We start from the raw sequence: 72089 nt of genomic DNA, 5'->3' as shown, positions 1-72089 counted from the left end.
AACTATCCTGCTTCTTGGGATAGAAATCGCTTTCGGAGTGATCTGAGAAGTTCTTCACGAGTCGACTGAACTTCTTTATCACCTTGGCCGATCTTTGACAAGAATAACTCTAAAGTCGCAATGTTGGGAATCACATCCGAAAGAATCGAATACTCACCACTCATTTCAGGTCAAAAAAGGGCTTAAGAATGTGAAGCAACATGCACTAATACTAAAGATTTACAGAGATGGACATCATGCATTCTAAAACAAGGACATCGTTCAACTCTAGTCATGCAAATTGCTAAAACAATACGTTAACAAAAACTATACACAAACTAAAACAATTGTAAAAACTAGGGATCCAAGGATAGTGCAAAGTTTTTATTAAAAAGTATCCATTATGGTTCCCTAATTAGTTGCTTTGAAAGAAAAGATTGAACGGATTGAAGATTGACTTGGTTTGGAATCAGTCTCACGAATTACGATCAGAGAAGTACGACAAGGCTTCTTGAATTGTTTATTTCCCCATTTAGTCTTTGTGATAAGAGTTCATCTGTGGTATAATATTTATCTATTTTATTTCACACTTTTTGCTATAAAGAAATCAAGGTACACATGAAATTACATATAGCGAGAGACATACAGACATTTTAGAGTGACTATTTGTTTGAAGTACGATATTTGGTGGTGTCTGTAACGGTATAATGAAGCGTATTTGAGATAATTATGTTGGAAGCTTTAAATTATAACTGTTTGTGAAACTAACCATTCGTCGAGTTCCACACCTCGTTACAATGTGGTACTATTATTCGATCTACTATCAGTTGTTTCTTGCACTGCATGGTACATTAATGGACGTGTTATACCGACGGCGTTATTTATACACCATATCTCAGTATATTCAGAAATGAACGATCATGCATATCATTGCATAATGTATCATTGCATGGAAATGATAATATACGTTTTGCAGCACCTCAACTGTTGTATACGTTCGATGATATTATGTTCCATTAGTATTCGACATGCATGCGTTTTTAGATTGATTGGTAGATAAATCGTAGTTATTTACTTTCACCACATTTTTCTTCGTTTGAGATAGAACACTGATGTCAGTTCTCAACTGAAAAATCCGTTTCTAGAAATTGACAGTCCACTTTTGAATAATATTCTTCTTGTGTCTCTTGCATTAATTCCTTGTAGCTTTTATGTTGAACCTGTGTGTTCTTGTTATCTTTCACTCTGTCTAGAATTCGCTCTTTATGATTGAACTTGATTGCAGTTCGGTAGTTTTCATGTATGACAATACCTGACCGCTTACAATATTGTAGTTTTGTTCTTGGATTTGTGTGATTTTGTCTGCAATAAAAAATAAGGAGTTACTTCAACACGATACAGGAGTTTGAACAGCTAAAAGAATATTTTTCTTAAATAATTAGATTTGATCACAAACTTTATCTAATAATACGTCCCAATACCTTAGTTATTGCTTTCATTATCTTAGGCAAATATCTTTACTGAGTACGATGGATGATCATGTTACTGAAATAATGAAAAGAGAATATAAGAATACACATAATGACAATTAGAAAATGACATTTAAAAAAACTTACGTAGTCAAAGGCTTGAGGTCACCATATGGAGGTCTTCTTCTGTCCCGAGTACGTAGGGACATAGACCTTCTAATTAGAGAGAAGGGCAAGGATCTTTTAGTCAGTGTATCGAGTGTTCTTGACCTTTTTACTTTGCTTTGAAGAATAACTTTTTTGGTTTTTGAGCCATGCATTCTGGACATTCTACGTTTGCTGTGAAGAATAACTTTTTTATAGATTTTGACTATATTACTATTGTGAAATGAAATTTTGTATAGTTTTTGTGGGTAGCCTGCGCATGCGCGGCTAACCACTATGTAGTCGAAAAAGTGTCCGGATCTGTGTGTGTGTGTGTGTGTGGCAATCTTCGGCAATCGTCGGATATACGAAAGATGACGAACGGTACGTTCTACTTCCGGAAAATTTCGTTGTTTTCGAAGGACGGAAGCAACCGAGGTTACGTTAGTACGTTTGTCAAATTTTAAAGCGAAGTTGAGTACTTTAAAGACGCAAAAGCGGTGATCGGTGAGCATTGAATCTACAACTACAAAGTTACACTAAAAGGAAATAAATAGTAACAAGTTGCCCTGTTTTATAACTTATAATGCAATATTTCACCTGTCAATTTCTTGCTTGTGGACATGCAGCTATTAAACCAAATACATTACCTTATTGCAAATGGTAGTCACAAGTTGCCCTGTTTTATAACTTATAATGCAATATTTCACCTGTCAATTTCTTGCTTGTGGACATGCAGCTATTAAACCAAATACATTACCTTATTGCAAATGGTAGTAACAAGTTGCCCTGTTTTATAAATTATAATTTGGCAAAGGGTAGTAACAAGTTGCCCTGTTTTATAAATTATAATGCAATATTTCACCTGTCTTTCTTGCTTGTGGACATGCAGCTATTAAACCAAATACATTACCTTATTGCAAATGGTAGTCACAAGTTGCCCTGTTTTATAAATTATAATGCAATATTTCACCTGTCAATTTCTTGCTTGTGGACATGCAGCTATTAAACCAAATACATTACCTTATTGCAAATGGTAGTAACAAGTTGCCCTGTTTTATAAATTATAATTTGGCAAAGGGTAGTAACAAGTTGCCCTGTTTTATAAATTATAATGCAATATTTCACCTGACTTTCTTGCTTGTGGACATGCAGCTATTAAACCAAATACATTACCTTATTGCAAATGGTAGTCACAAGTTGCCCTGTTTTATAAATTATAATGCAATATTTCACCTGTCAATTTCTTGCTTGTGGACATGCAGCTATTAAACCAAATACATTACCTTATTGCAAATGGTAGTCACAAGTTGCCCTGTTTTATAAATTATAATGCAATATTTCACCTGTCAATTTCTTGCTTGTGGACATGCAGCTATTAAACCAAATACATTACCTTAAGTATTGCAAATGGTAGTAACAAGTTGCCCTGTTTTATAAATTATAATTCGGCAAATGGTAGTAACAAGTTGCCTTGTTTTATAAATTATAATGCAATATTTCACTTGTCAATTTCTTGCTTGTGGACATGCGGCTATTAAACCAAATGCTTTGGAGTTCAAAAAACAAAGCTGTTAACAAAAGTGCATTTCAACTGATCAAAAATATTTAAAATATTGTTCAGATACATAGATAAGTCCTTAAAAAATGTTAATGCGAAACGTTTGAAACAATTTTGGACTCTTTGTTATGTGACTGTAAAATGATCTGGCAAATCAAGTAGTTTATCCTCAATGAAATCTTTGTTAAGATCTTTCTCCTTCTAAACTAAGCTTTATGTTATCAGACGATGTGTGCCACCATCCCGGAACCTTACTGTCTTTTTTGTTCTGTTCACCTATTCTGCTTAAAAAATTTCATTTCCTATCTCTTGTAAAAATGCTTTTATATATGTTTTGATCTGTCGTAAAATGTATTTAATACAATAAAATATTATAATATATAGATTGCGTAATAAATCTTCTCTTGCATAATAAGACTTCGTTATAACTGTATTCAACCAGCTAATTATAGGGCGTTTATTCCGTTGTCTATGGCGTTAAAACATAAGACTAGAAAATAATATTTTATTGCATCAGTTGATATTTACTTGCCACTATAGCAGCTTTATCGCATTAATAATGTTTAACAGGCTACCCACATGTACGCATTGCGTACCTATTTTTTATATATTAATGATTGATATTTATTGTAGTAACTTAAAATCAAATTAGTGAGAGGAAAATAGGCTTATGGTAGCTATATTACGATTCTAAAACTCCACTATTGTTTACTCTTTCAGGAATATTAGTGTATATGTGATCAATTTGTGTTTTATAGTCTGTTGTTACTTGGTTAATAAGTTGCACATATTGCTTTTCTTCGATTAAACACTTGGTAAGTGTATTTTTGTCAGTGCATTTTCAAGAAGGTTGACATTAAAATCACCAAGAATGATAGCAGGAGTATTTGGATAATTTATATACGTAGAGTGTAAATGTTTTAAAGCATCAATGAACCTTCAAATTTTTACTTTTGATTTAGAGCGATAAATTCCAACAATATGTAAATTATTTACTGGTTGGTTTACTTTAAGTAATGTCATTTCTACATGATTATAGTTGCACCTTAAAGGTTCTGACATTAGTTGTATATTGTCCTTTAGGTAAACAGCAGTTCCATAAGGTGTTCTAGCACCATCAGGGATGAAGTCATTTCTGAATAGTTGAAAGCCTTGGATCTGATATAATTCACTGTCGTCATTATTACATAGAACAGTTTCCACAAACATATTTGTATCAGCTGCTTGTACATTATAATCACTAGCAACGTCAGCAACGTGAAGATGTAATGATCTTACATTTTGGAATAATACTTTAAATGTCTCAGTACTATCTTTATAGAGAAATTGAAGACGACTTTTAAGTACACAATTTTGTCTTAGTCTTGGCATTTCTTCTTGTACTTTCTTGCTCACTGTTATTTTCTTTTCGTTCAAATTAAGAATATGTAATCCTGAAATGTTTCTAAGTCTGCTAAGTGCAACGTAATGCATGTGCTCTTGCTTTAATGATGGAAGGTCAACAACAGCTTCATTTAATGTATCTCCTTGACAACGGTGAATAGTCTTGGCTGCAGATGGTCTTAAAGGAAACTGTCTGCGAAGAACTTGTATTTTATTTTTGGTGAACTGTCTTTTTATCTCAAGAATTGGAACCCACATTTTTTCTATACTCTGATTGTAAGGATAAGAGTATTCTCTGCCATAATCATTCCCAATGTGTTGTTCTTGAAATAAAACACAGATGATACTTGGTCTTGATGAACCTTCTACATGGTAATTGATTTTCTTGATGATACATTCAGCACCATTAGTCATACCATCTACAACTGATACGTTTGTCGTGAGGTCATACTTAGCTTCTTTAAGTATTGAACACACTGAGTACAAGCCCATAGTTTTCGAAGGATCGTTTGGGATTTGCTTTTCGAGTCTTTCTTTCAAGTCGTCAGATAAGTCTCCAAGTACGATATCTATTGCTTTAATATTAACCTTTTCGTTTGATGATTTCTGGAAAATGTCATGGTTATGTTGATCAACTGCCATATTAGTACTGAATAAATGTGTAGAAGATATTGGATAATCAGGATGTAATGGACTAATGTTTAAAATTCTTTCCTTCAAAACTTCAAGATCTTCAGTATGATTTCCTTCTGTGATACGATTTAAAATTTGAGCAAATTCTTTGTCGTCTTTTTTTCTCATAATTTCGGATAATTCAAACATTTGAAAATGTTGTTGCCAGAGATTTGTTGCTAATGCAGCATAACCATCCATTGAATTCTCAAATATCCAGTTATCAAATACGGGTTTCAGTTGAAACAAGTCGCCAACGGTTATTATACTAAGACCGCCAAATGGTTCTTTTGTTCCCATGATTTGTTGCAATATTTAGTTAAGAAAATTAAACATACCACTGCCCACCATAGATATTTTGTCAATAAAGATAACTTGCATTCTATGTAACTGAGATCTTATTGTATTCAACTGGTTTCTATCTAGTGTGCAATAAATCCTCTGTTTGCAGGAATTTTAAACGCGACATAGTGTATTTCCTCTTATGTTATAAGCAGCTTTGCCTGTCGGGGCAACCTTTACAACACTGACATCATCAGGATCATTCTGAGGTTGAGAATTTGAGTATCTTATAAGAGGTTCATACAAAGCATTTAGTGACGGTACTTTTACCCACACCAGCACATCCACTTAAAAACAATCTCATTGGCAGCTTAAAAGATGCTCCCCCATTAATGGAATGTGTTGCGCGGAATATATGCACAGAACGGACTTTACCTCATCTTTAAACTACAATCTGCACTTATTACTTGTATGAAACTGAAATAAAGAAACTAAAAATTACCCAAGAATTAGTTATGACAGAGTTGCAAAAGAAACAATTAGGAAAGGAAATTGAAGAAATGCAGCAATTATGTATGATACATTTCAAGATTGATTAAAAGGATGTGGTTGACAGCAGTTTCTTTAATCAGCTTTTGGATAATTTTGTGGAAAAATGACCTCTTATGCACAGTGTTTGTAGTCATTTTGATCACAGACAATAGGAAGTTAACATGTGGGATGAATGCTTTGTCTATGAATTTAAGTGTTCGCAATCAAAAATGCCATAATGATGTTAGACTACTTTTGGGAGTAGTGTGTGTTAGTTTTGGGGCAGGAAAGCAGTTTATAAACTTTCTAAATGCAGTTGGCCTTACTCATTGGGATACAATGTATGTATCTGAATTATTCTTTTTTAGCAACATGGCCTGACCATGCATGTATGTTTGTATGTTTATATACAGTATAATGTAAGACTTCTACTGATGGCAATTGTTGATCGGAATGCAATTGTTTTTGTAAATTTTCAATTACAGTATGACTACATATTAGACAGGTTCTTATGAGAATTTGTAAGTCTATGGAAAAATAAGATATTGTAGATGCAATTTTTAACTACACTATATTTTGTACCATAGGTACACTGGTATATTGCACAAATGCATGATGAAACATTTTCCCTTTTTATAAATAACTTTCTTGAGCAACGAAAAGAAGCTATGGAAAAACTAATTGTTAAGAGATGCCCTGTTAATAAACCACATGCAGTAATATTGTTGATGGATAAAATATCTATCAAGGACGAAAACGACATACCCCGGCTGTAGAAGAATGTGGGTCCTAAAATGTGGAATTTTACAGTTAGAAGGGCAATCATTCCAGATACTAGTGATGTTGAAGAATCGATGGGTGAGATGGAAACAGCAACCATGCCACAGCTGCCATGACGGCAAAAGATTTGCTAATGGTAGCTACTAGTCAAGGTCATCTTATATGGTGCAAATTTTTGGCTATTTCCAATGCAATTCTGTGCATATTCTGGTTATATGTGAAATTGTTAATAATGAGTCTTAATTATTGAAACCAAGTCTGTATAGCGATTATTGATACAAGTTTTTTAGTTTATAAGTTTTGCAAATATACCGGCAGCATTTTTTGGTGTGCCATAAATGTGCCATATCAAGCTTTCGTACCATGCATGTGGTGAAATTGACCGTTTTTAAATTGGTTTTAAAGGTTTGTATTTGCTGGTAATGTTGGTATAATTTCAGAGCAGTGCTGAAAAAATATCAACCAAACAGACCTATTAATTACAGAGTCAGAGTAAATGAAAAGCGTCAAGAGCTTCTAATTTACAATTTGAAAACTTATTCATTTACAGACTCGATGGTTGATCTTAAGAAAATGTGGAAAGATTGCTGCGATGGATACATCCTAGAGTTACTTGATCAAAGCTTGAATTGTATTCCTAAACTGCCTAAGGATTTTGGCAATATGAATGAAACTTAATTTAATTCATGGTTTTTCAAAAGTTGACTTAAGTAATAAAGATGAATCTGACAATATGTATAAGATTATTCCACCATCCAAACAATGCCAAAGTTTTCACGTCACAAAAACAAATGTTTATCTTTAGCTGTCATTAGAGGATAATTAGAAGTTGACAGGAACTGCTTCAATTTTAGAGATATTTGCAACAGAATTTCCTATCCTGAACCCAAATACTCTTGAGATACTATTCGTAGTGCTTGTAAATATATGCAAAGTGGAAGTAAACATAACAAACAGAATTTAATGGTTGAGAGAGTACGCACAGACGCATAAATGACTAAATGGGTTTAAAAGAGGGTGTTAACTTGAAGAAAACCACCAATTGCTCAGTTCTTCTTGGCAACCCGAGTTGGTAGACAAACAGAGATTACCAATAGCTACGCGAATTTTTCATGGCAAAAGGTAACAATTGACAGTTCCCTGTTGTCCCTGCTTAAGTTGATGTTCCTCGCATGTTGTGGATGATGCTCCTGTGCAAAAGGATTTCCCCAATCCTGCATCCGTAGAACCTGCACAAGAACAAGTAGCAGTTGCTGCCCCTGTTGAACCTGAGAATTTTGAGGTATACCATTATTGTTTACTCTCTGTTTTCTTTTTTTTCCCTTACAATGAAGGATATGGCGAAGATGTGCCTGGATTGATTCTGCCTATGTCGCATACAATAAGCCTGATTAAGCTTTATATTTAGTCACTGTAACATAACTTAATGAGCTTGAGATTTGGGTACACAATCCATATTGTTTCTTTCGACTGTCAGTTGTTTGGTATGTGTAAAAGTGCTCTTGTTAAGCCCCTTTTGAGCACTGTTGAACGCTTATAGTTGTTATTGCAAAAATTAACATTAGCTGGCGTTTTAATTTTTGACATGTTTCTTGCTCGCCCGGAAGATTGCGAACAGTCTAATCACCTTCGACCTTCATTTTTCCGAGGAGTGGATAGTTTTCCACGCTTTCGGTGGCTAAGCAATGTGAATAGATGCTATTACTGTGATCGTCCTAGTAATTTACAGGCGGATTGCCCACAGCGATGGTGTGATATGGGATTACGACGATGGTCACAAGGTCAGCCTCGTGGTCAGGAGAGCCAACAGGATGTGGCCAATAGTTTGCACCAATTGACTGTGTGTACTGGAAAAAAATACCTAATAATAGTCTTAACTGACATTGCGTTATTTTAAAAATTAAATTATATTTTGATGTAAGCCAGGCTAGGTAAGGTAGGCTGATGCACCTCTATTTCATTAAGATACAATATTAATATACTACATACTTTTAAAAAAAAAGAAATAAGAATAAATAAATAATAAATAAATAAATACATGCGTACAAGTGTGATTATGATTTCCATGAATTTCCATGGATTTGGCCTTAAAAGCGGGGTACCTAAATCCACCCTCCTGGTGAATGCTAGGTTGGGGCTATCATCTCCTTGTTGGCTTGACGGGGGACGCTATGTGCTGAATCTTAGGGCACGTTATTCTTATCTTTAGATAATGGCACGCTGGGAGCGTCATGAACAGTTTGACATTATTTGACATACTTTAGTATAAAATTTATAACAAGCAAACACAGAATTTGCTTTTGGGTTAACATGGAGTTAAAAACGATCATAGTAAGTTTTTAATTTACTAAGGTTTACACTCTAATATTAATGGTTTACACTCATAGTAAGGTGTAAACTCAAATGTTCCCCTAAAAAATAGGACTGGTATCTCCACTGATTGGCTACAATATAATTTCAACAAATGCTAAAAAACTTACCCTTTTATGCTTCTATTCGCAATGCTTTAATTGTATGTGAAAAAGGAAAGAAGGTAAATTAATACAATAGAAAAGCATAATTTAATGTGTAGCTATAAAAGAGGGTGTTTGCCTGTGGCGAGTGATTAATAAGCCAAGTTCCTTCGGGAAGAGAAGTGGAGGAGTAGTGAAGTTATTCTAAAGCCCAGCGAAACCACACAAATTTATACCAATGGAAAAAGTACAATATCCTGCTCAACAAATACCTGAACAAGAAACTGATGTCGATCGGGCTGTTCAGCCACAGCCGCAAAATCCTTTGCCAGGAAATCCAGTTGCTCCAAAAGAAGATCTACTGGCTAATGATGATTTAGAGAGATAGCTTGGCGGCATGGTTCGAGTTTTGATCACAGAATGTTATGTATATTATTGGTTTCTCCGTGAAATGATGGCTCGGCGCAATGGTTTGAGTTTTGATCACAGAGGGTTGTGTGTATTATTGATTTCTCTGTGAAGTGATAGCTCGGCAAGATGCTTTTCTTCTTTATCTTCAGTTACAGAATGTTCGACGTTAGTCACTCGAATAGGTTTACTTGTACGTTTGTCATAAAAATTTAAGTATCGTTGTAGGGATTGGTCGTACAATTTTGCCCTCTCATCAACGGATATGTCTTAGCATTGAAGTAGCTCTTGCATCTCGGAGTCAAGTTCACCTACTTTCAGTCAAAGGTGGTACGAGAGGTTTCTTTCGTTGTTCAACCATATGTTCGGGTACAAGGACCAATCTTTTGACATGTTCCAAGTTAGCCAATTGTTCCAAAACTGAAGTGAGTAGAAACGGTAGGAAGCCCTCCCCATGCAGTGTGGTGCAATTTTTTTCACTGTTTTTGGTTTCAGTTTAATTGTATCAAATCAGACGTTTAAAAGACACTGTCTTATAGCTTCTAGTAGATCGTCTTCGGTCAGACACAAATAACTTGCCTTTGGACACATGGCACTGACAAACTGGAAAAATTCCTTAAATACATAAACAATTTCCATCCTACCATCAAATTTGACTTTTCCTTCTCTGAGGAGTCTGTCAACTTCCTTGACACAACTATCTACAAAAACAAAAACAACAAACTGGAATGAGACCTGTACATTAAACCAACTGACAAAACGCTTCTACTACACAAAAGCTCATTTCACCCCACCACATGCAAGAACGCAGTCATCTACAGTCAGGCTCTACGATACAGATGCATAATTACAGACAACAACAAATTACAACAACGACTAAACCACCTCCTGATTGCACTGATCCATCGCGGATAATGAGCATGACACCATCACCACTAACTTCAACAAAGCCCTACAATACACCCAAACAGACCTACTCAATAGGAAACAAAGCCAAAATTTTCTCCATTCCATACAACACAAACACAAAATACATTGCAAACATCCTACGTAAACACTGGAACATATTGGAGAATGACCCCACACTGAGGAGTCTATGGCAAGAACCTCCAATTGTAGCCTACCAGCGTAATACTAACCCTGAGAGACACACTTATCACAGCAAAACCTAATACCAGACACAACACTAACCAAACATAATAACATCCCATAACCCAAATCCCCCAGGCCTTCCATCAACCCCAAACCTAACCAAAACCAGCCAAAAACCTCCACACCACCCTGAACACAGAGATACAAAAAAATTTTGACCACTCCCAATTGACATTAGTGAACTTAAGCAAGTGACGTTTTTGACAACACGTACGTTGACCGGAAGTAAAGTTTTTGTTTTCCACCAATCACAGTCCTTGACCCAGTCTTTTGACGTTACTCATGCCGTTTGTGTTGTCAAAAATGTCATTTGCTTAAGCCCACTATTGTGTCTGAACACCACCTTGAAAACACCAGAGTGGATATAACAAACCAAAGAACTTACTGGGACACACTGGGTTATAAGTGAGAACATGCAAGAACCAACACATGACAAGCAAACCCTGTGGCACTCTCCTGTGAAAACAACAAAACTACATGACCTTAACCAGTCACATCAAATCTGGCATCCTGGGCATCCTGCTGACATAAGTGTAGAATTACTTTTTTTTTTTAAAAATACTTGTCCTTAGCAGAAATAAGCCATAAATGTGACCAGATGCCCGAACAAAACCTAAATGTTCAACCACACGGATTAAATACACTTCAAATCAAACCACATGAACATAGTCACGGATAATATAGTCACGTTGAACAATCCTTATGTAATATAATGTACAATTCATTATCCATATGCTGTATATATATATATATATATATATATATATATATATATATATATATATATATATATATATATAGTAATTCAAACGCATGACAACGTCCACGTTGACTTCTAATTTGATGATAATTCAAACAACAACTAAATAGTGATATCTATATACCTACAACCTTACACTCACAATTATATGCACGTTTTACAAGCTTATCATAAAACTTCAAAATACAAACCTTAAAAACCTTGACTACCTCAAATTAATAACCTTATTCACGATTGAAACCCTCACGGTTGATACATCGCCGAACATCAACCCACGGAAGTTTTTAGGACCCGGGGTAGTTTACTACCCACAGATGACGATATTGCACTGTAATTCTGTAATTCCTCGCCAAAAATCCAAAACATTTCAACCATATTTTTTTATTTCATGACTACGGTGATAAAACGATTCAACAATTATAACCAACCATACTACATGAACTACAACCCACGACCAAAACACATTTAAACCTCGGATGTCCACACACAACCATAATTGACACGTAAACCCCCACTATCCCCAACACAGACTTTGACACCTGACCTCAGTGACGTAACATATTAACGCATTTTATGCACACACATGCAATCCTTGACCCCTTTTCGATCAAGCCTCTTGAACGAATACAACCTCTAACACAAGCTCTGCTGTCAACCAATTCAAAACAATTTTTAAGTAAAATTACACTCGATTTCACATCAACCCTGAGATGGCTCACCGCGTTGGTTTATCTAAGGTCAACAACAGCTTTGGTAAGACACATAGTTTAATTTTACCATTTTACCTTTTACGAATACACTCTCACGCAGGTTTGATAACTTAATTTGATTCTTTATGATTCTCCTACAAACACACACCACTTTTACTCACTTCTTATCTTCACTGTTCTTTCACATAAAGCCAACCCTGCTCCCCGCTGATGAGTCGGCAAAAGGATGAAACGCCGCGTACGGGGATACTGATTCGCACGCTTGCCTCTCTTGTCTTCTGTTTTACTTTTCTACCTACCTCCTTACATAACCTTGATTTAAACACCACCAGTAACTCTACACAACCTATTTCTACAAACGCAACTACATCGTTTCTTGAAGAACTCCATCATACACAAACAAAACCCTTTTTTAAAAAAAGTTTATTTCAAACACACCACATGGTTGGCGTTTGTCCAACAAATTCCAAACTACCCCATCTGGTTATTTTTATTTCTATTTCTACGCCCCTCAATTCGCAATTAACTATTCAACAAATTACTCATTATGTTCCCCTTTAGCCCACATACACATAACGTCCTTTTTTTTCTCTAGTTTGTTTAATTCAGACAATTGTTACAAATTAACTTATAACTATATAAGAACTACAATATGGTTCCAATTACCTATGTCAAAATATATAATATAAAAAAGAGCAATATTACCGGGCATCACATCTTGACTCAGCACAATGTAATAATGAATCCACACCTGGAGCTATTGCAACTTATCACCAACCAACAGAAATCTCTGATGATCTATTATGTCAAAATATCAGATCACTAAACAAACAACAACGTCTTGCATATGATACATTCCTCACGTGGTGTCGCAACAAAATGAAGAACTTAAACAGTCTAAAACCAGTTGACATAAATCCAATCTATCTGTTCTTGACTGGAGGTGGTGGTGTCGGAAAAAGTCATGTCATTAAAACAATATATCATACAGCAGTTAAGACGTTCAGACACCCTCCTGTTAACCCTGAGTTACCAACTGTATTACTAATGGCACCAACTGGTGTAGCTGCAATAAATATTGATGGAACAACAATTAATACTGGTCTTGCTATTCCTAAAGAAGCTGGTGATATTGTACCACCATTGTCTTGACCAAAAAAGGACACAATTAAGGTTAACATTGTCAGAGTTAAAGCTTATTGTTATAGATGAAATTTCTATGGTAGGAAACACAACGTTGCTTAATATTCATCAGAGATTAAAAGATATATTTGGTACACCAAGTTTTCTGTTATTTGCAGGAATCTCTATTATAGTCGTAGGTTATCTTTGTCAACTACCGCCAATACGTAAGAGGTTTGTTTTTGATACTTACAGAAATAATATTTATAATTTATGCCATCCATGGAGAGTATTCCAAATGATAAAACTCGTAGAAATCATGAGACAAAGAAATGATAAAGCATTTATTGAACTTCTTAACAGAGTAAGAACTGCTAACCAGACAGAAGATGATATAAAGGTAATTCAATCAAGATCAGTATCCCCAGACGACCCTAATTACCCATCACATGCACTCCATATTTGGGCAGAGAACTCACCAGTTGACAAACACAATAATGAGAAATTAGAACAACTTGCTGGACCATTGTTTGTTCTAAAAGCTAAAGACCAATTCCCACCCAATGTGAAGAAACAAAATATTGATAAAGTTCTTGCAAGGAAACGTTCTGAAACAGGTGGACTTGATTTAGCAATTCACATCAAGGAAGGTGCCAGAGTAATGTTGACAAGCAATATTAACATTGCAGATAGACTTATCAATGGACAAATGGGAACTGTGTTTAAAGTTGATGTCAATCCAACTAACCAGAAACCAACCATTCTTTACATCATATTTAATGATCCAAATGCTGGTAAAAATCTTCTGAACACTACTAGCAACCTGTTGGCAAGAGAACATCAAGTTGTCCTAATTGAGCCTGTTTTGGTCAAGATCAAAATAAGACCAGGTAAACCATCATCCCCAGAAATACAGAGAGTACAATTTCCTGTGACACTAGCTTGGGCATGTACTGTACATAAAGTTCAAGGTCTAACACTTCATGAAGTGGTAGTCAGCATGGAGTTAGTAAAACAGAGATCATTTAACTATGGACAAATTTATGTTGCCTTAAGCAGAGCAACTTCGTTACAAGGTCTGCATATTTTAGGAGAAATTGATAGCAAACATGTCAAAACAAACCCAATGGTTCTTGAAGAATATGAAAGATTAAGGAAAGAATGTATTGTTAGTCATCCAACCACTACTTTGCAACATGATAGTAATGCTGTCACCATAACACTTTTAAATATCAGATCACTTAAAAAACATTGCATTGACATTAAAAGTGACCCAAGACTTTTTGCTAGTGATGTTATAGCCTTAACAGAAACTCAATTGCTCTACTCTGGCGACGAAATTATTGATACACTTAGACCCTTCAAACTGTACTGCCAAGACCATGTCACTGATAAATATTCAAGTATGGCAATCTGTACACAAAATACTGTAGATGTTAGAGATTTTGAATATTTTCCTTCACTAAATGCAATCAAATATGAACTGGTTAACAACATGCCCAATGGAACACAAAATATTCTTCTACTCTATCGAAAACAGAACTGTAATGTCTCACAATACATTGAATGTTTGAGATACATACTTACAACTACTACTGTTGATATTGTTCTTGGTGATTTTAATATTAACTACTTCAATGATAAACAAATTGAACATCTTAAATTAATAATGGATTCTTTAAATTATATTCAAATTGTAACAAAAGCCAACATTTGTATCTTCTGGAAGTTTATTAGATCATGTTTATATCAGATCAACAACAATTGAAATAATTGAAAATGATGTCCTTAGTGTTTATTATTCAGATCATGATGCTGTGAGAGCCAAACTTATAGTTATCTAAACATGACATCCTATTATACTATATAATTATAATATAGCTATTGTGACATATATAATGGAAAATGTGAAACAGATGATTAAAACTTCAAAATGTTACCATATTTAGACTTCCCCTGCCTTGACCATCATAGTTATCTAATGTCATTATAGAAATAAAATGCCATAACATGTATACAATTAGCAACCATCATCACTATAAGGTGACTCATAATTTGACTGATATTTATACTCTTCACCTAGTAGCTCAGGCTATAAAGTTAACTAAACATTTGCATGACCAGAAACAATGCACCATGTGCATATGTGTGTCAGTCCTGAAAAGGACTGATCCCACATACATGGACATGCCTGACCCATGGGACAAGTGACAACACATGGTAAGTATGCTGTGTGGTTATCATTATGTCATGTCATTATTTATGGCCTGGCAGAGTCCGCTATTACCATGTTTCATAAATTGACTGTCATTTAATATAATACTAATTATAATCTCATTTTCCATGTCTTTACAGATAACATCAAATCAACAAGTTTACTAGCTGCAGAACTTCTCACAGAGAAAATAGTGTTATTAATAAATATACACTACCATATAGCACCCATCAAAAGAAAACACATAATATGAAAGATACTATTCAAACCGAGCATCTTCTACCATTCCACCATTTCACCATTTCAAATGTACAATTTTACGGACGGTTAAACATGGGTGCTGCTTGGAAACTACGTCATGATGAACAGTTTTCCTATCCATTCAAAGTAAACATTTTGGTTCCACTGTGCTTAATATGGTCCAGTCTGGTACACAAACTATCAATACCCGGTACCTTACTACAACGAAGCGAAGGTCGACCGCCATATTGCCTGTTCATGTATGTATTCGTATGGTTTACTTGTTCGTATTCGTATTGGTTGTATTCGTACCGTACTAGTCTCTGTAAATATTTGTTTAGTTGAACCGCTACATGATTAAAATTCTACGAGTTCAAATCAAAGTACACGTCTGGTTAAGACTGAGTCTAACACATATAATGGCTTGTCGTCAAAAGGGAATCTCAGAATCTTGCATGGCAGCATACCCACCAATGTTAAGATTATAAATAATAACTTTATAGCATATATTAGGATCATGGACTTCCTTATCATGTGCATATGCAAATTTATTCAAATGAACTAGACATAAAACAACCAGAAAAACCTACCATCACCACCATGTTGTTCTATAAAACAAATATGTCTACAGATCTTATATACTTAAAGTCTTTACTTTATTAAAATATTATTATTTATATTAAATCTTTCCAGTTTCCACTTTGCCCATTACCAAACGACCAAAATGAACAACCTTAAAATTATATATTTATTCTTACTAAAAATATAGTGCCGTAAGTCCATATGCAACATAATTTATATGGGATAAACTTTTGGATCAGGAACTGGTCCCTAACCGCTGCTAATCTTCTTCTTGTTGTTGTTAGGGGGCGACGCTCTTTAATAAAACCCTAAGGCTCTATCATTACTTGTTTGATCGGAATGAAACTTGGCACAATTATTCTAAGCAATATTCCGCATCGATTGACGGAGTTCGAATTTTTACTTTCGACCTTTGAAGCAAGTTACAAGCAATTCTTGATATATTTGCAGCAAATAATATATACATATCATTAATATTCAGCCTATATATAAGTAAACGGAAACGATTAGAAATACATTGTCCTCTCCATTGTTATAAATACAATGCAGTTCAGAAATTAAACTCGGTTACGCAGTTCCTGGTCCCTATAGTATGATCGTACTTGTTTAATATATAAATTTATGATAAAATATTGGCTCATAAAAATAAACAATTGGAATATTGGTACAAGTATCAAGTGTCGGTGATCGTACGTGTCGACACGCAGGTCTTAGAACTTGCAATATCGCCAATATGGCTATGGTTAGAAGGATTGTTTTTTGGTACTAATTTTTGGACCAGCAACTGGTCCCTAACCGCTGCTAATCTTCTTCTTGTTGTTGTTAGGGGGCGACGCTCTTTAAAAAAACCCTAAGGTTCTAGCATTACTTGTTTGATCGGAATGAAACTTGGCACAATTATTCTAAGCAATATTCGGCATCGATTGACGGAGTTCGAATTTTTACTTTTGACCTTTGAAGCAAGTTACAACCAATTCTTGATATATTTGCAGCAAATAATATATACATATCATTAATATTCAGCCTATATATAAGTAAACGGAAACGATTAGAAATACATTGTCCTCTCCATTGTTATAAATACAATGCAGTTCAGAAATTAAACTCGGTTACGCAGTTCCTGGTCCCTATAGTACAATGGTACTTGTTATATTTAAATATAACAACCATACTTGCATGTTGTCAACCAGGTTTGTTGATGGTGATGAATTATCCCATCTTCCTTCTTTGCGAATATCTGGCAATATGTCCTTGTGCTTTTTGCTGCGGTAACATTCCTTTATATTTCTTATGTTTCCTTTTCCTTTTAGCGAAAGTATGGTGTTTTGGCTCTCCCTCCTGCTGCCACTGTATTCTTTCCGCCATCTTTGTTTTCTAAAGGGGATAGAAACTACAATGGACATGCACAACCCATGGTTGTTTTCCGTGCTTGAAAACAGCATTTTAGCCACGGATATACATCCTTTTTGTACGCCATCTTGGATGTGCTTGCAAGTAAAATCCATGTACTTGGTGTAAGTTTCATAATGTAACATAATCCACTGACCACAAGGGGAGAGCAGGTATGGTTTGGACGAAACCACACAAATTTACCGGTAGGGTGGGGGTAGAATAACTTCACTACTCCTCCCATTTCTCTTCTCGAAGGAACTTGGCTTATTAACCAATCACCACAGTCACTTAAATTATGCATAATTACGCTTTTCTATTGTATTAATTTACCTTATTTCCTTTTTTGCATACAACAAGATGCCCGCTAGGCATTAAACTCGCATTGCAGATGATTGCCTGAACTTGGGCCGACCTAGTGGTAACAAGTCGTCTGATATCATAGTTAATAGAACTCTATGGTCATATTTTTAGAAAAGAGCAATAATATTAAAACTTTTTGGATGATTTATTAAAAAAACATGAACTAGCCTGTAATATGAGGGATCTATGTGACAACGATTATTTTTAATTATATAGGTATATACACTAATATTACACTACATATTTTTAGATGTACAGTATGGTACAATTCTACATCAAACGAAAATTCTGTTGTTGTCTGTGCATCCAGAATACAACAGTAATAGAATGGCACATTTTTTCTGAGCAACTACTAGTATTAATGATACAACTAATATTAATGATATGTATATATTATTTGCTGCAAATATATCAAGAATTGCTTGTAACTTGCTTCAAAGGTCGAAAGTAAAAATTCGAACTCCGTCAATCGATGCGGAATATTGCTTAGAATAATTGTGCCAAGTTTCATTCCGATCAAACAATGATAGAGCCTTAGGGTTTTATTAAAGAGCGTCGCCCCCTAACAACAACAAGAAGAAGATTAGCAGCGGTTAGGGACCAGTTCCTGATCCAAAAGTTTATCCCATATAAATTATGTTGCATATGGACTTACGGCACTATATTTTTAGTAAGAATAAATATATAATTTTAAGGTTGTTCATTTTGGTCGTTTGGTAATGGGCAAAGTGGAAACTGGAAAGATTTAATATAAATAATAATATTTTAATAAAGTAAAGACTTTAAGTATATAAGATCTGTAGACATATTTGTTTTATAGAACAACATGGTGGTGATGGTAGGTTTTTCTGGTTGTTTTATGTCTAGTTCATTTGAATAAATTTGCATATGCACATGATAAGGAAGTCCATGATCCTAATATATGCTATAAAGTTATTATTTATAATCTTAACATTGGTGGGTATGCTGCCATGCAAGATTCTGAGATTCCCTTTTGACGACAAGCCATTATATGTGTTGGACTCAGTCTTAACCAGACGTGTACTTTGATTTGAACTCGTAGAATTTTAATCATGTAGCGGTTCAACTAAACAAATATTTACAGAGACTAGTACGGTACGAATACAACCAATACGAATACGAACAAGTAAACCATACGAATACATACATGAACAGGCAATATGGCGGTCGACCTTCGCTGAGCTTGCTGAAATATTCTATTTTGTCGCTTATGTTGGCTTTAATAGTAAGCAAGGATATATAAAAACGTTGTATACAACAACCAGTTCACTGTCGATACAAGGATGAAGGAATACAAGTATACTTGGCTTCAATACACCCGAAGAAAAGCTTGAGAACTCGAGCTAGACGTGGTAGAATGTACCTATCTTCAAGAATTTCCTATACAGCGAATAACATAAGGACTTTACAGCTTAGCCGAATCATTCTAGGTGGCGATGTACACAGAAATCCTGGACCTCTAGGTGAAAATGCGATGAAACGACCATGCAAAGAGTGCGAGAAGAATATTAGATTGAATCAGAAAGCGGTGTTGTGTGACCATTGTAATACTTGGTCGCATGTTAAATGTCTAGGTTTTGGTAAAGCTGAACTGAAGATGCATGGGTCTTGCCCTGAGAAATGCTGGACTTCTTATTTGTGCTGGTTACCATTTAGTCAAGAAGAAAGCTTGGTAGATTGCCTACAAAAACAGATAATTTCATCTACGAAAAATAAAAACAATGCAATATGACTTTGAATTTAAATGAGAGTGACTATACAAACAACAACGTTGGCGAAGCTGTTTATGCAAATGAACTGGATACAACTGGAAACAATTGTGTAGGAGAATCCTTAGGGGGATTAATAGTTGAAGAAAGAAAAAGGAATCCAAGCGGAGCCTTTATTGCTCATCTAAACATCAATAGCATACAAAATAAATTCGAGGAACTTAAAATACTAAACAACTCTTTAAGAGCACATGTCTTGGTGATATCCGAAACAAAAATAGATAGCTCTTATCCCAACAGCCAATTTAGTCTACCAGGATAAATATGTACAGAAAAGATCGAAAAAAGGGCGGAGGTGGACTGATAGCGTACTTTTCGACAGCTCTGCCCTCAAAGAAAAGGGCCCTGCCAAAAATCTACAACACTCTTTAGGCTATAGCTGTTGAGGTTAAAATAGGATGTAATGACTTGTTAGTACTATCAATCTATCGACCTCCAAAGATGAAAAGAAAGGAAAACAACTTCCGCTTTCAGTATACGAAAAAAGTTGAAGAGGAGCTAAATCATATTTGTCAATGGGCTTGCTTTCAAAAGCAGAATGTTGTCATTTTAGGAGATCTAAATTTGGACAGACTAAAATTGGATCATGCTGAGGGGAAAATCCTGAAGGATTTAGAAGAAATCAACAATCTACAATGTATAACTGAAGCTACCCGAGTTACAGAACATTCTGAATCCCTTTTGGATGTTATTTTAACAAACAATCCTGGTCTATTTAAGAAATGTGGAACTTATCAACCGGAAATGAGTGACCACCATCTGGTATTTGCAGAAATGACCGAGAAAGTTCACAAACACAAGACCCATACCATTACTTTCCGGCAGACAAAACATACAGATTTTGAACAACTTAACCGGGACTTGGCGGCCGCTCCTTGGCATGTTGGAGAGATTTTTAGTAATGTAAATAATCAATATGATTATTGGAAAGGTTTGCTTAAAAGCATGGTCGATTTACATGCACCCATTCAGAAGAAACGTGTCCGAGAGCGAGATATACCCTATATGACTCCAGAGTGGAAACAAGCTATTAGAAACAAAAGAAAATTTGCCATTCAGTTTGCAAAAGACCGTTCTCCTGATAACTACGAACTTAAACGTAAATACAGGAATATTGCAACACGGGAACGAAGAAAAGCGATAAAGTCATATTGGCTAAGAAAATCAGAAGAGCTGAAGTCTAAACCCGGTGAATTCTTTAATACATTCAAACCATTTATCAGCAGCAAGACAAAAGATACCAATGTCATCTGCTTAAAATCTGATGATGAAGAGGTTGAAAAAGATCAAAAAGTGGTAGCTGAACTCCTGGCAGACCACTTCAACACAGTAGCAGCTAATATTGGAGGCAATCATGTGATCAACCTTTCTGAGAATGATCATAGGAATCACAGCAGCATCAGGATTATTGAAAGTAAGCATAGAGGAAATAAGTTTGAGTTCAATGACTTTAGTAAAGAGGAAGTACAGAGTGCACTTGAAAATCTCAACTTAAGAAAGTCATATGGGTGGGATGTGACAGCACTGCCAAAACTGCTCAAGGGAATGGCACCATCTCTGACTAGGCTGTATAATAAATGTATTAATTCAGGCGAATGGCCATCTGAATGGAAGAGAGGTGAGTGGACACCAGTGTTTAAGAAAGGCAATAGGCAGGATAAGATGAACTACCGCCCAATTACCTCACTGATATGTGTGAATAAGATCTTTGAACAGATACTTAGCAAACAGTAGTTTGAGTGAGTGTGTACAAGATGGCGGTCGTGTTTAATGCTCGCCTTGAAATATAAATATTTTTGTCTTATTGTGTACGATTTTTTTTTCGTGTTTATATCTTTATAACTTCAAAATCTCTGTATGTTATCATGACTCAAATCACTAAGGAAATCCTTGAAGAAATTCTGGAGAAAAAGCTTGATGAAAAGCTCAGTCCGATAGTCCAAACAGTCAACGATCTTAAATACAGCATGCAATTTCTGAGCGATAAATATGACTTAGTTAATAACCGGGTTGATGAATTAGAATCGAAATACAATTTGGTACAGCAAGAAAATAAATTTCTAAAGGCAGAAATTTTGAAGCTTTCTAAGGTTGGTGACGATCTCGCTAAAAATGTTGATGCTATGAATCAATATGGCCGATGCGACTGTTGTGAAATCTCGGGCCTTCCAGTTGAACCTCACGAAGATACGCGACATGATTTGGAAAATCTAATTCCATCAAGATAAGTACGATATATACTATAAGTATTATAATTTTGTTAGAGACTTATACAGTATACAAAACTATGTCATGTTATTATCTCATGCTAATTAGGGACAGTCTACCTGTTATAACCAATGCTGACCTGTCGCCTATTTATCTGTCATGCTTTTGTTTCTACTATTCTTTGACATGGTTGGGGCAATTCTTCTGCCCATTCATTTGTTTATTTTGGATGTTTTTATCTTATTATTCGCTTTACTTCATTAATGTGGCTATGTGTAGTCTTTTGTATATTATTGTATGCATATGTTTTGTCCTTTGGATGTCTTTATCTTCAATTATTCGCTTTACTTCATTAGTGTGGCTATGTGTAGTCTCTTGTATATTATTGTATGCATATGTTTTGTCTTCATGTCAGTCTTTCCGTTATATTGATGTTAACAGTTATAGGGTATTTATTTTTCCTGTTACTATATCTTAGGTTTATGATTCCAAATGTTTAATGCCAATATAGATGACCTGGAGGCCTTACCCAGATACGAATTAATCTCAAGACTAAAAAATATACCAAATCATTTTCAGACTGATGGAGAAATTAATCTTCTAACAGATGTAAATTTTGATTACTATAGCCCTTTACAATTCAAAAGTTGCCAGTCCATTAACCAGTCTAAAAGTTCTACAAACTTATTTTCAGTTTTTCATTGTAATATAAGCAGTATTTCTGCTAATCACGATAATCTAGTCACTTTACTGGCTAATCTGGATTTTAAATTTAGCATTATAGGATTATCTGAAACGAAAATTAATGTAAACAGAGAACCTCTAATCAACCTAGCCATTCCTGGCTATCATCTTATTTCTCAGCCTACACTAAGCAATGCTGGTGGAGTGTGTGCTCATATAAGGGAGGATGTTGAATATCACTCTCGAGATGATCTTAATTCTTCAACTATTGATTATGAATGCATGTGGTTGGAGATACACAACAGCTCTCGCAATATAGTTTGTTCTATAATTTATCGTCACCCTCACGGCAATCTTGATGCATTTACTAGCTATTACATGGATGTTATTGATAAAATCTCAAGGGAAGGTAAATTGTGTTGTTCAATGGGTGATTTCAACCTGAATTTGCTAAATGTTGATAATCATACCGACACAGACGAATTTGTGAATACTATGGCTACATACTGTTTCCAGCCATATATAATCAAACCCACAAGAATAACCGATCACTCTGCTACGCTAATAGATAACATTTATTTCAACTCACTTGATCACCAAACAATTAGCGGAAACCTGGTGTATGATATAACCGACCACCTCCCAAACTTTTTAATTATTGACAAATTAAAAACTGGCAATAAAAAGAATCGACAATATAAAAGGAATTATTCAAATTTTAACTTAGATGAATTTATAGCCGACGCTCAGTCAATTAGATGGGAAGAGGTTTTTCCTGCTGAATCTGATATAAATGATCTATTCAGTGTTTTTCACAGGAAAATATCTGAAGTTATTGATAGTCATGTTCCTTTGAAAAGATTATCTAAACGAGAGATGAGACTAAACCCTGGATAACTAATGGTCTAAAAATTTCCATTGCCATGAAAAATAAGCTTTATAAATCCTATTTAAAATCGAGAAATGAATATCATTTAACTAAGTTTAAATTCTATAGAAATAAACTAAAGCATCTTTTGAATATTAGTAAAAAGTCTTATTATAGTTGCTATTTTTTGAGAAATAAGGATAACATGAAAAGGGTATGGAAAGGTATTAAGCAATTGATTACTTTAAAATATGCTAATAATACGAGTCCCAACTTATTACAAGTAGGATCTTCAAAAATAGTTGATAAGAAAGCTATTGCCGAGGCCTTCAACAAGTATTTTTCAACTATAGGATCAAACTTGGAATCTACAATACCTTTTGCTAATACACCTATTGAGAGATACATGACTCATTCCTTGTGTAATAGCTTTGTTATTTTCTCAGTGACAGCTACTGAAATCATCGAAGAAATCTCTAGACTAAATCCATCAAAGTCTGCTGGTCCATATAGCATACCTGTCAATCCAGAGTTCAATATAACGGTCGGACACCGGCCATTTTCCGAGCAAAATGCTGACATGGCCGTCTACTGATTGTTCTGCACGGACATTATGGCCGACCAGTTTTGCCTGATTTATATCTGAATTATTTCCCCCTTATTCTTGTAATCATTTAAAACTAAATATGTGATCTTTCACACAATCCAGACATGAACAATAACATAAAAAGATACGGTAACAACTCGTCATTTGTCACCAAAATACAAGAAGTGTCACACTTCCTCTTCCGTAGTCTGTTGTGAATTACCGTAATTTGTTTTGTTTTTCTGTAGCGGTTTCCGATTTATCCGCAAATACCGGGATAAAACTTAAAAGTTTCAATTCGCACCATTTTTGCAATGAATCTGACGAAAAATCCACCCTTTGCTATAAACTACCATATAAAAATAACAAAACTAAATTTATAATGATATTTGCGGATAAATCGAAACCGCTACAGAAAAACCCAACATTCTACAATAGACTACAGAAGCGGAAGTGGGACACTTTTTGTATCTTGACTGTAATTATTAAACCAATTACTCATGTCTATTAATAACGGCTTCAATAAACAAGAGATTTTATGCAGTCAACAGATTTTGGATTCGAAAAATACGATTGATTTCGCTCTTTCTTTTCGAAAAGTGTTTTTACCCGGGAGACTTTTCTATTTTCGTACAACTAATATACGCGATTGTTTCAAGGCTAAGCTTTCACTTAGCAATTTTTGTGCCAAACAAATCATAAATCATGCAGACAGGCTAGCATGCATTCACGCTGTCACTCTTGAATCACGCACTGAAGCACAATGTTATTATATTTCTAAATGACAAGATTGATATCAATAAACATAATAACTTTGTTTACGATCTGATATCCCTGATATTTCTAGTATATATAATTTGCTACAGCATGTCGAGTATTTAAGTAAATATTCACAAACAACTTGCGAAACTGGCTTAAGCTCAAACCGAAAGTTACTGTCATATATTTTTATATGTCAATATGTGCACGTGTTTTTTGCTGTGATCGGTCGACGGTGGTGTCTTGCAATGGCAATGTAATGTCCAGTCGAAAAAGAACTACGGCTAATACTCCCTCTACTAGCTCCAAGAAGAGAAGAGTCAGCATAAATACATTTAACTCGTGGAAGACGCAATTTGAGCGTGACTATCAAACTCTTTCGTGGCTATGTTGCGACGTTTCCAAACAAGACAAGTCGGTCGTAGAGACGCTTTGGTGTGATTCGTGTAGGAAGCATGAGGCTGCAATTACGGGAATGAAGAACTTCTCAAAAGCCTGGATAATAGGTTCCAGCAACCACAAGACAAGCAACATCTTCGACCATGCCACAAGTGAACAACATTGTGTGGCCATGCTACGGGTACGCGCCGATGCGGCCAAGGCCTCAAATTTATCAGTCACAAGCTACTCGCCGATTGCTCGCAGTCTCTTGGTGATAGATGACACAGTAAAAGAACGCATGAAGAAGAAATTCGACATATGTTACGTCTTGGCCAAAGAAAACATAGGATTTCTAAAGTATGCTGCTTTACATGAGCTCGAAGAGCGTCACGGTGTGGACCTTGGCTTTGCCTATAAGAACGATACCTCAGCCAAAACCTTCACCCATTACATTGCTAAGAGTCAGAGGCAGAGCTTCCTTGAAAGTCTTTCGACCTTCAACTTCTATAGTTTTCTTATGGATGGATCCACAGATGCAGGTAACATAGAGGAGGAGCTCGTAATGATACAGTACTGCAACCTGGATGATGCTGCCCAAGAGATGAGATCATGTACCAGGTTTCTCTCACTGGAAGTGCCAGCAAAAGCAGATGCTGGTGGACTGATAAATTGTCTCAGCAATGCTCTGGGAGTAGTTGGAGTAGATAATATTCTGGATAAATCAAATGTTCTTGGAGTTCAGAGCAAGCCCGTTCTAGTTGGTGGGGGTACGGATGGTGCATCAGTCAATATTGGAGAGCAAAATGGCATGAGAGGAAAACTACAAAAGGAACTACCATGGCTATACTGGACTTGGTGTTACGCTCATCGCCTAGAACTTGCATGTAAGGATGCATTCCGTTGTCAGCTTTTTAAGGACTTAGATGAAATGTTGCTCCGCCTCTATTCCCTTTACTCCAAGTCCCCAAAAAAGTCCCGTGAACTAACAGACTTGGTCGAAGACCTCAAGGAGGTTTGGGATTTTCCAGGTAACGGAGACCTACCAGTAAGATCACAGGGCACCCGCTGGATCACCCACAAGCGCAAAGCACTGCAACGTCTCGTGGACAGGTATGGTGCCTACATCAATCATGTGATCACGTTATCTGAAGACCAAACCATGAAAGACACCGACCGAGCCCGCTTGAAAGGCTTCCTCAAGAAATGGAACGACTCCAGGATGCTAATTGGTGCTGCCATGTATGTAGATGCACTGAAAGCCCCATCCTTACTCAGCTTGACTCTTCAAGCAGAAAAGCTGGACATTGTACTTGGCATTCAGGGAGTAATAAAGTCCAGCAAGTCTCTGAAAAAACTGGCCGATTCACAAGATCCTCTACTTTGGCCTACAGTCAAGCTTACTTGCAGCCGAGTAAAGGAAGAGAATGGAGAAAACATCTACCAGGGTGCTGTTATACGCAACTACAACCCCACAAACCACAAGACATGCGCGAATCAGGTTGTTGTTGATGTTAGCCAGCTGGAAACAATGATGAAAACACGACTAGAATGGTCAGACATGAAAATGCTGAGGGCAATTCTTGTTTTTCTTGAAACTCAGAGTTGGCCCAATCGTCTTTTACCTAAAGGTAACAACAGCGATTCAGAGGACAAAGAAGATGACCCACAACTGACAGAGATTAAAGAAGCTGGTGAATACATCATTTCACATTTTAGAGAGCCATTAGAAGCTACGAATGTCACTCTTGGCAACCTTCAAGATGAGATTGAAGATGTTGTTCTATATGCCAGAAAATACCTTGGAATTGGCACAGAATGCTACCAGAAGATTTGGTACAAGCTACACAAAACTCCAGATGCAGTCAAATGGCCCAACGTCCTACGCATTTGTGAGTTGCTTTTTAGTTTACCTTTTTCCAACGGTCACGTTGAAAGAATGTTTTCTGTAATGAAAGTAATCAAGACAGAAAAACGAGCCAGGCTTAGGTCTGACACTCTCTCTGACCTCCTTGAAGTTCAGGTAGAAGGTCTTCCACTCGCCAGCTTCTCTGCAGATCGAGCCGTTTTGCTCTGGTGGGAGGACTGCAAAACAACTCGAAGAGTAAATCAAGTACCAAGAAAGAAGTACAGAGAAAGAACAAAGACAGCATCTTCAGATATTGTAGAGGCGGCGGTCCCAGAATCGGATAATGAAGACATCACTCTTGATGACTGGGACAGTCTGTTTGGTCTTAACCCAGAAGACGCTGCATCACAGTCAGATTCCACAGACTCTGAGAGTTAAAGCTTGATAATGATAAGCTTAAAAGTTAAAACTGATTAACAAAACGATTATTAAACTGTGGACAGTATATTATATAATATATAGTAAAAATACGGATTGATATTGATTATTGATATTGTTATTATGACACATTAGTATAATTTCAGTATTGAAAAATGACCTTTGAGCATTCTGATTGGCTCCTTCAGCAGTAACTATGAGGCAATAGTTACTGCTCAGAGCAGTCTGAGCAGTAACTATTGCTTTTCCCCCAAAAAACATGGCTGAAAATACTCAAAATCGTTTTGGAAAAATTTCGGAAGCAGAAATTGAGAACATAAATCAGTTGTATTTAAAAATAAAACTTTTTCAATACTGAAATTATACTAAAACAATTAGTCGCCTCAGGCTCGGTGATTACAAGCCTATATTCACTTCGCCTTCGGCTCAGTGAATATAGGGTTGTAATCACCTCGCCTTCGGCGACTAATTGTTAATTAGTAGAAATCTTCTACATTATACTGTGGCGGATTTGTTGTTTTGTTGACATTGTGTTTAAAATTATGCATATATGATATATGGCTGTGGTTGTTACAATAAATTGAATAAAACAAGGTGCTATTCTAAATGTGCTTGTGACAACGTTTCTCTTGAGTCCGATCATGTCCGACCAGAATGTGGGTTGGTCTGACATGATGTCCTATCAAGTTTTCAGAATTATATTGAACTCTGTGTCAATCTTTTGATAATTCTAAAACATATATTGGCGCAACCATTGACATATCTTTTCAATGTGTCTTTCTCAATGGGAGTTGTACCTGATCAACTAAAAATTGCAAGGGTAATTCCTGTCCACAAAAAAGGTCCCAAAACTCTTGTCTCTAATTATCGTCCAATATCACTACTTTCTGTATTTAATAAATTACTAGAAAAGCTAATGCACAAGAGACTTGTAGCTTTTTTGGATTCGAATAATGTTTTCTTTAAAGGTCAGTTTGGATTTCGATCAAATCATTCTACTACATACGCTATTCTTTTGACTGTCAACAAAATCCAGACTGCTATAGAAAAAAAGTTATATTCTTGTGGCTTGTTTTTGGATTTGAGAAAAGCATTTGATACTGTAAATCATTCAATTCTAATAAGGAAACTTGAATTCTATGGAATAAGGGGTATTGCTAAGGACTGGTTTGTTTCTTACTTAAATAATAGATTTCAGTTTGTTACTATCGAGAATATATCATCTGAGTTAGCACACATTTCATGTGGAGTACCACAGGGATCAGTCTTGGGTCCACTATTATTTCTTCTTTATTTAAATGATTTCAATAATTGTGCACCTGATTTTCATCTTTTTGCTGACGATGCAAATATATTCTGTTCGGAAAGTAACCTGGAAAGACTAGAAACTAAACTTAATCATGAGCTGGAAAATATAAATGAATGGTTATGCGCAAATAAATTATCACTTAATGTTGAAAAGTCAAATTTTGTATTATTTCATACACCACAAAAAAGAATAAACTACCCCATAGATCTTAAAATAAATAATACATCTATTTTACAAAAATCTAATATTAAATATCTGGGAATTATTATTGATAGCCATCTTAACTGAAAGGAACATGTGTATGAATTATCAAAAAAGGTTTCGAGAAGTGTTTGAGTTCTGCTTAAACTTGCGCCATTTTGTTCCTACTAATATTTTAGTGCAATTATATTATTCCATTATCTTCTCATTTATTTCATATGGTGTAGTAATATGGGGAAATACGTACAAGACAAATATTCAGCCAATAGTGACCCTACAAAAGAAAGCAATACGTATAATAACATTTTCCCATTATTGTGGGCACACACTTCACCTATGTTTAAGAGACTCAAACTCTTAAAATTTCCTGATATTGTCTTACTTAATACAACATTATTTATGCATAAATTTAATAACAATAAACTTCCATATGCATTCATGAACTTTTTTTCACCAGTTAGTTCCAAGCATAATTATAATACAAGGCTTTCTGCAAAATCATCCTTTTCTTTTTCCCAACCTCGCACTAACTATGGAAAATTTAATATACGATTTATCGGCCCTAAGACCTGGAATGATACTGATGAGTCAATTAAATATCTGAGTGAATCTGCTTTTAAAAAAAAACTAAAACAACAGTTAATTGATCACTACTAGCTAGTCTAGATATTCGCGTTATTACTACGTGTAAGAGTCATCCCTCCCCTGTTTTGTTTCGTATTGTACTGTTTTTTGTTTTATTCTGTTTGTGTTGTTTTGCCAGAGTTGTGTGTTTTGTAACTTTGTTCTCTAATCTTTTTAATTTTAATTGAATCACTCTCTAATTAAATAATGAAAGATTGTAATATATTAATGGCCACCTGTCTTGATTAGCCTTCATGGTTATAACAGGAGGCCAGCACTTATTTTTTTGTAAATATTATCTACCGATTAATCTTATGTAACAAACAAGTGCAAAATATATATATCTATCTATCTATATCTAAACAAGTGACCAGGCACTATGATTCTTCCCTGTATTGCGGAATAAGAGCATATAGGAAACGGCATAGCTGTGAGACAACCCTGCTGATGTTGATTGAAAACTGGAGGCTTGCAGTGGGCAGAAAAGAACTAATAACAGTACTTTCAATGGACATGAGTAAGGCATTTGACTCGTTAAGCCACTCACTTACCCTGAAAAAGATGGATGCTTATGGGTTTGGCAGCACATCACTCGAGCTGATGAGATCATTTTTTGACAGCAGATTGAATAGAGTGAAAATAAATGGTCACACAAGTGACTGGAAAATAATGGAGCGCGGATGCCCACAGGGATCATCATTTGGCCCTCTTCTCTGGAATATGTTCCAGAATGACATGGTATCTGACATATCAGAATCAAACCTTACACAATATGCTGATGACCACCAATTGTATGAAACAGGAAAAACGTACGAAGAAGCTGAATCCACTTTAGAGAAACAGGGAAAACAAGCACTGTCATGGTATAAGAACAATTTTCTCTGTGCAAATCCTGACAAATTTCAGTCCCTTACAATCAATCCAAGAAATGTAGACAAAGACAACAAAGGAAGGGCTCTTACCATCGATGACTGTAAGATTACGAAAACTGAACTAATAAAATTGTTAGGAATAACCATAGACGAGAACCTCACCTTTACGCAACACATTAGTGAAATGTGTACTAAGGCCAGTCAGAAGGTTGGAGTCCTCATGCGATTACATAATCTTATACCAACACAAGCTAAGCTAACATTGTATAAAACAGCTGTGATGCCACACCTAACCTATTGTCATCTGGTGTGGAATTTTTGCAAATCCTCAGATGGGCGAAAAATAGAATGAATTCAAGAAAGAGCTTTGCGTGCAGTCTTCAGAACAACAACAGAGACGTATGAGGAACTTCTCAAACATGCTAACCTACCTTCGCTTTACAATAGACGCCTGCAAGATATAGCGATACTTATGTATAAAGTAAAAAACAATTTAATGCCTAGTTATATATCGGACTTATTTACTCTCAAGAGCACTCAGTATAGTTTAAGGAACAGTGATTTTGAAATACCGAGATTTAACACTATACAATATGGGAAGCACACCCTACGATATCAAGGGGCACATATTTGGTCAAAATTAACGAGCAGAATGCGACAACTACCAAGCCTAAGCTTGTTTAAAGCTAACATTCGAAGTGTTGACATGATAAATTTAGTAGAGAACAACGCCAATTGCTGCAATTTATGTAGTGGATAAATAGACATACAGTAGTGTAATACTGTCCGCTATTAAATTGGAAACATTATTTTTAGGAGATACTGTATATATACAAGCATATATTTTATTGTACATATACATATATATATATATTTATTTTCTTAAATAACTAAACTTTTGTAAGATTAGCTAGGTGTCCCCAATTAGCTCTGAAGAGCTAAATCCATTGACACAGAAATAAAGTATTTATTATTATCATTATTATGAAACTTACAGATTAATTTGTCTGTCCGGTAGAAAATCATTCGCTTCTTGAATTGTGGAGACTCTTGCTTGAACTTTGTATTGTGTGATCAAACTGATAGTAAACAATTATTTATACCCAAATTAACATAACTAATTAACATAACATTAAACTAAGTTATGACAGTTCCGGTTTAAAATCTACATTCCGGCCCCGAAATGTTGTATAAGGCGACATTTAAACACTATAGAAAGATTTTAACCGTAATCGATAACCAATCGACATGACAATGTCCTCTTCAACAATCAAGTGCATTCTGATGCTTCCAAGAGGACAATCTTGTCCACAGGGCGTTCCAGGGTGTTAAGTTTCGTTCTTAAAACTACTCTTCTCACGAAGCCGTCTCTCAAATTCGGTTTCACTCTCGTGATTTGACCAAGCAACCACGACGATCTTGGTGTATTCTCGTCAACGAGCAAAACAATATCACCTACAGAAAAATTCCGACAAGCATTAACCTATTTCTGACGGCGTTGCAATTCTGGCAAGTATTCCTTCTGGCAAGTATTCCTTCATCCAGCGGCGCCAAAAAACATCCGAGAGATATTGAGCTTGTCTCCATCGACGTTTACAATACAAATCAGCTTCTTGGAAAACTCCTGGGGATAGCGATGGTCCCAGGCGTAAAAGAAGCAAATGATTTGGCGTCAAGGCTTCTAGGTCATTCGGGTCGTCAGATACCTTTGTCAATGGTCTGCTGTTCATTATGGATTCAACCTCGCACATAACAGTTGTAAGGCATTCATCATCCACAGTCTGTTGCTTTATGAGGGCCAACAATATTTTACGGGCAGTTCGGATGCAGCGCTTTCAAACTCCACCATGGTGAGATCCTGAGGGAGGATTGAAGATCCACTTGACGTTTTGCTGCAGGAGGAATCGTTGAATTTTCTGTTGGTTCCAATCATCGAATGCACTGTGAATTTCTCTTTCTCCGCCAACAAAATTAGTGCCATTGTCAGATCTAATGACTTGGATGTCCCCTTCTGGCGATGAATCTACGCAATGCGTTGAGAAACGAACTGGTATCGAGGCTTTGCACCACTTCAATGTGAACAGCTCGGATGGTTGAGCAAGTGAATAAAACGGCATATCTCTTCACCAGGCTACATGCTCTTTTCACAACAAATGGACCAAAGCAGGTCTCATTGTTTGTGATGGAACCTCGCTTGCCTTCAGACAGGGATTTATCACAGGTCTCGCTCAAGACTATAGTAATTCTATTGATAGAAGAACTGGAAGATAAGTATATTGGCTTATACAGAACTAGTTTTAGTAAGTTGGCGACTAATAAACTTTTTTTTCAATAGACCTTATGCATAATGACGTCAAGCGCTTCTGCATTACAACAAAGACCAGCATTTCTTGTGAGACTTACGTTGTTTTTTTTGTTAATTCTTGCAGAGATTTCCTGTTTTCGTGGTTATTCCAAAAGTATTTGACATCATTATGCACATGGTCTATTAGCCACATAATTTCCTTTTTACCCCTTATACTAGCCACTGTGAGCGAGTTTACGTGCTGGACAAGAATCTTCGAGAAGCTATAAAAAGTTGCAAGAAATCCTAGCCAAGAAGCACTTGAACTAGTATATACATTAATCGAGTCTCTTGGAGAAAGATACGATGAGCTGAAAATATTATTAGTTTGGTGTGCAGCTACGTATGGGGGAGAATGGCCACTCGGAATTCGTGAATTAATTACCGCGATTTCTAAGAACTCACCAGTTTGCTCTATTTTCTACAACAATAACAAATTACTTCATTTGTGCGAAAGGTTAATCGAAGGATTTCAAATAAAAAGATATCCAAATGAGTTACAGATTCTGCACAACAATTGTCCTTTGCTCTTTAAACGATAAAAGTGACACCCAACCCTCCTTCCTGGTATTTTTCTTATTCAGTGCTGGCATGGTAAGGTGTACAGAGATAATTAAATTATCAACAGTAATTGTAATAAAATGTGCATGTAAGATGATTTTTTCTCAGATTGTGAATGTCCTTATTCTAGTTCTCAAAAGTATCACAAGAAATGTGGACGAATTACTGTTTATCTCTGTAAAAGTGAGTAAATGCTTACTTTATGAACATTGCATTTACAAAACAAAGTTTTTTATTTGTCTATACAAGGATTTTCTTTACCGCTTTGTATTTGTTTTTCAGGCATAACATATGGGTTCTCTATTATGATGTCATGTGAGTCCCCAAATATACCTTTTACTGTCTTTCGATCCCGATTTCTCCAAAGTATGTTGATTGTATTATGTTTAGTATTTTGTCTAAACTTGGTGGGGCCACTTGCGTGTAGGCCTAGGAATAATACCGCATGCATTCTGCTAGTACAGTAAACAATATAGCCAGTATATTGATATTGTCATTTATTTCATTGATATTAGCACCAGCGATTGTTGTTTACAAACATCCTTGTCATACATGAACGACAAGGATTTTATGCACCATACCCAAGTTCTTTTTGCATTTTCACAATAAAAGATTAGTAGAGAAACTACAGAACTCCCAATCACAAATGCACGTGAATTTCAATTTATGGCGGCCTTGTGTGAATGACATTCTCAAGTTTCCCTAATAAGTAGTTTATAGACGTTAGATTAGAAAGGCCAGGCTGGCTTATTTACCAAAGTATGGGCTGGTTGTATCAACCCCTTTAGCTTAAAAGGTGGATAAGTTCAAAATACAAAGCAAGTCTATCATTTATTCAACAAGGAAACTGAATGTTTTTAACCTTAATACAAAGATACTGTTTTCAACTACATATTTAGTGCATGATATTCAAGTTGACCCGTTCAAGAGAGATGTTAGAGTGTTGTTTAATTTTGACTTATCCGCTGTTTAAGCTAAACGGGCTTGATACGACCATGCATGGTTGTTTAAGAACCATTTTATCATGGTTGAATTGTACAATAACAAAACCCATGCAATCAATGTAAGATTGGTCGTTGATTATAAAAAAATATCAAGATCTGTATAGACTATGTAATATAGGCTGCATCATTTATATATATAAGAAACCAATTTATATATCTAAAGAAGTTGCTCGACCATGCATGGTTGTTTAAAAAACCGTTTTATCATGGTTGAGTTGTACAATAACAAAACCCATGCAATCAATGTAAGATTGGTCGTTAATTATCAAAGAATATCAAAATCTATATAGACTATATAATATAAACTGTGTAATAGTGCATCATTGATATATATTAAAAGCTTACAACATGTGCAACATGTATGTTTTTGTTCCTATATAACAAAGCACTTAAAGGAGCTGTATCACCGTCTGCGCATCTCTTATGCGCAAGCACAAATTTGAAAAGGTTGGGCCAACTTTTTCAATTATTGAAATCCAATATGGTGTCTGAACAGGGCGCCATATGTGGTGGTCTAAGAAAGAATTCCGGTCAAAAGCAAGTATTTGCAAGTAAGAAAGAAGGTAGGAGAGCATGGGGGGAAGCGCACAAGAGAATATATTTGACTATGAATATTTTCAATACGTGGTCAAAGGCGAAAACGTTGGCTGGATATGAACGGCTTACTGATACTCTACGAAAAGCGAGTGGAAATACAATATCAACTATAGAAGGTCACAGCGGCATGGTTGCAGACCAGGTGAGCATTGAAGGACCACAAACGTCTACGCTGTGTAAACAACCCACGACGATGGAACTGTCCCTTACCAAATCCCCTATTCTTAGTCGCATAGAGCCACAACACAATGACAAAGATATGGATGAAAATTTCACCATTCCAATTAGCACTCCACAGCCAAGTCATGATAGGTGCGCTTTTTTGCTTCAATGTGCCTAAGTGTTCTACCACTTTGGCTTATTTTGTCTCAGACATATGTAGTATCCCATCAACCTATACAATTATTACTTAAATTGTAGTTTCAACAATTCGTTATTGGAAGAGCAAGACTTATATACTAAGAAGGAATTAAATACATCTATGTTTTCTGAAGATGATTGTGACCTATCAGAAGATTCAAGCTCTGATGAAAGTCTTAAGTATGTTCAATTCTACCAACTCCACTTTACGTATAGTAATATTCTTTTATAAAGAGTATATGAAATATACGATCATTTTGTATACTTTAATTTGAATAAAATTTAGATATTTATTGTTGTGTAATCACTTAAGAGTAGATGTCTGTAAAAATCAATTGTCATTTAAAAATTAGTGGCAAACACTCAAAAATCGATTTCGCTCATACTTACAAGTTTGAAGGGGTAATGTGTCCTGAGAAACGTGTCATAGTTAGTTTGACCAAATATTGCTGCATTAGGGCGAAATGAGCAAAATAACGGGGGCTACACAAAATGGTGGCCATACAGGTCATTTTTATAGACACACTTTGGTGGTTTATTTTTGACAAATTAAGCATCCCACGTTAAGATTAACTCCTTTTTCATATCAAATAGCTTCATGGCTTCAATTTGGCCAAATTTCCGGTTTATCATATCACTCAATAATTTTTAAATAATTTTTCATTCGATGCATATATTTGGTAGCGATAAAAGTGGGTCATACAAAACGTCCTGTAGCTGGTGTGCTATGTCTACAAATCTTTTCGAACTCTGTTGATTAAATGTTGAAAGAAGGACCTTTCAGGTGATGTAAATGAATCATTGGGCAAATGTCTATGTGCGACGCGGCAAACTGTCAAAGTGCGGCGAAATTCTACTCTTTTGACCTGTGAGGTCACTGCGCGCAATAATGAAACCAGGTCATATTTCATTTATAAATCACAGAGATCGCTGAAGACAACATAAGGTGAGTAACAATATATAATCTTTATATGATATAAAGCTGTTTAGTCCTGACATGCCAATCATGCATTTCAATATTTTAGACTTAGTTGTACTTTGAAAAATGGTTCCTATTTAAGCATAACAAAATATTTATAACAGAATATAATACATATGAATACAATAATACTTTAAACTAAAATTGACACCTCTCCCTCTAAAATAAACTATATACAGTAGAAATATTAAAAGAGCCAATGTGCATTCAATCAAGATTGAAGCTGTCTAATAGTACATACTGTATATCAGACTGTGTTTGCCTGAGCTAAGGATGTACAATAGCCAACTGATCGAAAATAGCTTTGTCAGCATGTGCATGACTTGACAAGTCCCTCCAGCAAGTCAATATATGGTTTTTTTCTTTTCTGTTTGATATGTGAAGTGTCAAGATCATGGTACTTGCAGATGTCCTGTAACATTGATATAGAAAACTTTGACAGCTTGGAAGTAGCAGACATCTCACATATGTTATGTGATTCATATGTGATTGGATGCAGAAGAGAAATTTAATTCATGACTTCCTGGCACATCTGATCCAATTCTTGTTCATTCATGGCTGCAACCAAATCTTGGTCATCATCATCATCTTTGGAGGTTAACCGAGAGAAGAAACGCATTATCTGCCATGATATCAGGTATTCATCAGACTGAAAAATAAGTGTGCCATCTGGATTCCGTGCTTTTCTCATAGATGTTGAGACTTCACTAGCATCACATTTTCTGCCAGTCTGTTCACCTAGCAGAAACAGTTTCATAAGGTACTCCTTCTGCTTCTCATTGAAGTGACGCCTGCTTGTTTGAAGCATTTTTCAGGGCCCACCCCATCACTTTCACAGTGCATCCTTGGCTGATTTAGCAATGTGTTCATCTTGGCCCTCAATTGATGTAGTTCCACCTTCTAAATTTTTAGCATAGCAAAGCATGGCCTTGTCAAGTAAAGATTCTTGCTCAAGAACATACTTGTGTTTGCCTTCATCAAGATGACTTTGCAGGGACGAAAACCTCTGGTAAGCTTTTACACACCCATGCTCTGAAAAGAGTATCATTGTCAGTGTCACTGCTAGAATCATCACCACCAGGTGGAGTTTCCCATTTACTTTTGGCAGTGGACTTACGTGGTATTATTTCACAAAATTTTAGGTCAGTGTCAATGACATCATCAATCTTGCTTAGTGATGGAAGTTCAAAACATTCCAGAGAAAAATTGCTATATGGCACTTCTTTACCAACTCCAATATTGTAGGCCATCCAAACCTTCACTTGTTCTACATTGAATTGAAAGTCGTTGATTAGGCTAACACCTTCCCATTTCGGATGGGGACCAGGATCAGGCACAATTAGAGGACAACAAAGTATGGGTACAACACCACACACACCACCGCTGGACTCAATTGCTGCTTTCATGTCTTGTGCACTTGATATATCATGACCAGAGTTCAAGTATGATTGCATGTCATTCTTTATGGATGCGGCTTTGCGGTCACAGGCTCCGTTACCACCCTGTGGATCTGAAAAATCCATTCGCACATAACATTGTGTTTCTCTGCCAACATATGTACTCCCAGGATTGTAGGTCCACTGTGATAGCATCCAGCATTATCTTGTCTGAAACTAATGGACTTTAAACCTGGAATTGCTGCCTTGAGCTTGTCAATTATGTCATCAATGATGGCTAAGACATAGAGGCTGTCTTGGTTGCTTTTGTCAAAAATATGCACAAGGGTCAGTGTCTCCAGGAGCTCTTCTCGCTTTCTCATTGCCACACCAATGTGCCATGACAAGCCTCTCTTACCAAACCAGTCTGACTGGCTCTCACAATACTTTCTTGGGAGGAACTTCATTGCCCAGTCTAGAACAACCAATATGGAGCTACTGTCTAGACCATTTATGACATCAAGCTGAGCCTCATCTTGATTGATGGAGCGCAAGATGTGTGCCTTCCACGCTTCAATATTTTTCTTAGACTGGGTCACAACAAACTTCATTTCTTCTTTGTCTTCAAGAGGAATATGACCACTTTCAAGCTGCAACTCCACATCCTGGACAGCAGTTGGAAACAGGGAACATAGATCACAAGCTCAGTCGTGTTGATGGCTGCAGGTAGCAGTAAATTTGCAATCATTACCATTACTGAGGGCATAGGCTCTACAATGGTTGGGAACTCTTGAAGCTGATGATACATGAACCTAATGGTGGGGAAAATAATGATCAAGTACTGCATAATTATTATTAAAAATGATCAGAAAACCTTTAATATCACTCAGGCTGAATATAGGGCTATCCTTGAATTGGATGTAATGGGGCTCAAGGTGGAGTGGGTGAGTATGTTTTTCAAAGCACTAGTTTTGAAGCCAGTCTCCAAATGCACTTCAGTGGCCCACTTAGATTTGCAAGAGTCTTAGTCATACAGTAGTGAGAGAGTAGCAGAGTTACAATTAAGACTTACAATGTTGGTTGTACAGTAACAGTACCTACAGCATTCATTGTTTGTGGCTGGCGGTTTGTACTAGGTTTGTACCAGGTACCGTAGGTTATTTTGCTAGGTATTCATCTTGCCAAAGCGGAAACATTCATCAGTGCAAGCAACTTACCTTGTAATCACTTTTTAGGTAACGTTTTGCCAGTTTTAGCTTCTTACTGCACTCCTTGGACCAGGTCAGCCCAAGCCCATAGACATCACCCAGCTTACTCACAATGGCAATGAGATCATCAAATGACTGGCTTCCTTCAGCTGAAAAGTAGTCAAGTCCTTGAAGAGAGGTACGAGTTGATGCAGAACAAACAGTCAGTATTCTGCACAAGGTACTCTTGCTCAAAGGGGAACTGAATCTGGTCTCAATACAATAACTCAAGTACTGCATAATGATTTGCTCTGGGATGGAATTACGAATCACATTTGGAATCACTATTTCTGTGTTGGTCAGTTTCAATGTTTTTTCACCAAACACGCCGGGCTGACGTACCCGAAATTAGCGCCACCATGGTGGGCGGAGCTTTGCCCCAATATGGCCGCATGTTATTTTTGGCGATAAGTACTGTCATTTGATATGAATATTTAATAACCTTGTGTCAGCAGCCACCTTTCCGGCCCCCCAAAACTGTTATCATTTAGCGCTTTTTTTCAGCTTTCGTTTGATATTTTGTTTGTGTCGTATAAACTCTACACGATGGAACAGTTTCAAGTTTTAAATTGTATTGTTGCGAATCAGTTCTGTTATGATTTTAATATCAATCAAACAAATAAACTTTAAATAATAGTAAAACGAAAGATAAATTACAACAAACGTTCTTGTAAGCATGGCAAAATCCCACGAATAAGTTCGAACCGTTCACTTCCGGTTATTTAAACAATAGACCTAGGAATGTCATGTTATCTCTATAACCTATCTATATAACCTATATAACAAGTTCCATACTTATTATGAGCGTACGCTGGGTTACGACGGGAATATCTTTAGCTTTTAGACGTTTCGAGCTTTTCCAAGACCATGGATACCTCGTCAAGGTACCGAAGTTTTTTTCCCAATGGGTTTAACTGTTGAATGTTGTGCCACTTTATTGGAATTTTGTACCGCGTGAATGGTTGCTTTAACCAGACTTGTAAACCATGGCTAAATGGGCAGAAAAGGTAGACAAAGGCACAGGAGCGACAAAGCCATTGCTCGTGATAAGTTTCCAGTTGGCTTGTTGTCTCAGCAACGACATCTCCTCAATGAGGAATACCTTAGCCAGTCGAAGGTTTTGAAAGAAAAGAGAAAGGAATTGAAGGCTCTTAAACAGAAAGTGAGTTTTGAAATAACTGTCAGTATACTTTATTCATCAATGTTTAGAATAATCAATATAAATGGTTTGCTGGCACCACATGCATGTTTATATAAGAACATAACTGTAATCAAAACATTTTGCTATTTGAAGGTTGACCATGGTCTAAATGAAATCATGGAGCTGAAATCTGATATTACCACCCATGTATGCCCTCTTAGCAGTGGAAAAATAAAAAAAAGAGGAAATTACATCCCACTCAAGTTAAGGAAATGGACTCAGAACAATATGAAGTACCAACAGCTTCTCGATCAGGTCAAAGAAGGACCAAGGAAACCATTGATGTTTGTAATAGTATTCATGGGGGAAGTGCAGATGATAAACATCCTTCCTTGGATGGCATGTGGGTAACATTAGTGAAGGTGGCTACTCCAGCATCATTATCACACTACATAAAAACATCAAAGAAGATGATGAAGAAAATTGTTCCTAATGTGGTAAACAACAGTGTCAAATCCTTTGAAAACAGTTTAGAAAACAAGGTCCGCAGCATTAATGTTCTGTACTCAACTAAGCTGTTGAGCAAAGAGCAGTACAAAAACATTCGCCTAGGACTGGCGACAAAGCAGCGTTCCAAGAACAAAGCCAGACCTGCTTTAACATTTATACCTCAATGTAAATTACTAAAACTGCTTCCATATGACAAGTTAATTACATACGTGAAGTCCATAGACATTGGGAATTTGAAAGATTTAAAGGAATATTTTTGTGCTGATCTGTGTGATGATTTGAAAGTTGATGGAGTGTACCCGAGAGCTAGAGGGGTTCTTGAAAGAGCTTGCCAATATGTACATTAAGATTGATCAACAGCTGGGGGGAAAGTCTACATTCATGCACTTCGGCAGTGAGCCATACCATTTCAGAGTAGCCATTGGTGCTGATGGTGCACCATTTGGCAAAGATAATGAAGCAACTGCATGGTTGATTTCCTTCCTAAATGTTGGTGCTCAGATTGCAAGTGAGAGAGAATGCTTTTTAATAGCAGGGGCTAATTGTAGTGAGACCCATATTTCAATGGAACGGTATTGCGAAAATTTGATGAACGAAATTGACAACATCGAAGGTAAAAACTACCATCTATCGGTTGACTGTGGTGATAATATTTAAGATTTTCAAGTAAAATTCACGTTCGAGTTGGTTCCATCAGACATGAAGTGGGCTTCATTTTTCAGTGGCGAGCTTCCAAATTCTGCATTTTATTTTTCGCCATTCGGAAATGTCAACGATGATAACAAAAATGTTGTCAATGGATCTCTTGGTAAATATGAAGCTTCCACTTGGCAGCCATGGGATTATAACAAGAGGTATGTAATGATTGTTGTTGTTGGAATGATGGTTTAATATTTTATAGTTGACTTTAATCACTTTGATGTGCTGCAGGTGATAAATTACTTAGTAAATAATGAGGTAAATTTGTACATAAATCACATAAATTAATTGAACAGTTGATTTGAACTACTTGAAGCTTTCTACCCTCGAATAATACAAACTAACTCTAGTATCAACCTCGGTCAACGGTCACGGTATATAACCCTCACATATCCAATAACATTGAACTGAATAGGTACTCCTTTATTAGGTTAAAAGTAGCTGAGAATGTCCAGAAGAAGAAGGATGAGTTGAGTAAGAAGAATTATGCTGAATCAACAAAGAAAAAAGACTTTAGAATTCATGAGAGATCAACATTCCAGGCAGGAATATAAGCCACTCCTTGGGACGTTAGTCGATAAATTGTTTGCTGAGCCATTGCATAACGCAAACAATGCATGGCAACAAATAAATGAGCTAATATTACAACATGCTATTGCAAAAAGTGTTATTCCCAAAGCATGCACTAGTGTGGCAGATTTACCTGATTGCCCTTTCTCAAAATACCTGTCAACACTTAAGCAAATCAAAGCTACCCGGTTGTATAAGAAAGTCAAGAAATGGTTCGAACAGGGCAGAAATTCCCCTTTTAGCTACCGTTTTACTGGCAAAGAAACAAAAATATTATGCCATAAGTTCATGTTGTTATTAACAGCTGTTAGCAACAACCAAGACTGCGCACTTGATAAGATGCGTATAGCTGTATTAGCATTTGTCGCTTTACAACTTAGAAAAGCAACAAGTAGGTTTAGTCGAGTGCTAATTAGTGAAAGTGTTTTGTTTGAGCTTAAAGAATGTTGCTGGAAGTATTTCAATGCATATTCCCTGTTGTTGGGTAAGGTAACCCCAACTGTGTGGACTGTAGGTTACGCAGTGCCATATCATGCCACGCTGTTGTTTAGGAGTCTCGGGTTAGGACTTGGCATAAACACTATGCAGGGGCGTGAAGCCAAACACATTCGTATTTCAGATTATGCAGAGTACTCGACTCATAAAACCAGATGGGAACATATATTGAGGCATGACTTTGTTTTTAATGTATGGCTGAGGAATCATAGTCCTCTGAAGTCATTGTACAAAAAATGCAAGGATGTCTATGAGCCCCCTGAAATTAACGAGCCTGGTTTTTGCAACTGTGGTTTGGCAATTGACCCCAACCTTAATGCTGAGAGCTGTTACATATGTTCATCTGATATATACAAGCATGTAGAAGCAACAGCAGAACATGGGGAACTTGATCAAAACATTACAGATTTGTTAAACAGATAAAGTCATATAAATATATTCTTGGAATACATTAGCTTACCAACTTTTCTACATTCACAAATCTGCTTCAGACTGTTGTTACATTGTTAAATATTAAACATGTCAAGTTATAACTTACACTTAATTTGCATCAAATGGTATTGTGTTAATGCATGTTTATTGATTATCTAAATGAGTTATAATCAGAACGTTTCTAATAAAAACCAAACAAATAAACTAATGGCCTGGTCTCATTTTACCGACTACCTCCGGTACATAGCCACATACAGTTTCCATCCCTCTTATCCCTCTAATGTGTATTGTGGTACTCCAAATCTGTTAAAGTTCCCATATCTTCCAGTTATTGTCAACACTTCGCAGGTCTTGGAGTACTGAAGTGTCACAAGATGATTTTCATTTGCTATCATCTTGCTGTAGGAACCATCTTTTTCCAACTTTTATTAATATTTCATCTTCATTTAATGATCTCTTGTATTTGTTGGCCAAAGTGGAGAACAGGCATCTTATTTTATCCAGTTCTGTTATTTGTAATTTCTCTACATTTTTGGTGTTTTTGACTACACGGCCACCGCATCTCTCAAGCTGAACGACACGCTTTAAGCAATTAAACATTTCCAAAGGCAAGTTCCATGTTAGTCGTATAGTCCATGGCCTTGACCCTGAGGGCTTCCTCTTCATTCTTCTGATTAAAAATTTCTGCAACAGAAGAACTACTGGTGATACCATACGGGAAGGCTGCACCAAGTCGTATTTGTACGCTTGATCATCCGGTAATGTATGCTTTTTAATTACCGCTCTGGTGAGCTGAAGCAGATCACCAGTTATGCTTCTTGCAAGACGCTTATTTGCGGAATTAGCGATATATTCGTTCGTCAGTTCGTGCATTTTTACCAAAAGTTCGGCCGCCATTTTGGAATTTTAATGATGTTCCTGTGAGTTTCCGCTGCATTCCAATGCGGGCGCAATAACTTCGAAATGGCGCAATTTGATGGCAGCCCAGCCCGGCGTGAAAAGGTAAATTTTGTACAACCCTTGAACTTGTAATAAATGCCAAGAAATGGTGGAGCTTCTCTGCTGGCACTTTAATCCTGCTACTTTTTTCCAAAGGGATGTCAGCACCTCTTCCATGTAGTAGCAAATGATGCCTTGACATGTTATAACGATAGCGTGTTATATCTGGAATCCACCGTTGGATGCTTTTGAAACTGACCTTGTCCGCAAAGATTGATAGAATTTGTCTTCGAGTACTCCAATGACCAGCATTCTCATAACATGTTGCCAATGCTTCTAGTAGAATGCTATCAGTACTTTCATCTTCATATAGTTGAGGTTCTTTGATGGCATTAAACAATGTCTCAGCTTTGTTGGGAGCTAGTTCATTAAGAGCAGCAAAGACGACTTGCTTGGCTTTCCTTGCATAGTGTCTTTGTTTGCGTGCTGAAGCTTCACTCTACTGCTTTGTCATTGATGTACAAATTGGGCTAATGTCTCTGGTGATAAGAAATTAATTTAGCTTATCCCTTGGAGTGGATTGCAAATTCAGCTGTTCAGAACTGCTTATTGTCATGTCAATTGCTTCAGTCATACCAGGTGTAAATGGGGTTGGTGGTACACTGATTGGTGTCAAAGGTTCCTCACTAATAGAAACATCAGGAGCATCATCCTACAGAAAAAAAAATTATTTGCAATTTGAGATTGAACCATAGACTATGGACAAGCATCTGGACAAACTGGTATGAAAGTTGAAATTACATCAGCTGAAGCAGCACTCTTTGAATGTGTGACCTAATTACAGCTGAGCACATAATAGATAATAATTTTCATACATTGCTACACCACTGCAGACAACTGTAATTGTCATGTACCTGTATGGATGCTGCCAGGAGCTGCATTTCTAAAGTAGCCACATCATTTGTTGTGAGCGCTTTTACTTTGTCTTGACATGATCTGCATATCCTGGATAAAAGAAAGAAAGAACATATTTGTGTATACAGAATGACTGTTCTGAATATTACTTAACTGAAGTATACTGTTTCACTATAACCGCAGTCAATAACTCACCAGTCCCAGCCTGAAGAAACACACCCGTCTCTTGAAGAATGGCTTGTGAGTTTCTTTTACTGAGGCCTCTGTCGCCCTTTGGCCAATTCTGCGTAACATTTTTTCCGTGGTTCAATAGCACAGCTGGGACTCTGCATCTGCTTGAACCTCTTGTCCATCCAATGCCAAGTTTCCCACGATGCAGAGGACAAATTGTCATACCTACTGCGGAATCTGGCGTTTGAAAGATTCCTGCCCGACATAATATTAGTTCCACTTCGGTTTGTGGACCAGAAAATGAAAATGCGTCGCACATAGACATTTGCCCAATGATTCATTTACATCACCTGAAAGGTCCTTCTTTTAACATTTAATCAACAGAGTTCGAAAAGATTTGTAGACATAGCACACCAGCTACAGGACGTTTTGTATGACCCACTTTTATCGCTACCAAATATATGCATCGAATGAAAAATTATTTAAATATTATTGAGTGATACGATAAACCAAGAATTTGGCCAAATTGAAGCCATGAAGCTATTTGATATGAAAAAGGAGTTAATCTTAACGTGGGATGCTTAATTTGTCAAAAATAAACCACCAAAGTGTGTCTATAAAATGACCTGTATGGCCGCCATTTTGTGCAGCCCCCGTTATTTTGCTCATTTCGCCCTAATGCAACAATATTTGGTCAAACTAGCTATGACACGTTTCTTAGGATACATTACCCCTTCAAACTTGTAAGCATGAGCGAAATCGATTTTTGAGTGTTTGCTGCCTCTTGTTTGATTTTTACAGACATCTACTCTTAATTTTTATATCAGTAGACTAATCATTAGTCAATAGATACTAGTCTGTTTGAATGAAAATTATCCAACAAGGATGCATTATACAGTGGCACACATGTTAGCACATAAACAACAATATTATAGGTTTTTCATATAAATTATTATTTCATATTTCTTTGCCAGTTCCAAGTATATATTTAGATTTATTATTAATTTAACTGTATTGATTTTATAGGGACACTGATAGAAAAGATGTGGATGATGAAGAAATCATACAATGTTTTGATAATGAAGATGACAACGCTGACAGTGACCATGAACCCATAGCTGAATCAGTGCCTGACGTTATTTCACCAAGTCCTGATGAAAACGTTGGTTTAAGTTATGGACCACATCCTAAGTTTAGTCGAGGTGATGAAATGTATAACTTTGAAAGAGAATTCAAGATGGTAACTGAAAAGAAATTTATTTGCTCTTTGAATCTGCTGTTAAATGTATTTGCCCAATGCTGTCAGACACCTGGTTGTGCCAATGTTCCAAACATAAGCTATCATTTTGTGGGAACAATAGATCCTATAGATACAAAATGGCGGACGGGTGTGCTTTGACCCTGTCTACAAATATTTGTCTTATTCTTAGTATTTTTTTGATTTTTAACAACTCAAACTATACTGCTATCTGGCAAAGCACTATTTTTACAGATAGTGATGTATATTATGTATCACAATCGAATACTAGAGTTGAGATAGCTGGTATCTCTGCACGAAATAAACAGCCGAGTGGTGGACATGTTCTAAACGGTTTTGAAAAAGGCTATGTGCTTTGCAAATTAATACAACGTGGGTCTCTCGCTTTAGTATTAATAGCTCTTTCTGGTGATGTTGAAGAAAATCTTGGTTTCACAGGATTGGACAATATAAGAAGCACACGAGGACTAAAGATAGCCCATCTAAACGTTTGGAGTCTTCGGCATAAATCTGACTCGTTACGTATGGAAGGATTGGATAACAATACGATTGACATACTTACGTTATCTGAAACTTGGTTAGACGAATCCATACAAGATTATGAAATATCATTGCCTGGATTTGTATGTGTTAGAAAGGATAGAACTGGTGTAAAGACAGGTTATGGCGGAGTGGCTATTTTTGTTCCAGTTGGATTGCCTTTTCGTGTTCGATATGATATCAATGTTGGCCAAAGTGAATGTCTATGGATTGAACTTACACGGGCGAAGTGCAAACCTACAATAATTTGTTGTGCCTACAGAGCTCCGGATAAAAACTTTGATGATTTTATTTCGGACTTACATAGCTGTATGCCTGCTTTGGACTTGGAAAAATCTGATTTGGTGTTTTTGGGTGATCTTAATGTAAACATGCTATCGAATTCTAAAACCCGGTCAAGTGATAAAGAAAAGCTTTTCAATTTTATGCACATGATGGACTTAACTCAATTGATAAAGGAGCCTACTCGAGTAACGGACACTGTTCGGTCATTAATTGATGTAATTCTTGTTAATAATGGGCATCGCATTGTTGACTCCGGTGTCGTTCCGATTTCGCTAAGTGACCATTCTTTGATCTTTTGTGTATTGAAAGCTGGTGTTCCCAAAGCTAAGCCAAGAACAATGGAGTATCGCTCTTACAAGCACTTCGATGCCAATTCATTTAATAGGGACCTTAACAACGTTCCTTGGAATATTGTTGACGACGAAGAAAACATTGATGACGCTGTACACACCTGGAATTGCCTATTTTCTGAGATTGCAGATGAGCATGCACCGATAAAAAAACGTCGTGTGAAGGGAATATCGTCACCATGGATGAATACGAAAATTAGTGAAGCGATGCGAGACCGTGACTACCATCACCGGAAAGCAATTAAAACTAACCTGATCAGTCACTGGGAAATGTATAGAAAACTTAGGAATTACGTCACTCGTGAAATCAAAGCTGCTAAATCAAAACATTATTGTAGCGTAATTGAAGAAGCGAAAGGTGATTCGAAAAAAGTTTGGAAGGCGGTAAATGAAGCTGCTGGTCGTGGTGTTATAACCTCAAGTCCACAATGTATTATTTCAAATGGTGTTCAGCACTTTACGTCAAGGACCATTGCCTCAACTTTGAATTCGTATTTTGTGTCGATTGGGAAAATTCTCGCTGAAAAAATAACACCCACTAATATCTCAAATGAGATTGACACAGATTTGCCAGGAACTTCATTTCATTTGGATGAACTCGATAAATTAACGGTGCTACAACAACTACTCTCCCTAAAAACTAACAAAGCTATTGGCTTAGACAAGATTAGTGCTAGATTATTGAAATGTGCTGCTTACTCAATATCTCCCTCCATCACTAAACTGTTAAATCGGTCAATCCGATCTAACAGGTTTCCTGAAATATGGAAATGTTCGAAAGTTTCAGCTCTGTTTAAATCAGGAGAAAGGAGTGATCCTACAAATTATCGGCCAATTTCAATATTGCCCACTCTCAGTAAAATCTTGGAAAGAGCTGTACATCTACAGCTGTATGAATATTTGAATTCAAACAAACTACTTTCCAATACACAATTTGGTTTTAGGCAAAAACATTCTACAGTAACCGCCTTATCTAACTTCACAGACGAAATCTTACATAATATGGAAAAGGGGAAGTTTTGTGGTACTGTATTTTTGGACTTACGTAAGGCGTTTGATACTGTGAACCATGGTTTATTGCTTAACAAATTATCAAAGCTTGGTGTAACTCCATCTACTCAGCAGTGGTTTCAGTCAGTATCTCAGCAACAGAAAGCAACGAACTGTCGATGACAATGAAGTGTCGGATGCTCTCCCAATCACCGTTGGCGTCCCCCAGGGCAGTATTTTGGGTCCATTGTTATTTACTATTTATATCAATGATTTGCCAACCACGGTTATTAACTCCAAAATGCTGCTTTATGCTGATGACGCGGTAATTTACTGTCATAATTCAAACATTCAGGAGCTGGAAAAGGAACTGAATGAAGATCTTTTAATTATTGCCAAATGGTTGAATGATAATAAGTTGACTTTAAACCTTGAAAAAACCGAATGTATGCTAATTGGTAGCAGTCGCAAGCTTGCAGGAAACATTCGGACGCTGTCAGTATCTATTTCTAATTATGGAATTAGTAATGTAAATAGTTTTAAGTATTTAAGGGTGTTTTTAAGCAATGATCTTACATGGTCAAAGCATATAGATTACTTAACGTCCAAGATTAATCAAAGGCTTGGGCTTTTAAGAAGAATTAAGTATCTTTTACCTTTTAAAGCACGAGTTCTATTTTATAATGGCTTAGTTCTCCCTCTGTTTGATTATGCAGATGTTGTATGGGGAGATAAAAATAATATTACGCTTATGAATAAGCTGCAGACACTGCAAAATAAGGCTGCTAAAATCATTTTGGATAAACCACTATATTCATCTGCCTCAGAAGCACTTGGCAAGTTAAATTGGATTACACTAAAGCAAAGAAGATTTTACCATAGATGTCTATTTGTCTATAAGTGCGTAAATGGTTACATATATCATTCTATGGATTTATTAACAGCAGGAGATGTGCATGGTTACAACACGAGAAATAAGGATAAAATCAGACTACCCCATGTTACACGTAATTGGGGTAAGCAGAGAATGTGCTATCAAGCTGTGAACGATTGGAACAGTCTCGAAATAGATATCAGAACTTCGTTAACTTTTTAAACATAAATTGCTGAATAGTTTGTAGTTTTTAGCATAAATTCTATTGTCATAATTTTAAATATAACCTAGGTTTGCATGCGATTTAATAATTAACTCAGGTCCTTTTTGAAAATCATCTTGTATGAAAAAGTTTCCTGAATAAATATTATTATTATTATTAACAACTCTGGTTGTCAATTGCTTGTGGAAGTGCTTGATAAACAACATGTTGGCTTAGTTTCAACTAATATGGAAAGAGAGGGAGTGAGGCGATCTTTGAACAAACTGCAAGAGCATTTACATGTTGTTGAGTTTGTTGACAGATGCTTCATCTTCTATCAAGAAGTTATTAGGTGAGCAAATATCATAATAGACCATACCCATGACGTTTCTTGGCATAATTTAACTACTAAGACCAGAATGCTTTGCTAGTATCTAAATCCAGAAAATACTGGCAAAGCATTCTGGTCTTTGTAGTTAAATTATGCCATGAAACATCATAATGGGTATGGTCTATTGTTCATTAATCCATTGATTGGCAATGCTGGCTAACACAAGGGACTTACTACAGTATGTCCAATGTCAGATGAGTTTACTTTTCACAAGAGGAGCATTGCAGCTTGCATTAATGTATTGTCTTGTTCGTCACTCGAAATACTAAATCTTGCGTTGTGTCAATTAGTACGACGATAACGAGATCTTAAGAATGCGTAGGTTCTTTCGATAAAATCATAGACAATCTACACCACAAGCTCAAAGACAAGTGAATCCGAACTATATACAAGAGTACCCTTACCCCCAGTGCGAGTGTAATTCAATCATTTCGTAATCATGTGCGATATAGTGTAATTAAGAGTAAGTGTGTCAATATACTGTCAATTCATGACATCCTCCGGGGGGCGCAAGAGTATGTATGCTCAATGTTTCAATTTCTCCTTTGCCTGTTGTGCTTTTGCTCGTACAGGTCTACTTGACTCTCCACCGGTAACGTCATGTGGTTGTGGATTTGTTGAGGGATTCTTTTCATCGAGATCTTTGTCGACGGTGGTCTGTGTCTCTTCTGTTGCTGTGGAGTTCGATCTAACTTCGAGTGGGTAGAGTTTGGTGATTGGTCTGTTGGTACGACCAGTGCTCGTCTTAATATTTGCTGCTCGTACTAGTCCATCTCCTCCTTTGATCAAACTTTCTACTACAGCGAGTCTCCAGTTAATGCGTTTTGTGTCATCGTGTACTTGAACTACATCACCAACATGTATCTCAGTTGTATTGTTTCCAGTTGTTCTGTGGAACTTGCGTAGGCTCGTCAAGTATTCCTGGCCTCAACGTTTCCAAAAGTGTTGGATTAGGTGGGATCTAAGTTTTCCTTGAGTGTCGCTGGGTTTGGGTTCATAGGTAGGGTCATCAATCTTGTCCTCTTTGCAGAGTAGGTAGGGTAATGTGGTGATTCTCCGACCATAGAGTAGATGTGATGGTGTTAATGGTCCTTCGTCGTTGAGTTCTGATGACACATGTGTTAGAGGGCGATCATTGAGGATTGCTTCCGTTTCGGTGGAAATCGTTTGGAGTTCTTTTAAGCTGACATTCGCTTTTCCGAGGACCCTTTTCAACGAGTTTTTCGTCAGACCAATTAAGCGGTAGCGGTTTGTGTACCTTTAGTACCTTCTCTTTGGGTGCGTTGACTTTCTTCAAGGCTTTGACGAAACGAAGTACCCAAGCTGTGGTGCGTAGTAGGTGCTGGAGGTCACTGAATTTGGTAGGGGTGATAATCTGCTTGATGTTGGTAGGTGAACATTTTGTTGACTTGGGCGTGTCAGGGTTGTAGGAGGGGCTTCGTTCGTATCTTGATCTTCGTATCTTGATCTTTTCTTGGCTAAAAATACGCCGTTACGTATCTGCACAACCAGTTACATTACATAACTGTCACAATTTTTTCTCTTTTAAGTTACAAAAGGCCTATTTAGTTGCTGTGCACAGACTATAATATATAATCGTCTCAGGCAAAAAATTTGCAAGGTATACATGCATGCATTCCCAGGAGATCAATCGATAGAATACATAAGGTAAAATGCACCCCAAATAACAATAACAACAAATTAACAAGATGTAATGACAAATGACCACTTAAGACAGTCCTGGCATTCCATAGTAAAACAACAAAGTGTATGAAATTTCCTGACTTTATTATCAAATCTCAATGAACAAAACATGATGAACAAAACAAATCAATAAACAATATCAAGACCGATATTAGCTACATATAGGTAATGTCATGGTTATGATACCTTGGCTAATTAGCTAAAATTGGCTAAAAATTTTTTGCTTCACGAACTTGGTAACCACGAATGTTTCTTTGATGAACAAAACCGACAAATCATACTAATATTCAATAATGTCAAACAATATCGATAGCGTTAAGTACCTAACAGTAATGTCATGGTTTATATGATGTCATGCGAATTATCATTTATGAATAGGCCAGAATGTTTTGTTTATGACTTCACAAATTTGTTAACCACGAGAGTTTCTTTCTTATATTGAATTTCGACACCAGTTGAAGTTAGAAGGGTTTCCTCGATTACACGCTTGTTAAAAATGTTCTCTCGACTGATTATAATTTCAAGAGCTTCTTGAAAAGCAGTGATAGTTGTGGTTGATTCACCTTCGTCATTCTCTACAACAAATATAGCGAGGACGTTTTTACCACATTTACTCGACCTCATTGTGTGCCCACATTTGTCGCAATGACAGATCGGACCAGGATCAAGTTGAACAATTTTTCTTTTACAATTAGCACAAGCAAGATAGATGTTAACACTGTTGATTGACAGTATTTGTTCAATGGGTGTACTCACGACAACATTTTCTTCAGGCATTGTCACTAGACTTTCTTCAATTAAATTTAGTGAACTGTCAGTTAAAGGATATACTTTACTTTGTTTGCCCAAAGATATTTTTTTCTTTCCATTCCAAACGCGAACTGTTGCCGACATGAATGAATAAGCATGTCCATCTTCAATTGATGCAATGTGAGGATCCCAGATATCTACGCAAATCGAAGCGTTGCCGTCGACCAATACTCTAGAAACAACTTGCAAATTATCGTTGACTTTTTCTCTTCGAGATATTTGAACCAACTTTCCCTTAACATTAACTCTATCGTATTCCAAACAATTGTTCAGAATGTTTTGTATATTGATAATTTTTTCATTACCTGCTTTGAGTTTCGCGTATTGAAATTCATACTCACTCTTGTCAGGACTCAATATTTTTGTGGCACCATTTATGATAATTTTTTTTCCATCTTTAGTGTGAGTAAATCTGTCCAGCTTGATTGGGGTGCGAGTTTCCTTACTCGCCTTTAATAGATGCCGTTTAGGGGGAGAGTACAAAAGTCCTTCTAGGGGAGGTTTGTAACTTAAAAGTCGAGTAATCCATAGTATTTCTCTTATTCCTCATGGGTGAAGAAAGTTCATGGACATACCCAATCTCAGAAGACTGCATAGGTATAACTGTAGACGTAGAAGGGCCAACTCCAGAGCCAGACGATTCCTTATCAAAATCAAGTTTCCTTGTTCAACTGGTTTTCATGTAAGACCAACACGTGAACAACATCAATCATAAACAAACGTAATAGCTATTTTAAGAACTCAAATCTCAAATCGTAAGCAGATACACGCCATGTTAGTAGAAATAATTGAATTACTGTATAGACATGTTTAAAGTTAAAAGTCGAGGAGAGATTCGCAAATCTAGTGCTTTACACAGTCCCTTGCCTAGCCAGAGAGCTTTGTGCAATCAGAGAAAAACGTTAGAAGATAACAAGTGTGTTTCGCAACCGGACCGTGATCACGGGTCCAACACCAACAGTCCAAGGGTGAAAAATCGTGATCTTGAAATATCATGTCAATTTCAGATTACAGTAGAAAGTTACAGTAGATTGCTATTTATATAAATCTTTGATGATTTCCGTCAATTATAAGGGAATATTACCTTGCGTGAAATGTGATATCCGAAAACTATTGACATCGCAAATATATTCCTTGTTTATTTGCCGTGATGTCGAATTAAATCCTGGCCCTACAACCGAAATGTCAATTTTAACATTGAGGCTAGCAGGAATAGGGCGCCACCTTGTGAATATACAAGGTGATGGATATTGTTTTTTTCACAGTATTAGCCACCAGTTATATGGAACAGAAGCTTATCATGCCCAAATAAGAGACCGCGCTGTTCAACATTTAGTTAACTACCCAGAATATTTCATAGAAAGCAACATTGAACAATCTTGGTTTCAATATTTACAAAATATGTCCAGACTTGGGACTTGGGCTGATAATATAGTTATACAGGCAGTTGCCAATTCGTTCAGTTAAGAATTAGTATCATCGAGAGTGCGTTAAATTTTGCTGAGTCTACTATAGTAACACCAATCAACTCGAATGTCAGCAATCTGCGAGATGTTTATATTGGGCATCTTAATGAGATTCATTATGTATCAACTGAACCTCCACGACAAAACCTTTATTTTACGCAATCGCAAAAAAATAGAATTCAACCTCACCACGAATTCGAAAATAAAAAGCTGATTTTAAATTTCGGGAATTCTACCTCTAATGCAGTCAAATGCGAAAGCTCTGATAAATCTACAAGAAGAAAGGAATATATGAAAGAGTACATGAAGAAAAAAAGAAAAAATACAGAATTGAAAAAGAAGAATGAAAAAAAAAGAGGTAATTATAAAACGAAGCAAAAAAATCCAGAAAAAATCAGAGAATCTCGATGAAAGTCTAATGAACGTTACCGAAAGTCACATCTTGAAAAAATTAAGAGTATTAATAAAAAATTAAATTTTCTGCACAAAGATTCCATTAGAAAAGATTATTCGTTGTACAGGCAAAAAAACGCGGAAAAATGTAAACAGCAATCAAAGCAAGCAGCGGCCACATACAGATTAAAAAATCCTGATAAGATAAAATTGACTCAACGAAACAAATACTTAAAAAGAAAAATAGCTCACTTGTGTGATAGGAATAAAAAATCCAACTTTGAAACAAACAAACGTAAGGCAACTGAAACCACTAAGGATCATACTTCTCAATTTAGTAGAAATAGCAATCAGGTCCATCAAACTAATGTATCGCTATGTATCAAACAGTTCCATTAAAAACATTAGTGTAGGTCCTGAATATGTTTGCACATGTTGTGATCAGTTGTGGTATAAATGTTCTGTTAAGAAATGCAATCGTACCTTGTATCCATTGTGTCCTAAAGAAATTTTGAATTTAAGCTTACGTGGAGTAAAAAGCGTCAATGATACTGAATGGATGTGCTCAACCTGTCACTCTAATCTTCAATCTGGTAGAATGCCAAGTTGTGCAAAAGCCAATAAAATGTGTTTCCCTGAATTACCTGAACCCCTAAAGAATCTTAATCCTTTGGAGGAAAGACTTATTTCTCCAAGAATACCTTTTATGCAAGTGAGAGAACTACCTAGTGGAGGTCAGCTGAGTATTCATGGTAATGTAGTGAATGTTCCTTCTGATGTCATCAATTCAACTGTTAACATCTTACCTAGAACAATGAATGAATCAGCCACAATACCAATCAAATTGAAACGTCGCTTAAGTTACAAACACGACTATCAATTTCAGAATGTGAGACCATCTAAAGTGTTAGAAGCAGCAAAATTCTTGGTAGAATCAAGTGAAATATTTCAAAACGAGGGAATTCAAATTGCGCAAAATTATCATGAAATCACTCTGAACTCTGATAAGGAATGGTCAGAATTTCTGCAAAAATCGACCTTGGAAACATCAAAACAATTACCAAATGATTTGAACCTCGACAATAACGATGAAAATATGGAAGGCACAGCAACAAAGAATGACAATGATACTGATGATGAATGGTGCGAGGAGACTGAAAAACCATCAGGTGTTATGGATACATTGCTACAACAGCCTGACATGTCTCAAGATGCTGATAAAATCATAAGTTTTGCACCTGGGGAAGGAAATAGACCAATTGGGGTCTTTATGGATAAGGACGCTGAGTATTTGTCATTTCCAACCATCTATTGTGGTAAACGGCGAGCTGACAATAGTGAAAGAAAAGTACCTGTCCATTATAGTACCATTTGTAAATGGGAATTACGAAGCAAGAATACATTAAAATGTTTGAATTGACTCAGGTGATGAGACAAAAGGAAGATAAAGCTTTTGCTGAGATTCTCAATCGTGTAAGAGAAGGCAAACATACTGATGACGATATGAATATTTTAAAACAACGAGTGCTGAAGCTGAGCCCTCATCATCGTGACTATCCAATGATAGCTACTCACTTATTCAGCACTAACATGTCTGTGGATGAACACAATGATGAAATATTCAAGAAATCAACGAATGAAAAAGTGCAAATCAAAGCGATCGATATTGTGCTCGGTGATTTATCGGACGAACTCAAAGAAAGATTAAAAAAGCAAATCCCAAATGATCCAACCAAAACAATGGGTTTATATTCAGTATGTCGAGTTCTCAATGAAGCTAAATACGATCTTACGACGAATGTTTCAGTAACTGATGGTATGACGAATGGTGCAGAGTGTGTTATAAAAAAGATCGACTATCGAGTTATTGGTTCATCGAGACCAAGTATTATCTGGGTTCAGTTTTTAGAGGAACATATTGCAAAGAAATACCGCGCAGAGTTCGCTTATCTTTACAATGAGAACATTGAAAGAACTTGGACTCCAATTTTAGAAGTAACAAGACAGTTTAGAAAACACAAAGTACAAGTTATTCGAAGACAATTTCCTTTGAGACCTTCTGCTGCCAAAACAATTCATCGATGTCAGGGTGACACATTACGTGAAGCAGTTGTTGACCTTCCATCACAAAAGAGAGAACATATGCATTACGTAGCTCTAAGCAGACTCAGAAGCATCAGTGATTTGCATATTTCTTAATCTGAATGAAAATAAAATTTCTGTGAGCAAAAAAATCCAAGAAGAAATGGATAGATTAAGAGAAGAAGCTTTACTTGAAAGCCACATTCCATTTCTTTATAGAGACTCCAGTGGGGCTTTTAAAATATTATTTCATAATGTAAGATATTTACATCTTCACCATGCTGATGTTGCAAATGATTTCAATGTGAAAGCAGCTGATGTCAATATTTTTGTAGAGACAGCATTATGCACTAACGATAATGATGAAACATACTCCATTCCAAACTTCCAACTTTTCCGAAATGACGTTAATTTGGGAAACAGAGCTCCTTACGGAACAGCCATGTATGTGGAAAAAATGTTGATATCCTAGCCAAACCAAACCGATGCAATCACAATGATGTTGAAATCACTTTGTTGAAAGTAAACCAACCACTTGCCAACTTACACATTGTTGGAATTTATCGCTCGAAGTCTAAGGTCACAATTACAAGGTTTCTCGATGCTTTGAAACACCTGCTTGAGAATAAAATCGGCGATACAAATGTCCCACTTATTATTCTTAGTGACTTTAACTTTAATTTACTAGAAAATTCATCGAAGAGAAATGGGATTTATAAGTACCTCACTGAAGAAAGAAAATGTGTTCAAGTTGTAGCTGGATTCACTACAGACTACAAAACACAAATCGACCACATTTATACTAACCTAACACAGCGAGTTGTACTTAGTGGAATTTTAGAATCCTATTACAGTGACCATAAACCTGTCTTTATAACCATTAAGTGATGCCATACAGTTTCTTTAGCAATAGACTTAAACGATAGACCTACAGTAGCATTGGCATAACAGAGTTTACACTCAGTTAAAACATCCCTCCACAGCTAGTCATTGACCCCTCTACTTTTCAGGGGTATTTAAAATTCCTCTTTTGCGACTGATTGCAACATAATTTCTCATTAGCAATGAAGACGCTTTTATCTTTTTGTAAGGTAAGTTTCTAAATTTTCATTTTATTCAATAGCATTAAGTACGAGTGTGTCTTTTTCAGCCTAATGAAACATTTCCATTTTTCTTTAGGTCAATAATCACGATGCAAAGTCACGAAAAGGTTCACAGTAATATTACTTTGTTCTTGTCCTTGTTTGCTATCAATATTTCCTTTAAATTATACATAATATTCTTATAGATATGTAGCGCCCTGTCACCGAATAACTTGGCGCATATTATTGGTTTCCGGACGGCGCGCAAGGAACTTTTAATAACAATATTTGTATAATTCTTTTAGGATGTAACCTCGCCTAGATTATAAGTTTATAACTCTGTTAGGAAATAGACTCGCCTAGTTTAATCTTTACGCCGCAAATATTATTTACCTTATATTTGCTCTTGGCAGCAACACTTATACACACAACAACAACACAATTAGCTTAACACTAATCCTAATTGCTTTTCCGCCTCGCCTTTACTAACGATAGTATAAAATAACTTGTAACATTTGTGTAAGCATACAGTCTCGCTTTACGCTCTCAAGAGAACATCTCTTCAAACTATTGATTGTATTGACGAATTTCTAGGTGAAATAAATTATATGATATCGAAATTACATTAGGGTCCTGAGTATTTTATATCAATTCGCACGGCAACAAGTCACATACAGATACTCACGCTAAAGATACTTGAAATCCATGATGTTAACTTTCTAGTTAGATTTCATTAGATTTTAGCTCAGTAGTTCTTTCTTCGTTTTATTTCTCTCGCAATTTATTTCCCTTCAATTATATAGAAATGTTCAAAAAACACTACTGAGATTATGAAGTCAAAGATAATGGATAAGGAAACCAAGAAAAATAACGGAGGCAACGTTTGAAGACGATTTCACAGTGAAAAGAACTAAATGTGAGCAAAAAACGTCTGACTTGGTTTCGTGGCATGCAACTAAAGTGCACCAAGTGAATCCTGTGGAAGGTGGAAAAGAAAAATGAAAAATGTGGAAAAGAACATCACTCACATACTGCAATTTTAAAAGTGCCTTTGCTATAGTACTGATCAATTGAAAGAGATATTCTGTACACAAGAAATGTGTAAAATGGAGAATATATACACTCTCTATTCAATTAATTTATTTTAGTTTTTCTATCAAACTGTAGCAAATATCGTATTTTTCCAATCTTAAAAACCAATGAGAAATTAGATATCATGATCATGTCCAAAGAAGTTGTACCATCATTCTCGTAAGAGTCTAATATCCCCCAGAAACTTTGCACTATCCTTGGGATCTCTGGGTTGGATTAGTAACCTTTTTGATGAAACCTCATTGTAGCTGTTCCCTAATAAGTTCATTGTAGGTTTTCAGCATCTTTGGATCCTTGGCTAGTCTCCGTACTGTGGAGCGGGCTCTTCCTCATGCTACTGCTTCGTTGGTGGGGAGGGGATCGTGGTTAGGTTTCCATGGTAGTTTTGTGCAGTATCGACCATTCTCTACTCGTATTGAGGAGTCAATGTATGTTTGAACAAACTTCTCTTCGTGTTTTGTTGTCTCGTTTGGCAGGATTCCGATAGACTCGAGGTTCCAGAATTGTTCTTAAGCTTTGTACTCGTGTTGGCTTGAAACGATGGCTTTTAAAATAGTCACATTGAGTGATGTGGTCATGGGAGTCTGTCCAGTTGTGGGTCCTGATTCGATTTCGTTGCGGATGGGCCGGGTCCTCTAACGATTTCGTCTTCAACAACGTCCCAGTAGTGGTCAGCGCCGATCAAGAGGGATATGTGGAAGTGATTGTCAGTCGTCATTGGATGTGCGAGTTTTAAACCCTTTAAGGTGTGGAAGGTTTCGAATTTCAGCGGTGATGAAACTTCTCTGTGGAACTGCAATTGTAGGGATTATCAATACTTGAATATGAATTGTTTCCCCATCTTCCGTGTTCAGATTGATTGTAGCTGCATTCACATGTTTGATGGAAGTCGAGGAGCCCCCAAAGACTAATAGGTTCAATATTTCACTTGTTACAGGCGTAAGTTCGAGCTCGTCGGCTAAATTTTGAGTGATAAAGGAACATTGAGCACCTTCGTCAAACAGGATGTGGGCAGTTGTAGTTTTGTTCTGTGTGCTTATCATATTAATGGCAGTTTTGAGGAGGGTTTGTTTCCCGTGGAGATTGTTGACTGACAAAGACGAGTGGACACGATTTGAGGGTGTATTCGAGTTCGCTTGATTTGAGGCGTGGTTGTTGGGTGGGTCATTTTGCGTGTTTTGTGTTTGTTTCTCAATGTTCGATGCGGCCTCATTCGGGGGTTGATTTTTTCCGGTATTTTTTGTCGCGTCGTTCTTTTCATTGCAAAGACTCGTGTGATGTTTCTTGTAGCACACACGACAGCGGTTTCTCGAATTGCATGCAGATACGCGGTGGGTGTTCAAACAGTTAAAACATAATTTCGCTTCGAAGACAATGTTTTTACGCGCCACGGGATTTTTTACTGTAGTGCTGCACTGTTGGGGTGGTGGGGTGGACCCGAACAAAAAACGCATACTTTCTTGTTCGTAGGACTTTTTTAGGTGCGTAAAACTGCTTTGTGTTAGCATGGTTGCCGAACTTTCCGGACGCGTTTGTTAATAACGTTGATGTTGACGGGAAGGAATTGACAGGTTTGTGTAATTGACTCAATTGGTTGAAAGAATCTGTTTCTTCGCTAGCTTCAAGTATTTGGATTTCTTTCAAAATTGATTTGCGCAATTGTTCTATTGACCATTTAGTTGAACTGTTCTCTCGAGTTAGGCTTTGTTTGATTGTGGAGGGAAGTTTACTTAGGATAATGGGGATTAGGAGGTTGCCGTAGGTGTCCTGTTGCTTTCCTAACGCCTCGAGGCCCCGAATATGATTTTCCATGCTGTTGTAAAATTGGCGCAGGGTAGACACTGAGTCTTGAAGGGCACGGTAGATCTAACAAGACTTGCATGTGCGCATTGGTTATTTTGTGGGGTTGACCAAATCTCCTTTCCGAAATATGAATACATTGTACAAAATTCAACTCTGTGAGCGGTAAACCTTCGATTGATTGCGCTGCTTCGCCTGACACTTGAGCTTTCAGGTATGTAAATTTTTTAATGTCGCTTAGGCTGGAGTTTTCATGTATAGCGACTTTGTAGGAGTCCCAAAAGGTTTGCCATTTTAGCGCGTTCCCATTAAATACTGGTAGGGCTAACTTCGGCAATCTATGACTATTTGTATTGCTATTGTGGCATTGATAAAGCGTGTTTGTTTTGTGACATAGCAGCAGCCATAGGGTTGAATAGCGAATTACTATCGGCTGCGTTCTGTTTGATAAAAAATTCAATAGCGTACCTCCTTTTTGTTAGTTCCGTAATCGTCGGCTTCGATGATCTCTGTCTCTAGGCTCTTTTTGTCTTGGGTTTGGTCTGATATAGTTTCATCCAACTTTCTTAATAGCTCAATTCATGACATGTATAAGTTGGTCTAATGCAATTTTTTATATTTCAGAAACTGAATTTAAGGATATCATACACAGCCTAGATGTTTGGCACAAGTCCAAATCCATCAAGAAGTGTGTTGCAAAGGTTAGTCAGTAATGAATCTAGCAAGGACAGAACAATATGAAGGTTGCCTATGAAAATAAACTAATGTTGTAATATGTTGTTTATAATGATTGATAAGGTAATGACTGTTCTCAGGTAATTTTCTCATTTAATTGTTCTCAGTTAATTTTCTCATTTAATTTTTCAGCTTAGCAAACCTAAGGCAAACCAAAAGCAAGTTTAAAAAAATTCTATAGAGCCAAAAAATTTCTATAATGATAAATCAAGTTTTTTAATTTTTATAAATTTGGCTTTATAGAATTTTTTTAACTGGTTCAAGTTTTCCATTTTTTTTGTAAGAAAACGTTTTATAAAATAAAAAATTGGGGTAACCGAACTTGTTTTCGAGTAAAATGCGTGAATAGGTAAAATGTCGGCCATATTGAATCGCCATTGTTACCGAAACAACGGTAATGACGTCATGCTTATGGGCAATTTCTGACTGTTAGAATGTTGGTTAATATATCTGGGAAATTTCTTTTCCTTAGCAAGAAATCTCGCGCTAAAATCTTAAAACAAAACCACAAGTTTTCAATATTTTAAAAAATTGTAGGGAGCCACCTTAAAACAGGATTGTATTATCTGATTTACAAGTATATTATCCATTTCAAATAAACCAGAATATGCAATATGGTGCCTACACCTGGGTGAAGGATAACAATTAGGTCAACAATGAAGGCAAAAATTTATAAAAAAAAATGTACATTGTACAAGTTTGAACTTACGCCACCTAAAAGACAGTTGTATATTACACAAAAAATGAATAGCCAAACAATTTCTGAATTAATTAACAAATTCCACAATGCAGTAACTGTAGGCCCACATTACGTATGCTCATCCTGTGATCAATTGTGGTATAAGCATAGTGTTTTACCAGCTGAAAGTTTTAGGTTTTAGGTTCCAATATCCAAATATAACAATGCACCTGCAAAATATTGTTAGTGTCGACAATATTGAATGGCTTTGTCAGTCATGCAATCGACATTTCAGAAAGGGTAAGGTACCTCCTTGTGCTATATCAAATCACAGTTACTGGAGGGGGGCACGTGACAAAATATGTTATTGTCCTCTTTTTATTTTGGTCAAGCGTGTTCACTGAACTCTTCCGAAAGATTTTGTATATCTTCCTTGTTTAGCTGTGTTGAATTTTTTCATTTATTTCGAGGCGTATTGTGGTTATGGGTGGGGGTAAATGCGCCTTTTTTGGCTGCCCTACTAGCAGAAAACACAATATTTTGCTATTTCGGATTCTGCGTGTGTCTGTTTCTGATAGTGATCATACGAAGCAACTCAAGCAAACAGCCCGCGAAGAATGGCTTCGTTTAATATTAAGAACTCGAGAAATGACTACAGAACTAAAGAAAAGGATTGAAGCAAACAATATTTTTGTTTGTGAACGGCATTTTAAGCCAGAATGTATCACAGCTGGTAAGCGTACTTATAGTCTATTATTTGTTTGTATGTATTTGTCCTTAGCCAATTTTAGGATAAACATGCGCTGTCATGAATATTTTATGTTCTAAATAACTTGACCTCATTTGCATATTATAGGAAAAAGAAAGACGTTGGTTACGGGCAGTGTTCCAACCGAAAATTTGCAAACAAAGAGCCACGATACCCCAAGACGAGAACGACGACAACTTGTGAAGGAAATTGATTCAACCGGTGAAACGCCGCCATCAACATCTGGTCAGAGTGCCACCGAGTCTCAGTACGCAGATATTCATGATTTCATTCGGCAGCTTGGCAAAAACAAGATCATGCCATGGCGGTTTGACAAACGTGATGAATCTGACGAGGAAATTCGGATCACACTATACGACGAAATTCACAGCGTACCCAAATTCACAGTTGTTGCTAGTCCTAACCTGGAATTTACTGTATTTTCCTTCAACTGGCCATTGCCTGATAGCCATGTCATTTATAAGGAACATAAACGTTCAGTAAAGTATTTAGACATCGCTGAACTTTTGAACTAGTTGGAAACTGATTTTGGATTGAAGAGCCTCACTTTGAAGTGACACTCTACTACCGTTCAGTTGCTTGTGACATTGTCAATAGTGATAAGTCAAAAGAAATTTAGTATCCATGTTCGAGTGCCTGTAACTCAGTCAAGAGAGCTCACAGAAAAAAAGCAAAGCCTCTGCAACACCAGCTAATCCAAAAGCTTCTCTAACTGCATGTGGACCAGAGAAGTTGCGAGCCACAGTTATTTCGACAAGACTGCAGGTTAAAGATCTTGAGGATCGCTTGCGAGAACTTCAACTGAAAATTTGAACAGCAGGGAATTGGAATAGGTGAAAGCCTGGAGAAGGATATTCTTGTAATTATGAGTGGACAAAACCTTGAAGCAACACCTCATATGAAGTTTTTTTGGCAAGAACAAATGAAATTGTTGCAAACAGCCAAGATGGGTAGAAGGTATCATCCCCTAATTATTCGTTTTGCCCTTTCCCCTCCATGGAAAATCTCCATCAGCCTATCGAGAGTTACAGGAATTGGCGCTCTTATTCTTCCCAGCGAGCGAGTTCTCAGGGACTGTAAGAATTACTTCAAGCCTAAAGCTGGAATCAGCAAAGAAAACGTGGAGAGCTTGCGTGCAAAGACCTCCTCCCTCACTTCTATTCAAAGATATGTGGCAGTTGTGATGGATGAGATGAAGATACAATCAAACCTTGTGTTTGATAAAGTCTCCGATGATCTTGTCGGCTTGACCACCTTTGACCACCAACCCCATGACCACCTTTGCCAATCTCACAGATGAAGATCCCATTGCCACCCATGCCTTAGCATTTCTTGCGAGGGGATTATGCACTGATTTAAAACATATCATTACATATTTTTTCACAGGAAATGTTACTTCATTCCAGTTAATGCCCCTCTTCTGGAGAACTGTGGCAGTTTTGGAGGTATCACTGGATCTACATGTGTGTGCTGCTGTGAATGATGGTGCTTCCTCAAACCGAAAGTTGTTCCGTTTACATTCTAATCTGGCTAAAGAAGTGGATTGTGATGTGTACAAAGTTCAAAATGTTTTTGCACCATCACGATTCATTTTCTTTTTTCCCGACTCCCCACATCTTATGAAGACAACCTGTAACTGTCTTTACACTTCTGGTTTTGGCAGCCATAGCCGCTTGATGTGGAATGATGGATAGTATTTGGTTTTCTAGCATATCACAGACCTCTTCCATAGTGACCAAAGATTTGCTCTTCATACCCTCCCTAAGTTGACCTTGGATCATATTGCACTAAACTCCTACAGCAAAATGAAGTTGGCAGTCCAGGTCCTTAGCAAGTGAGTGGCTATTGCACTACGTGAAAGTGGTAGAGATGATGTAGCAGGTACAGCTGACTTCTGTGAGATGATGAATGGATTCTTTGATTGCACAAATAAGAGGTCTCTGACTGAGCATGTGAGGAAAAAGAATTCATTCATCATGCCCTACCAATCACCAGATGATGAGCGTTTGGAATGGTTAAAAGGTTAAAGGTGTTTTCCTGCAGTACCTGGAGGGTTGGAGACAAAGCACTTTAGCAAGAGAAGGGGATTACACTGCTGATGACAGGAACCGGATGTTTCTGTCTTCCCAAACTTATGAAGGCCTGAAGATCACAGTTCACTCTTATGTCGAGATAATTAAATTTCTTCTGGGTGAGGGATTTAAATATGTTCTCACTGAGAGATTCATGCAAGATGTCTTGGAAGACTACTTTGGGCACCAAAGGGAGAAGGTCAGATGATCCAACTGTTGGTTGATATATAGTTTGGATATAATGACCTCACCATTGCAAGTTAACGAGACATTGCTCCAGTAATACGTCGTAACGTTGGAGGGCGGTATGAAAAGACCAAGTGGTACAAGGTGAGCGAGGAGCCACTTCCAAAGCGAAAAAAAAGTAGTGGACATTAACCCCTCTCTTTTAAATGTGCTCCTTACTTGAGGGAGCCCCCTTCAAAAGGTCTAAGTAAACAAGCATTCCTGGAGGAATTAATAGAGAGATTACAGTACAAATCAATAGACAAAAACTAGAATGGACAAAACATTTTTCAGGTTTTTAAGCATTAGGGCTATGGTAAAGTACTGAGCTTGGCTATAGAGCATTGTTTATGGCTAAATTAGCACCCTGGTAATTTCTTTCATACTTAGCTGATTTTTTCTTGTTGAACTGGGCCTTACTGGGGCCAGTTTTTTAAAACCCAGAAAACTTAAGCCTGGGTTTACGCAAACCTACTTTTTTATCAAGTCAAATATGGTTTTTCACTGAGAAATCTTTTCAAGTTTAGTAGTGGATACTAAGGCCTGGGGGGCATGACCATGCAGACACACAGAAATAAAAACAGCAGGTCAAAATTTAACCAATGGTAGCACTAACCAGGCTTAAACAATTGGCTCCTAAACAATTTCATCAATTTACAGTATGTACTTCATATATCAAAAAATTATCTTGAAATGAAGCTTTGTAGCCAACTAAAATTATGTTCAATATGTAGATCATGGTTATAAACAATAAGGGCAGAATGATTATTGGTTTATATTTATTAACTGTTTCATATAATTATAAAGAATGTGAACAAATAGTTTTACTAATGGTCTTCACTACGTTTCAAATTCTTTCGTAATGACTTACTCTTTGCCTGTTTTTCCTTGATTTTATATTTACTAATGTAATCCCTTGCATACGAAAATGAACGAACACGTAAATACAACTTAATTATATTTTCCAAACACAGCTTTTGTGTAGTATTTGTCTCGTCTGTCCCTGACTCCAAGACAATGTTTTCCCACAATGACTTTACGACCGGAGAGTTTAATGTTGATTCACAGATCTTTTCGGTTGGTATATTTCGTTAAACAAGTTCTCCCTCGCTGACTGTTTTACGAAAACAAATTTCGGCTTCCTCAACAATCCGCATTAGGTGATCACTTGGGGTTACGAGACCACCTCTGCTACGCTCTTGGATGAAACAGTTGTTTGTTTCCATGGACTTTAAATCCTGCAATAGTTCTTGTAGCCCATCGTCATGTTTGTTTTTAGTATTTCGAGCCTTTTGATTAAGTTTCAAAACCATATAGCCTGCCACATATGAAAGAGGACCTCGTTTTGAGGGGTCAATTTTCACGTCTTTCACAGCAGAAGTTGGTTCAGTTCTTGCTTGTTGACGTACTTGGCAAACCTTAAAATGTCCAGCTAAATGGTCTGGTATATCTATCATTATTATACTCACAGCGTTAGAGTTAGGACAGTTCAAATATTTGCTGGCATTAGGCAACAAACCATAAAATTCCATATGGAATTTGTCCTGATTCTTCTTGCGGCTGAATTTACTGTACAGTGGTAGCACATCGTCGAATAAAGTTTGGCTACAAGAAGCAGTCTTTATATCGTTGTTTATTTCTGACCCATATAAATCTTCTGCAATCAAACTCGTTTTAATTGTTTCTACAATCCCAGCGAGAGTGTCTAGTGTCATATCCGATTCAGTCGAAGGAAGCAATTCATCAGATTTTTTGCGATGCTTTGAATTCGTGTGCCGTGTCAAACCACCTTTGGATTTACAAATCTTGTTGCAACTAGGGCAAGGAAATGACTTTTTCCCTTCCATTTCTGTTATAGCATCAAAAAAATCGGCATCAATATCGTCTGTTTCTGCTTCTAATATCCCAAGTGATACATTTAGATTGAAATCATCATCGTTTGGCTCGTCTGTAAACCCCTTCAACGCCAACTCCTCTTCGCTAAAACTTTCAATTTCTCCATGCTCAGGACTCTTTACTGAAATGTCCTGAATTTCGCTAAAACCTAACTCCCTCTTTGCTTTCCATCTCGCTTTTTTTTTCGCTATTGTTGCTGGCATCGAAGAGATACTCTCAAATTTCAAACCTATATATTAAATTTCAGGTCATTATGACTTTCGAAGCTGGATACCGCTTATTGATCACGTGACAAAAATAAAAGTGGTTCCCGACATATATTTCTCATCCCTTTGAAGTTTGCCGGCTATCCTAACCATCCCCCCTCCAGTAACTGTGATTAAATGCAATGAAATTTCCAGAGAAACCTGAATTTTGGTATTTAAATGAACTTGAGTGCAGGCTGAAGACTGGCATTTCAAAAAATTATGCAAGCCCCAAGGGGAAAGCAATTTAAGATCTGGAAATGTTGTAAATGTCCCAGCAGATGTGACAAACACTGTAAACATGTTGCCAAGGTTGCCACAGGAAACAGCCACTATTAAGGTGCAGCTAAAGCGCAGACTGCAGTATAAAAGTTCTGCACTCTCTTTAAATGTACGACCCAATAATGTTCTTCAAGCAGCTGCTTGGCTAGCTAATACTAGTAGCTTGTATAAAGAACAAGGAATAACCTTTGATGAAAACTAGGAGTTCAATTTTAATCAGACTGTAAGTGATGAGAACAGTAATGAACCAACAAATGATAACATTGAGAAGCATCAAGGCTAATGGTAAATTGTCATTAGATGATGATGACTGGAGTGAGGATGGGACAGAAATACCTGCTGGTGTCACAGACAGTATGCTTACTGCAACAGATTTTGTCAATGACAGTAAACGACAGCAGATTTATAATTTTGCACCAGGAGAGGGATGTAAGCCACTCAGTCTATTCAGAGATCAATATTCTGAAAAGTTAGCTTACCCTGGCATATTTCTTGGTAATAAAAGGCCAGATAATAGATAAACAAAGGCAGGTTAGTGCTTACTATAGTGAGATTTGTAAATCAGAGTTAAGAAGGTCTGACCGCAGAGCATCCATGTGTATAGAGAATATATTCTTTTTAAAGCAAAGAAAATGCAAATGAAATACTGCTTGGCAAGTCTCAAATAGCTCTTCGAAAATGTAAGTTATTTAACTCGAACAATAACTGCTGGTCAATTAAAAACACAAGGTACAATTGAAAATTTAATCAGATTTGATGAAGGGTACAAATTCCTTCCTTAGAGCACTTAGGGGATCCCCACCATATTTTGAAAAGGCAAAGAAAGATATATTTGCTATGATAAGGCAACTAGGACCAACCTCATTGTTTTGCAGCTTTTCATCAGCTGAAACAAAATGGATACATTTGCTAAGAATACTTGGTAACTAGTTGACCACAAGGACTATACTGATGATTAATTAGAAAACTTAAATTGGGAAGAAAAATGTTGGTTAATTCAAAGTGACCCGGTCACCTGTGCAAGGCATTTTGATTATCCGTTCAACACATTTTTGCGAGAATTTCTAATGGATAATACTGCTCCTATTGGTAAATTAAAAGATTGGTTTTACCGTGTAGAATACCAACAACGAGGTTCACCACACATCCATATCTTAATATAGCTTAAAGATGCACCAGTATTTGGTGTTGACAAAGATGAAGATGTTGTATTTTATTGATAAAATAATAACATGTGAAAAGCCAGAATCTGATGAAAATCTGCTTGAACTCGTCAACAGGCAAACACATCGACATTCCCATACTTGGAGAAAAAGATCAAAAAATGTCTGTAGATTTAATTATCCACAACCACCAATGAGGATGACCCAGATACTATATCCCACTGGATGATACCATCCCTACAGAAATTTCGAAACAGGCCTTTGAACAGTGGAAAGATATCAAGAAAAAACTTAATAATATGAAAGAGGGTGAAGACATTTCATTTGATCAATTGTTAACTACTTTAGATATATCAGAAGCGAATTATATTCTTGCTATCAGATCATCAATTAATACTGCAACAATTTTTTTGAAGAGAAGCCCAAATGAATTAAAGGTCAACAATTACAACCCAGCTTGGTTAAAAGCATGGAGAGCTATAACATGAATATCCAGTTTGTGCTAGATGTTTATGCTTGTGCAATGTATGTTGTATCATACATTTCAAAAGCTCAAAAAGAAATAAGTGAACTACTGAGACGTGCATGTGCTGAGGCAAAAGGGGGAAATGCCACCATAAGACAGCCGGTGAGAGACATCGGGAATAAGTTTTTGAACAGTGTAGAAATTAGTGTGCAAGAGGCTCTTTACCTTGTATTACAAATTCCAATGAGAAACATCACTTCCAAATGAAAGAGTTGAATTACTAAAACCAATAAGCGAAATTGAGCACATGCCTGATGATTCTGAAGAAATCCACTCTGGTGGTTTATTAAAACAATATGTTGAGCGAGCAGCAAGCCTTCAAAATGTTACCCTTGCAGATTGGGCTGCATGGCATGACTCCTGTGGCAACTAACCATGTAAACAAAGATCTGCTAAACCACATATTGATCAACTTTCTCTTGAGTCCATGGATAATGATGCTAATGATTGTGAGATATGTGATGAACCTGAGAGTCGCATTGTGATTATGTCTGGTAAAAGCACCATAAAGAAGAGATCCAAAGCAAGGATTATAAGAAGTGTGTGGTTCAACAAAGATATTGACCCAGAAAAACATTATCGGGAACTGATCATGTTGTTTACACCATGGAGAGATGAAGAAAGGGATTTAATAAAAAACTTTTCCTCTTATAAAGACCACTATATGGCTTGTTTCGAGCAAATAACTGAACAGATGAAACAGTATGCAGTATGTGCAGAAAATCTTGACGAGATTCAACTTAATCTAAGAGAAAATGATGACGATTAATATGACACAGTAGTACCAGTTACACAAAATGCTGAGTTGCAAGATGAAAGTGAGGGAAATGTTGATTTACATCCTGATTTCTCAGGGCAATATGACATGTCTGGTGACCTAGGAATTCCATCAGCACAAGCGAATAATGAACCACTTGTATTCAACGAAATGCAAGATGATGAATACTGGAACACTTGTTCAGCAACTAAATAGAAAGCAAAAAGAATTTTTTGATCATACATTGCATCTAATAAAAACTTCAGACAAACCATTTTATGCTTTCCTCAGTGGAGGTGCAGGTGTTGGAAAATCACATCTCATAAAATCACTCTATCAAGCAGCTCTTAAATATTACAATTCACATGCTGGTGAAGACTTTCATCAAACTAAAATTATCTTGTTAGCTCCTACAGGGTAAGCTGCATATATCATCAAAGGTAACACAATACACAGTGCTCTGGCAATACCAGCTAGCCAATCACTTGCAAGTTACAAACCTTTAGATTCTAGCAGGCTAAACACATTAAGATGCCAACTTGGTGGTGTAAAATTGATATTTATTGATGAAATATCAATGGTCGGAAACAATATGTTTACTGTTCAAATTAATAACCGCTTAAAGGATATAAAGGAAAGCAAAGCAGACTTTGGTGGTGTAAGCATCATAGCACTAGGCAACCTGTTTCAACTGAAACCAGTAATGGATGGTTATATTTTCAAAGATATAAAGAGTTCTGATTACAGCATATTAGCACCAAATTTATGGAACAAGTATTTCAAAATGTTTGAGCTTGATGAAATTATGAGACAGAGAGAGGGCAGGCTTTTTGCTGAAATTTTGAATCGACTAAGAGAAGGTCGGGATACTGAAAATGACATCTTGAAAATTAAAGAAAGGTGTGTACAAAATGAAAGTGATTGTCCAGTAGAGGCTCCTCAATTATTCTTCCAAAACGCTTAGGTAGATGCATACAATACTCTAGCATATGAATCATCTCATGGTAATAAATATAGCATCACTGCACATGATAGTGTCATTGGAGCTTATTCTAATGAACTACAAGATAAAATTATGAGGCAAATCTCTCATGTTCCATTAAAAAATACAAAACAACTAGCAGCAAAGCTTCGTATTGCTGAGGGTGGTAGAACTGAACTTGCAATGAACATCAGGACAGATGATGGTTTGACAAATGGTGCTAGTAACATTGTTAAACTTGTTCAATTAACTAAACCAAACACTCCTTCTGGAATTATCTGGGTACTTTTTGACCCGGATGATGTGGGTAGAAAAATCCGGTAGGAGAACCGGGGTCTTTATGCTCAACAGGAAGTTCAGCCTACATGGACACCAATCAAACTAGTAACTACTCAATTTGCTGTTGGTAGAACTAAATTTGCTCAAGTAGTCCGAAAACAATTTCCACTGCGATCAGCTGCTGCAAAAACAGTTCATCGTTCCCAAGGGGATACACAAACACAAATTGTTGTCAATCTAAACACTAAACGAGCTGTTTCACATATTCACTATGTTGCACTAAGCCGAGTCACAACAATGGAAGGTTTATATGTTACTGAATTGGGTGAGACTAAAATTGCTGTTGATGACAATGTTGTTGCTGAAATGCAACAGTTACGAACTGAGAGAATTTTAAAGCTTTGTTTCACTCCACTTTACAAAATGGATGGATTCCAAGTTAAAAGTGTGTTATTTAAATACTCGATCACTTCATAAACATATTGGCGATGTTCGAAATGATTTCAACTTGTGTTGCAGTGACTTGGTAATATTTTTTGAAACAAGATTCCTGCCATGTGATCCTGATGATATGTACATCATTGATGGTTATCATGCATTTTTTAGAAATGACTCAACAAACATAGTTAACAGAAGACCATTTGGTGGTACAGCAGTATACAGTAAAGTACCATTTGTAGAAGGTTATCCTCGCATAAATAATATTTATGGTGTTGAGTTTACTGTCATCAAAGTATCTAGCCATGAAAGCTATACAGTAATTGGAGTATATCGTTCTCCGCAAGTTCCAATAAGACAATTGTGTATGGCATTAAATGGCATTTTAACTGAGTAAAGTACTGAAAACACAATAATCCTGGGCGATTTCAATGTTAACTGGATGATTGAAGAACAAAGACAGTCCTTGTACTGTCTCTTATTGAAGACAATCGCTACCAGCAGTTGATATCAATCAACCTGTACAACAGACTATAACACAATGATTGATCATGTGTATTCCAATGTACTTGATAGTGAGGTCACACTTTGTTCTGGTGTATTTGAGACATATTTTAGTGA

The 72089-nt window shown here is 36.6% G+C and overlaps 4 protein-coding genes and 1 pseudogene across 4 annotated transcripts; all 5 read left to right on the top strand.

Annotated features, from left to right (window-relative positions):
• Nucleotides 1-20426: 20426 nt before the first annotated feature.
• LOC114527742 lies at nt 20427-21719 on the top strand. Its single transcript, XM_028549437.1, has one exon. The coding sequence runs from the start codon at nt 20427-20429 to the stop codon at nt 21717-21719; it is 1293 nt and encodes a 430-aa protein (XP_028405238.1).
• A 19052-nt stretch (nt 21720-40771) lies between these two features.
• On the top strand, nt 40772-43067 carry LOC114527741 (annotated as a pseudogene).
• A 5890-nt stretch (nt 43068-48957) lies between these two features.
• On the top strand, nt 48958-49620 carry LOC114527740. Its single transcript, XM_028549435.1, has one exon. The coding sequence runs from the start codon at nt 48973-48975 to the stop codon at nt 49618-49620; it is 648 nt and encodes a 215-aa protein (XP_028405236.1). The 5' UTR covers nt 48958-48972.
• A 6172-nt stretch (nt 49621-55792) lies between these two features.
• On the top strand, nt 55793-56563 carry LOC114527739. Its single transcript, XM_028549434.1, has one exon. The coding sequence runs from the start codon at nt 55793-55795 to the stop codon at nt 56561-56563; it is 771 nt and encodes a 256-aa protein (XP_028405235.1).
• Nucleotides 56564-70361: 13798 nt separating this feature from the next.
• Nucleotides 70362-71507, top strand: LOC114527738 (ATP-dependent DNA helicase PIF1-like). The gene is made up of 3 exons (XM_028549433.1): nt 70362-70669; nt 70787-71071; nt 71162-71507. Exons 1-3 carry the CDS (start codon nt 70362-70364, stop codon nt 71505-71507), a joined length of 939 nt encoding a protein of 312 aa, XP_028405234.1.
• Nucleotides 71508-72089: the final 582 nt, after the last annotated feature.

The sequence above is a fragment of the Dendronephthya gigantea genome, unplaced genomic scaffold (genome assembly GCF_004324835.1).
Source record: "Dendronephthya gigantea isolate DGI-Jeju-01 unplaced genomic scaffold, DenGig_1.0 000046F, whole genome shotgun sequence".
Taxonomy (NCBI): domain Eukaryota; kingdom Metazoa; phylum Cnidaria; class Anthozoa; order Malacalcyonacea; family Nephtheidae; genus Dendronephthya; species Dendronephthya gigantea.
The sequence above is the reverse complement of the archived record's forward strand: the minus strand, read 5'-3'. Positions and strand labels throughout refer to the sequence as shown.

Bases quoted from the DNA above. Each gene is read 5' to 3' on its own strand.
- LOC114527740 (XM_028549435.1), top strand. From the start codon at position 48,973: ATGCTAATTGGTAGCAGTCGCAAGCTTGCAGGAAACATTCGGACGCTG.
- LOC114527739 (XM_028549434.1), top strand. From the start codon at position 55,793: ATGAGACAAAAGGAAGATAAAGCTTTTGCTGAGATTCTCAATCGTGTA.
- LOC114527738 (XM_028549433.1), top strand. From the start codon at position 70,362: ATGTTTACTGTTCAAATTAATAACCGCTTAAAGGATATAAAGGAAAGC. The intron at 70,670-70,786 runs GTGTGTACAAAA...TAATAAATATAG, and splicing joins ATCTTGAAAATTAAAGAAAG to CATCACTGCACATGATAGTG. The intron at 71,072-71,161 runs GTAGGAGAACCG...TGCTGTTGGTAG, and splicing joins GATGTGGGTAGAAAAATCCG to AACTAAATTTGCTCAAGTAG.
- LOC114527742 (XM_028549437.1), top strand. From the start codon at position 20,427: ATGAAAAGAAAGGAAAACAACTTCCGCTTTCAGTATACGAAAAAAGTT.